The sequence below is a fragment of the Cinclus cinclus genome, chromosome 1, assembly GCF_963662255.1.
Source record: "Cinclus cinclus chromosome 1, bCinCin1.1, whole genome shotgun sequence".
In the NCBI taxonomy this organism is placed as follows: Eukaryota; Metazoa; Chordata; class Aves; order Passeriformes; family Cinclidae; genus Cinclus; species Cinclus cinclus.
Window position 1 is genome coordinate 103680589 of NC_085046.1, and position 72089 is coordinate 103752677.

Below are 72089 nucleotides of genomic sequence, written 5' to 3' on the forward strand. Positions count from 1 at the left end.
AAAGTACGAAGTCTGAGCAAAGCATTTTTAAAGAAAATGCAAATATATTGTTTAATTCTTTAATGTATTTAATGTATTTGTGTCTACAAAACAAAAACTGTTCATAACTACTTCCTTCCACTTAAAACCAGTTTCAGTGCTAAACACAGACAGTACTCATCCTTTTAGAAAGCTCCACACCAGAACTTCAGAAATACAGCATTTTTATCTTCACCTTTCTAGTGATTAGAGACTTTCAGCTTTCTTTTTGTAACTATCTAGGATGCTGGTCAAGTCTGACAATAGGTCTTCAGACATGAATTCTTCATAGTCTCTGTAAATTTTCACATTCTGTTCATCTAGGTATTTCTAGAAAAGAGATACAGAAAGCTTTATTAGCTCTATCGTGGTCTGTCTTGTACTGATTCTGCTAAAGCATTTTAATCAGTCATTACACAGGTTAACTGATTTCAGTTAAAACACTTTCCTGAAAGACATCTACCAGAAGAAGGTTTAACCTGACAGGATGTTACTGCTTAAACTTAATGATCAATATTTATATCAAAGGTTTTGTCAGAAAATTTAACTAGAATCCAGGAATTCAGTGCAGCAGCTAAATAACTGATACTTCCTTACAAAGAGTAATTTCTTGTTTCCAAGTGTTTAACTGCAAATGTCTCTAGAGAGATTTAATTCTGACTATCAAATTTTAGCTTACCACTATAGATGCTATATGAGTAGCAACTGCTTCTATAAGACGACTCAAGTTAGCACCAATCTTTCTCTTCTCTTCTGTTGTTGTTTGCAAAACAACTTGATATCTAAAAGGTAAAGATACTCAGGTCATGTCTGTAATTAGGGAATTCCTGACATTTAAAACAATCACTTCAAGTTTGATTTATCATCATGTTTAGCCATACATTTTTTCCTATTAGTATTGATTTGAACCAATTTAGAATATATTAACACTCAAGTTAAAAAAAACAACAACAACAAAAACCTAAAACAAACAAACAAAAAAACCAAAAAACACAAAGCCCCCCCAAGACTATATTGAGCCAGCCTTTGAAGCATAAAATTGTTGCCATGGAAGTTTGGAAACAAATTAATTTCTTTGTTTAAAGAAAGTTACATGGAGAACAAGAGTTCTAATACAGCAGACAAATACTCTAGCAAAAGACTGTTGAGAAATCTCTTAGTTGTTAACTTGAGAAATTAATGCACTGAGATAGATACATGCTGAAACAACTTTGTTACATTCAAGAGAATATCCTTATCCTTAAAAGTCAAAATAAACAAGGCAAACATGGAAGTTATGAGTCTTACTGTCGTTGGAGATCATGCAATTCATTTGTGGCTTCACTGAGACCTTCATAGACACCACTCTCAAGCAGCTGTTTATGCTTCTTCAACGATTCCAGTTCACTTGCACATTTTTGCTCTTCCTCTTCTATCTCCTATAGTCATAAGGAAAGAGAAGAAAAAAATGGCATTGCTCAGGAATAATTTGGATTATTTTTCTTCTTTCTATTGCCTGATTACATCCTAATGCTTGAATTCAAAATTAACACAAGTAACTCCAAGTTCAGAATTCAAAAAAAATCCCTAAGGACATTCTTCCCCAACCTGAAGTTTCTGCTATTTTCTGTATCATCCCCATCCCAGAATAAGCCTAACCATCTCTTTATACACCTCAAACCATATTTAAAAGGTCTGTGTTGCAGCTATTTTCCCTTCAGAGTTAAACTCAGAAAGTGCTGTTTAGATAGTCTAAATAGATTACAAATGGCACATTATGAACAACTGTTTCTAGGTTAAAAAAATATAACCACATTTGAGTAGGAAAACAGTTTTTCCATTTTGTCTGAAAGAACGTACAATTCCAAGTAATCATCTCTTCAAGGGGAATGACACTGTTGATGCTATACAAGCCACAAAACCAAACAAAATTGTACCATCAACTCAACATGCAATTCTAATAGATTACTGAAACATCATTCTTCAAAAATAATTTTAATACTTAAGACTTACAAACAGCCTTTTAAAAATTACAAGAGGAATTACATGACTATGTCTTATTATAAACATCCAGTGGCAACTATGTATTTTATGAGCTCGAGAGACAAGTTTATGCAAGAGCACAGATCAAAAGCTAAATTTCATGTGGTTTTGAAAAATATATACAAAATTAGTTGCCTTTAGACAACTCAGCAGGTATTAGCAGTGAAATAACCCTGTTTCACAGCTATAGGATAGGAATTTGGATTTATATGAGCATATATGGTAAACACTGGCTTAGTTCAAAGAACCTTTTTCTGCAGAGCACCACAGCCCTACCAAAACAGTGTTGTCAAAGAAGTTGGGAAGTACCAAAATAACCACTGAGATGTTAGCAGAGAGGACTATGTTTTGTTGCTGAACTGTGAATGGGGAAAAGGATAGGGACTGCTGGGAAAGGAAGCTAAAGCAAGCAACAGTTTGAGATCATTAAAGCAATTTAGCATGCTTTTCCTCAATCAGTGTTTTCCTTAGTTTTTACAGAAGCTGATTAAACACATTTACTAAAAACTGTAAATGTATTTTTTTATATACAAGTTGATTAGATGAGGCAGATACTGTTAATTCTAAAATCTCCTCCAAGCACATGCTTGGAGACATCCTGAGGTCAGATGATTGTTGGTGCTTTTATTACAGGATGCAGTAATTTATGATTTACAGCATCTGCTACAGTATCATGCCAGATACTTTCTTACAAGAAAGTGAAAACTGATTCAGTTAAGGTGGCAGACAAATCACTTTTCTGAAAAGACTGAAAAAATCGTGTAAGAGGAAGCAAAGAAGGCAAAGGCAGAAGCACAAACAAAAATGCAACCCAAAAACTTATCTATAAGCACAAAGATTAAGGATAACAGTATCATTAAGGATAATTTGTCATCAAGCTGTAAGAAGTTCTACCTTAAGCTTCTGTTGGTAAAGATCATCCATCTTTTCAGCTTCTTCTGTCAGCATTTTCACACTGCGTTTCTTGTCCTCTAGCATTATATTCACCTAGGATGAAAACATCACCAAGGAAATATGGTTCAAAAAAAATTTCAATATATAAATCCATGCCATCACAAACTACACCTGGTAGCGCTGGTTTTCTACACCTGGTAGAAAAAACAAACTACGCTAGGCTGGGATGGCATTACCTTTCTTCATGGCAGCCTGTATTATACTTTGTTTTGGATAAGGGCTAATACAGTGCTCTGGCTGCTGCTGAATGGTACTAGCACAGCATTCCAAGGCTGCCTATCCCTCATATGGCCCCTCACTGAGTAGGGTGGGGATGAGCAAGGGACTGGGAAGGTGTGTAGCCAGGCCAGCTGACCAATAGGATATTCCATACCACATAACATCATGCTCAGCAATAAGAACTGAGGTAAAGGTAGAAGAATGAGGAAATAAAATTCTCCTTGCAATCCATCCCAAACCCAAAATTGCTAAAAATCTTCCCGATGACAATTTGTCAGTGATGGTAAGCCACATAATCGACTGGAATGGGAAACTTACTAAAAACAAGTATTTCCAATGTTTATGGTCAAATATATGTAAGCTACATAAACTTTAATTCAGGGAATACACAATATTTCAACCAACAAAGACCCCAATTCTTAGAAAAACTTCTAGGTTCCATCACAAATAAAGCAGTTTTCTCACAGCTTCTCCCCCTCTGCTTGTCCTCAGAAAACCCCCAACCAATCCAAAAAACCACCCCAACACACCACACCACACTTCACCCATGTAAAAGGTTGAATGAAAGCAGCAGATAAGGTTTTAGGCTTGATATCTTAGTCCTCATCTTCATTAACCAACACACCTGTTCCAAAGTATCTTCCAAAGTCATTTTCCGTTGAGTAGCTTTACTAATTTCCTCCTCAGTCTCATTGATGATCTCCATGAGGGGGGCCTGTAATACATATACAAGAAGATTCGACAACTGCAATTTGCTTATTTGAATCAAGATGCACCCCAGTACATCTTTTCCTTTTATTTTTTTTAGGCTGCTGTATTCTCCAATACCAAATCTCTTTCATATACTACAACGTCATTACAGTGACTCATCACATAGGCTTTTCAATGACATTTCATTGTGAGATTGAGAGACCTTTGCAGCATTTCCAAAGAAACACATTTTTTTTGTGAGTGGCAGCTAAAGCCTTCAGTGTTGACTCTACTTACCTTGATCTGAGTTCTGTATTTGACTAGGCAATTTGGTCCTGCCTCAGGATTAAACTGAATCTCAAAGTCGTGGCCTTTGGAATTCTCAGCACTTACTGGAATTAATTTCAGCTTTCGAGCCAGTTTATGATACTCTGCCAGTTGCATTTCAATCTGCTCAGAAGAAAAAAGGGCAGAAATCATAGAAGAGATAGAAGTGAAAAGCTTTGCAATTCATATAAGTTCCTAAGTTGCTCTCTATAGACATGATTCCTTGTTACACCACAGTATTCAAGAGTTGTATGTAACGCCAGTCCAGCAGTTTGCTGCATTAGGTACTGTTTTATGATTCCTTCAGAGTTTGCTCAGCCAGGTTTCTCAGTGTACATGGCTGACACTGAACAGTTTCACCTGCAGTTTTCCACATTCATCTGCCATAATTCTTCCTGCCACAATTTTTTGAGAAAACATACTGGAAAATAATACTAAATCAATAACCAGTCATCATGTCATTATGCCTTCTCTCACTAGTTTTGACAGGAAATGCCACACAGCCACACATCATTACTACCAACTAACTTAAACATGCCTCTAAACAAAGCTTATTAAATGCTCCTACTTCTAATTAATGAGTGCTATTTATATGCCAACATTAAAAAACCCAGGGTTTTTTCCAGTTTTATGTGCTTCATACTTGTACATGATGATTTAAGTTAATAAAAGTGCTTGATAAAGGGTAAGTGTCTTGGCATCACTTTATGATGCTTGTATCCCCAATCATCTGTTTTATGTTGAATATTGAGTTCTACATCTTTAAGGCTGGTTCCAGGAGTGAAGGGAGAGAGAAGAGGTGCAGAGTTTGTTATCAGAGACTGCACTTGCTCCCCCACATCCTTCACACAGACTGGGGTTATCTGCAGTGAACTGCAGAAGATAACTCTCCTTTGCTTTTGGTTAATTTTCTGGCTAGCTGAGGCATAGAAGTTCCCTGGACTGGTTTTTTTCCCCCTTTTTCTTGGAATTGTTTGAACCTTCTCTGGACTGAAAACCCAGAAGAACACCAGGAGCTCACAGCTGTGTCCCACCAGGCCTGGCCTGGGCTGTGACATTTCCCAGCTCTGGAGGGACTGAGAACAGACCGAGTGAGCCGGGCTGCAGCCCACGGAAGGGACTCTGCTGAATTTGTCATCTCTTTGGATGGGCGAGAGGTTTTGCTGTTTAGTATTGTTCATTTTTGCATTGAGAAGTGCTTTGCCTGTTAAATAAACAAGTTTTTTCTTTCACTTCTCTCCAAGAAAATATTTTCCCTAAACTAGTCAGGGGAAGGACTACTTGAATCTGTTTCCCAAGAGGACCTAATTCAGATGGTTTCCTCCCAGATTTGCCCTAAACGAAGACAGTAACCCTACCAGATATATTTGAAACCTTTTTTCTTTAGTTCTCCAATTGGCAAAGCAGAAGTTTTTAAATCCCATCACTTACAGTACTATAATTTTCATTCTGTTTGAAGGACTCAAACTCAGCCCTTGAGAGATGTTACAACTTCTATGAAAAGAACTAATCAGGCCCTAAATGCATGCAAAGCTATTGATTTAAATTCACTAGTTTTGCCTTACTTCCTTGCTCTGAAATATTAACATTAGCCTGAAATTTCTTGTGTTATCAAAGCAATGGTATGCTGATGTCATCAAAGCTCTTAATGCTATAGCAGTGAGAGCTGAAAGTGCTTCATATTCTACCTACATCTCTTATGATGCAGAAGAAAAAAAAGAATATTTTCATTTATCACAAAATAGAAAAAGGGGTGGAAAAAGGAGCATTTTTCAGAGATATTGCAAACAGAGGCCATACTTGTCAGTTTTGCCTGGTTAGATACTTGTATGGTGTTAGATTATTTAGGAAAGAAATTATCAAGACTCCAATTTTAAGCTTGCATGATGAAAACTTACAACCATCTCTGAGTATAGTGGGATTTTCACATACCGCCTCTTTATTCCTAGCATACTTTAGCTCTTCATTCCACAGCTGATTTTGTTCTGCTTCCAGTTCCTTAGTGAGCTTATTAATGGTTTGCTGCAGTTCATTTCTCTCATGTTTCATTCTCTCAATGTCCGCAGATGAGTACTTTTGGTTATCTAAGATGTGCCGGAGCCGTGCATTCTCCTGCTTCATTGCTTCTACCTCCGTTTCTAAATTCACAAAACATTTGTGAAATGGACATAAAATACCAGCCTACATACAAAAACCTCACCTCTGTATTTCATGAGTTAATAATTATTATATATCATTATAGTTTCATTACTCTGGTATATAAAGAGCTATTAGACAAACAAAATCTTTATCAGCAGTCCATTCTGGAAAGTTTATTTGCAGCATCATCCTGCTCCAGGCATCTTGCTCTATCCTCAAGCTAAGAACTACAGTTATTTGAAGACTACCTCTAGCTTCACTGTCCTGACTGTGATCAAGGCCTCCTTACCTGCTGTCTCAACTTCATCATTAAGACTTCCCTGTTTTTGATCGAGGATGGCTATATGAGATTCCAGATTGGCCAAATAAGCCTGGTATTTCTGGACATCTGCTTGAAGAGATGATTTCACGTTTCGTAGTGTTACTCTACGATCCTAGGAAATGGGTGAAAAGAACAACCACTCTCAGATGAATATAAAATAATGACTTAACTTTCCAGACAAGACAGTAGAGAAATTGGTCACTATCAATAGCACAAATATAAAACTAAAGAACTTGAATAATTTTTTATCTCTGGGACAGCTGAGTCAAGTCAACCACCTTTAAATTAACAGCAAGTAAGTCTGAAAAGATTCCTACATTTCAGCATTAAGTGTCTCATTTGCATCTGACACTCCATTTAGACAATTCTTACTACAGGTAGTTCACAACTTAACTCTAATAATATATGGAGGGCAGAAAAAACTAGGGCATGGAAAGCCAGGAATAAACCCAGCACATCCTGCAGTTGGCAGGAGTCTTAATTTGCCATCTGCACAACCACTAACCCCTTTTTAAACTCATGATGCATTAAAAGCAGAATCTGGCTTTTCAAGCAAAATATCTTCCATAAAATATATTGTTACCACTGAATGTCATGTGTCATATCAACACCTTTGGAAAACAATGTTGAAATTTATATTAGAGAAATAGCTGAAGTATTTTATTAATATTTCAATCAATAGAAGACCTTATTACCTGGAAATACCTGCATTATCAACAAATAGTGACTGAAGACTCCACAGAAAAAGCCTTGTTCTATAATGATATAAAGTCCATAAAAACCCGGCCTAATTAAAATCTCAAAGCACTGAAAAATTTCCATTTGTTATGTATAATAACTAACTATCTTCATTCAGAAATGGTCAACAACATAAAATTCAACTCCACCATAAAAACAGAGACCCAATTTACTAACCGGCTCGCTTTCCTTTTCTTTTTCTAATCTTGCAATCTCTTCTTGAAGTCTTTTGTTTTCAGCTTCTAAACTTTCCATGTGGAATTGATCTATATTAAATAAATCCTCTGTGGGAAAGCGGGAGAGAGCGTGGGGTTACAAATTAATCTCACTTAATATCACCACCTATTTTGGGTATCTGAACTTTAGCTACTGCACAGTAAATACCCATTATCTGGACAATTATTTTACACTACAGAAATAACTGAAAACAGCCAAGAAACTTACCAGAAAATCCTTTCATTAAAATACAACCAGGCAAAAACCCCAAAACAAACGAGAAATGGGTTTCTCAGTCCTCAAAGTCATTCCTAAGAGGTAAGGGTTTCCAAACTCTCATACAGCCCACACCACAGGAGAATATAAAAGTCAGGACTACCTTGTGAAGCTAGAACAGATCAAACCTATTTAACGACCTCTTTCTTACCCATATACTTCCTTTGCTTCTTGAGACATCTTTTCCCTAACTTCACTTGGCCTTTGCCAAACAATGGTATGATTATTTTTTCCTAATATCCAGTATCAGTGTTGTAGCTTATTTCCTCTCCAATGGATGGCTCCAGTTTGCAAACAAAGGGCTTTTAGTCTGGCTTTTCATAGGAGAGCAAAGAAAGTAAGAAATGTTTTCCCTTCCTTGTTCTTACATTCTGTTTGGATTTCTGTAGAGGTGGTGAAATGAGTGAGTCAAAACAACCTAATAATTTTCCTCCTCCCTGAAGACAAACACACAGGTGTATGCTGAATCATATATAGGAGCCCTCACAATAGTTTGGAAGTCTTGCAAACTGTTTTCAGAGCTTTCAAAAGCTGAACTTGCTTACTTATCAGGTGTGCATCTTCTGAAAATATTTCTTTTTTTTTAAAATTGTTAACTTTGCCAGACAGAAACAGGAGTCACCTGCATAGATGGAGTTTGCATCTGAAAAATTGTATACTGGTTTTCTGTGACAAAGCCATTAAAAAACAGGTGACACAGCACAGCTAATAGCAGATCAGGACCTATCCATCTGTACTGCTAAAATATATATAAAAGAGCATTAAGTTGAAGTAACTTGAAAGGTACTTAGGAATTTCAGATTCCCTTGGATCACTTTCACTTGTAAACAGAACAAACTGATACTAGGAGAAAAGAAACCAGTAATGCAATTGAATACTTGATTAAAACTTGAAAACTTACTTAATTTTGACTGCACCTCAGCATTCACCTCTTCAAAGGTATCTCTCCCTTTCATGAAAAGATCATAGCACTTCACACAGTAGTCCATGAAAAGCTGAAAACAATTTAAAAAATATTTTATTTCAACAATTCCAAGGCCTGTAAAATACCTGGATTGTCTAAAGCTACTCAATTAGTGGAATTAAACAGACATCAAAAATATCTTTCAATGCTGTGATTGAACTTTTGTAAAATTGAACTTTTTTCCTCCCTTTGAACATAGAATGTCAACAGATTGTATTCAGGCAGAAGAAGGCAGCTATAACTCACATGATGAAAGGTCTGAAAATGCTGTATTTTTCTGGGATATTTAACAAGGATTGTAGGTACAATATTTAAGAATGTTTCATCTTGACGCACATGATTCTCTCAGGCCATTTTATAGAAACTGGAGATCTGTTTAACAGACCTCTTCAGTAAATATCACCACTAAAATTCAGATCTGCAGATGTCAAAGAACTCATCTAGAATTAAAGAAAGGTTACCCAGAAAGAATTTACTAGACACTAAGTTACAGATGTTTCAGAAGCAATTACACCAGTATTCTGAATTTTGTATCAACATAAATGCATAAGTGTAAATGTAGAAGAACATATGTAGTTGGAAAGCATTTTTACTTGCCCACCATTCAGGTGGTAACCTTAGTCCAAAATTATGGTTTTACCTGATTTTTGCAATTTTCTAATTAAATCTTTTAGCTATAATGCTACCCCTTCCAAACACCTGTTGTGTGTTAACACTGAGTTAAATCTGAATAGTACTAATAATCTATCGTAAATTAAAAAGAAAGCAAGCTGTTAGATTTCTAAGAGCCTGAATTACATTGCCACCCTATTTTAAGACTCAGAAATAAAGCATTACAACCAATTTTTACTTAGTAAACTGAGTAGATATTGGCAGAAGCCACTATATTTAGAATTAAGTCACTGTCTTTACACTGCACTGCTGTTAACCTCAGAAGTCTCAAGTGCTAAAGCAAAATATACCAGAAATTCTACTAAAATAATAAATAGCACAATGATTCCTTTTCTCCACAAAGTAGAACTGAAACAGTAGATACTTGGAAAATGAGGTATTTCTGTTTAATATCTGGTCTTCATCAATAGACTGGCCATGATGCCTGCTCAGGAAATAGTTGATCAGGCTTTTTATATAATGCTACTCCCTAGAAAGCATTGTGAATATAAAAGGGAACAGAATCTATAAATACATGACACAACAATCTAAACTGTATTTAAATTGTGTTGTTACAGCACATGAGCAATTCTAATTTCCTTTTTATGGTACCTTTCTATGTACAATTCCATCATCAGTCTCTCCTCCCCAGCTCTGTCTGTCATAGAGTGATGGTGCATTTTCCCTGATCGCATTGTACAGCTGAAAAGCAGAGGTGAACACACAATGAACATATGTGAAGACATCCATCAGTTTTCAGATTGGTATATGAAGCAGAGTAACACTGGATTAGGATTTCAGCAAGCAGGTTGGAAAGAGCCTGTGTTGAGTTGACTAAACACACACATGAAGAGGTGTGAACTGGACAGTCAACACTACCAAATTATCTTGTGTCTTTTCAGCAAAAAATTACAGGATTTTCATGGGTGCTCAGTTCAGCAGTGGTGAACTTCTGTCACAGATTCCAAGTTTTGTTCAGACCTGAGCTGGCAGCAACAACACTTACCACTTCTAAAAAACCCAAACAAACCAAACAAAACCAAAATTCAATAAAAACATCCCACCTGAACACAAAACTTGCCACTCTCTCAGAATCACCGGATAAATGAATAATTTCAATTGAAAATTCCATCCTTAGATTTCAAATTTATGAGAGAATGGCAGTTGTCATAATATTTACACTGAAGATACACATTCTATTCAGTGATCATACCTATTAACTTCTCACATTTAATGTATGTATAAGCCAGCATTTCCCCACCTTTTTTCAAGACATGAATTTATCCAGTGCATACATTTACAGAAAAACAATTATCACACTATAACATGAAAAAAATCACTTTAAAAGTTAATGAAACATAAGGCTAAGGGCCAGCTCCCAGCTGACATCTAAGAACATCCACCATTTTCTTTACATATATGTTAGACAAGGAGATTTGAAGAAAATATTTACTAGATCTGTATTGAAACTAACATTCCAGCCTGGAAAGTGGAAATACTTCTCTTAAGACTAATGTTACCTTGACACAATCAATTAACCAAACCAAAGCTGCCACAATCTGAGGCCAGGTGTGGGGTGCACCCACGGTGTACATGGAGCTTTTTGACAAAGCAAAGGGGTACCTATAAGGTCAAAGAAGATACATTTTTAATAGCTGTGGCAGACGGTGATGAAAACAAACCAGCACATTTTGAAAATAAAGCAGCACATTTTTATATGTATATGAAGGCACAGAAGAACAAACTCAATTGTACTCTATACTGGATTTCACAGGAAATAATTTGAATTCTTGCAGCACTGTTTTATTCAATTATCATGGGTTTCTCATTTAAGTGATTCATAGAATACCTTGGTTTGACAGGGATCCCTAAGGATAAAAAAATCCAACTGCCTGCTCCTCACAGGACTGCCTACAACTAAACCAAATGATCAAGGGTGTTGCCCAGATGCTCCTTCAACTCCCAAAACTTCAAGTGAGTTGTTAGAATTAGTCATTTTATCCAGAATTACACTGTCTGTGTAGCAGAGTGTAATCCTTTTCAACATTTCAAGCTTGGTCAGCAGTTTCAAATGTTACAGATAAAACATTTATTAAAATGCTGAGAAGTGAAGAAAACAGACTGACACCTACATTTCAGAAGCCCTGGCACTTTCACACCATAATGGGTTCAAATCTACAGGAGTAAAACACACTTTTTTTTTAATGAGACTGAAAAGTCCCCAATTACTGATAGGCAGAGGATTTTCTTTCTTGGAAAGCATTGGAGCGTTAATGATTTCAAACACTGAACCAATTCAGCAATAAACCACTCAGATACTTAGTGCTTTTTTCACCTCAACAGCTCATTTTTGTTATTTCCAATTTCTGCTTTAAAAGCAGAAAAATTAAAGGAAAACATATTTTAAATGGAATTAATTTGATCCAAAATTCTGGGAAGCTTAGTTCTTAGATTCTAACAGAATGAACAGAAAGGTCTGTAAAAGAAAATTGTGCCTTGTCTTTCATAGTTGTATACAAATAATCAACTAGATTTTACATTACAAAGCAAGATTCCAAGAGCTTATAGTTCTGCAAGTTCAAATTTAAAATGTACAATAGGTGCTGAACATCAGAGAGCAAACCTAGAGCTAAACAAAGGTGAAACAAAACAATTACAACATTATACTTTCAGAGTCTTATGTGAATAAGGAAACCAATCCATTCTCCCCAGCTATCAACGCAGAATTCTTAGCTTTTAAATTTCTAGCCATAGCATATCAATTCAGCCCAGGAGACTAACAATAATCATCTTACCCAAGATCTTTAAAAACTTTGGGAATTTCCTCTTCAAATTTTGAGTCAGGCAATTCATAAGAAGGGCAGAGGAATTTATAGATAAAGGTGAAGATCTTTAAGAAGTCCTTAACTGAGGGAGATTGTAGCGATTTCATGGAAACATTGGGGACATAAGCATTTTCAACAAGGAACTGTGCAAAAGAGACACGGAATACAAGTCACTAAACACAACTTAGAGTTGAAACCAAGAGAAATAACCATTTTGATTAGTACATTTTACCCCTCATAACATACATGCAGAAAAAGTTAATGTTACCTCACAAAGCTTCTTGATACATTGTTGGATGAATGCCTTGTCATGAAGGGGCCTGGGATCCTTTATCTTTTCTGTCCCGAATACACCGTACTGGCTGCTGCGTGACCCTCCAGCCCCACTCACTCTAAGGGCAGACAAACATATGTTTATTAAATAAACTCATATAAACTCTTGTTTAAGTCACAACAATTGCTACATTTATGTTTTCTTTGGATTTGTTATACAAAGTGATACTTGAAATTTTCTCTTAATTTAAGGTGATTGGAAAAACAACATCAACCTGGAAATCACAGTGCCACATGTATAACAAAGGGATTACTGCATCCTAGATTAATACTTGCTTCATTTTATTGAAAGAAAAAAAAACTTTCAGAGAGCAGAAAAATACCCCAAAGATGAAGGGAAAAAAATCATGCTGGTGACTGTAAATAAACATTAAAATATTTAGGGAATATTTAAAAGGAAAAGACCCCTGCAACACTGGGGTCTTATGAAAGAAGATACCCACAACATAGAAAGTCATGAGTAAGGAGAAAGATGATAGATTTTTGGAAGGTTTGCATCTTACAGAGAAGAAACTAGTGCAGAGTATACTTCAGAAGTCATTCTTCCTTAAACAAGAAAATGCATTGAGATATTCTTAAGGTCTGCAGTGCACATCAGTCCCAAAAGAAAAAACAAAAGCTCCCAAAACAATTCTTGCTCTGCAGCACTATTATTTAGTGATCAAGGACCAGAGGAAGGCAGACCTGAAAGTCTGCTTGCCTCAGATCCATTATTTCTTATAATGAAAATCTGTCAAGAAAGAAAAATCCCAAAATTATGGAGGACCATTTTTGTTTTTATTTACAGTGCAGATAATGAAATCCATCCATACCTGCTCCCAAAACAGCTGACTTTTCTTTCTGAAGCTCCAGATGTAGGTTTGCTCATACTCAGCTTCCCAAAGGTGGTTCTGTCCTTCCTGAGGAACAGAGAGAAGGATGCAAGTGACTATTTCTACCAATTCATCTTCTGCTCGTACAAGAGCTATACATGCCCTCATATATTCCTGAGCACCTTCCCCACAGCAACATCTTAGAAGGGTCAGCTGATGCACTCAGCCACCTCCCAGGAAACATGGTACAAAGTGTTACCATTTGAAATGTGACACCGGTACACAAAAAGGTTAAAGCAAGTATTTTTACAAAACTGGAGCATTTGTGCAAACATCCTTGGCTGTAAGGAGCCTTCTTCTCACCGCTTCTTTTTTTTCCCCCCTCAGTTGCTACTCACACACTCAAACACACTATGATAAATCTCTTCAGATTTAGTTCTTATGCTTATTTGTAGCAATGTGATCAAGACTTACATCTGAGGTGTTTGAAGACCCATCTTGTTGCTATCCTGCACTCTCAGTGCCATCATAGATTGTCGACTGCTGCTTCCAGCAATACTTGAGCTTCGCCTCATTGTGACTCTACTGTAAATTGCAGTCCCTCAGTATCCCAGCAGTATAAGAAAATGCAGGATCCAAGGGTACTGGGGTATTTTCTAAATGTCACAACGATTTTGCAAAGACTCAGAATAAACAAGTAGACCTGTATATTAGACCAAAAAAAAAAAAAAAAAAAAAAGAAAGAAACAAAAAAATTATGTTAGACTCCAGAAATACATAAGAGCAGCCACAGTCTCTTAAATCACTTGTTTTATTGTTGAAAGGGTCCGTGCTTATTCCAAACCTACTGTTTTGCCTTTCTTTATATTTGGTCACTTCAAAATCCCCAGATTCCAAAAGCAAAAGTGCTTGAGAAATTTTTTCAGTTCAGTCCACTGGAAAAAAGGCCACACTACCATGAGTTCACAGGTACTGCTTACAGCACTTCAGCCGTACATCAGCTCCTGACCTGCTCATTCTGAGCCTACCCATTCATTTGCAACTGATCTCCCAATATTATAGCACAATAACTGGAAAACCTATTCTGAGATAATATTTTGGCTCTCTTCAGACCATGAATGCAGAATAGAAATCAAACTGGAATATTAATATAATTGCCCCCACAGGGGTATTAAGGGGGAATTTGAAGTAAACAGAAGTAGGTCAGGAAAAAAATGCCAGCTTCTGCCCTCACAAACGTTCTATCTCATTTGTGGGATGGGCTTAAATGACTGAATTATAACTAATAAAAGTCCTCTCCACTACAAACATTACCACTGCTCACAAACCACAACAGAAGTTTAGCTCAAGTCATTGGGCACCATATTCATGACTTCACTGTGTCTGGGGAAGCAGCTGAATGATTCCATTACTCTAATTGGGCTCACCCACAGAGAGATTGAATTTTCACAAACATAGAAAGTGATTAGCTTCTAGAATAACAGAATCAATTAGGCTGGAAAACACCTGCGAGATCATTAAATCCAACTTATGACCAAACACCACCTTGTAAGCTAGACCATAGCACTAAGTGCTACATCCAGCCTTTCCTTAAAGGCCTCCAGCGACGCTGAGTCCACCGCCATGCTGGTGTTTAAGCAAGCTTAGCACACTCATTCAATGACAGCAGCCCATTCTAGTGAATAATCTTTTCTGTGGAGAAATTCCTACAACTCTCCCACCAAAGCCTGGTTTGAGATCGTGCCTCTCGCTTGCTGCCTGGGAGAAGAGGCCGACCCCCACCTGGCTACAGCCTCTTCTCAGGTGGCTCTAGAGCCATATAAGGTCTCTCATGAGGCTCATTTTCTCCAAGCTAAACAAACCCAGCTCCCACAGCCGCTCCTAGGACTTTTCTCCAGACCCTTCCCCAGCTCTGTTGCCCTTCTCTGGACACACTCCAGCCCCTCAATGTCCTTCCTGAACTGAGGGGGCCCACAACTAGACACAGCACTGGAGGTGCGGCCTCAGCACAGGGGGACTGTCGCTGTCCTGGTCCTGCTGGCCACACTGCTGCTGACATAAGCCAGGATGCTGTAAGAGCGGACTTTGAGCAGAGATTTAAGAGCAATTTGCCAGAGCCAACACGCCAGCAAGCATTAAAAAAAAAAAAAAAAAAAAAAAAAAAAAAAAAAAAAAAAAAAAAAGCGCGCAGGAGCAGGGTAGAGCCGGGCGCAGCTCCACCCGCTGGCCCTGACAGCGCGTCTAAATCGTACAGCAGAAGGTCAGCTCGGGACTCACCGCCGCCGCACGGACACTTGTCCCGCTGGTTGCGGGTGTTGAGGTCGGTATTAGTGTTGGTGCCGCTGCCGCCCCGCTCCCCGCCCAGCCGTTACCGCCGACGATGCCGCCGCCGCCTCCTCGCAATTTCAAATCCGCCCGCCCGGACGTGCCCCAGGGCGTCACCCGGAAGTGCGTCACGGCAGGGCCGTGCGGGCTGGGCAGCGCGGGCAGGAGGAAATAGAGAATAAATAAAGGGGAGGAGGAAATAGAGAATAAATAGCGGGGAGGAAGGAGGAAAGAGAGACTAAATAGCGGGGAGGAGGAAATGGAGAATACATAGAGGGGAGGAGGATCCCAACCCCCGGAAGGGCTCGGGGAAGGGCTATGGCCGTACAGCGACATGGCGGCGCCCGCGGTGAGTGTGTGCCAGGCGTCTGCCGAGCCACGGCGAGCCCCGGGCTTTTCTCCAGCCGCTGAGAGTTTTCCTGGGGAAAAGCCCGAGCTTTCGGTCCCTGCGTGCCCGCGGGGATATGAGTCGGCGCCTGGTCTCAGCAGCGCTGGGGCCGTGGCTGCTCCTGCCCTTGTGCCTGTATTACTGCTCCCGGGTGCCGTCATAGTGATCCTCGTCCGTATCTGTGGTGTGTATATATATGTGTGTGTGTGTGTGTGTGTGTAGATACAGTGTATGCATATGTATATCGTGTGTATATATGCATATATATGTGTGTTTACGTGTGATGCATATAGCGTATGTGTGTATATATAGTGTGCGCATATATGTAGTATGTACGTAGTCTATACAGTATGTGTGCAACGTAATAAATTTATGTAATGTAAATGCATATATATGCGGTGTCTATACAGTGTGTAGATATACACACATATCATATAGTCTTAGATAGTCGTTGTGTCACAGGGTTGCTTTCTGACTTGTTAAAAAGGGCTGGAGTAAGTGCATACCGTATCAAAGTATAAAAAGTCATATAAAATTTGGTTCCTACAAAAAAAGTAGTGGTATAGGGATGAACTTAAAGGGAAAACCAGCTGAAGTTAGAAGTTTCAGCAGTGTGCCCTGTGTGTGCATGGAAATGTTTGTTAGAAGGTAGGTGCTAATTTATTGAAGAGTGATAATTCTGTAAAGTGAATTCTTATAAAAATCCCCGCAGGGGGAGGTCGCTTCAGGAAGTGCGGATGGGTGGTGAAGGCTGTGGCTTCAAGGAGCTGACTTTTCATCCTGAAAAGGGGACTTCCGATGTCCGTGGTACATCGTCTGACAGCGGGATGGCTTGTGGATCATCTCTCCTTCATCAACCAGTGTGGCTATGAGATCTGTGACTCCTTTGCACACCCTGGTGGTGTCACTCTCAATACTTCTGTCGCGTCTGCTGAAGACTGTCGCAGTATTTCTACTTCAGCTGCCACCCCCTCATTAAGCAATAGTCATCTTTATGATCCCGGAGAGGCCACAGAAGCAGAATGTAGAAGAGCAAAAATGAGATACGTCTTTCGGGAAGAGTTCTTTGATATTTCTAAGCCCCATATAGCTGCAGCACCTGAGGAGAAGCTGTGTCAGGGATGCCCTGAGGTGAATCTGACAGAAATAAAGGCCAACAGCAACAGAGAGGAATACCAAGAAAGAGCAAAGAGTGACACTGGAAATTCTCTTGCCCCTGCTAGGAAGGTACGTTCTCTGTAACAAAGTAAATTACAGTAAATCCCTTGATAAATAATATACTGTTAATACTGTTTTGCATTCCTGAGTTTTTAGAGGTAGTGTAGAAGAGCGGGAACTTTTGCGGATATTCTTGTACCCTCATGTCAGTAATGTACATTTTGTGTCTTATGAGCAGTGGATTGCTCTGGAAATCTCCTGACACTGCTTGTGGTTAGGTACACAGCCTGAAACTGTGGTAGCTGTTGAGATTGTGCAGATTAGGGAGTTGGGAAGGACAGTATGAATTTACCTCCAGTGTTGTTTAGTACTGTTCCATATGGATAAAAGGAAAGTCACTGGTCTAAACCAATACATGTAATAATGAAGACATTGTTATAATTTTTTTTGCTTTTATTGGTAAGATGCTTGGCAGCTGAAACTTTTTGTATGGGCCCAAAGGAGGCATGAGCACAAAATGTGCACTAGGTACCTTCAGATCCTAGTGCCATGAATAATTTAAAACAGCTTTAAGTCTATGTACCTTGTAAATGCCTGCATCAGGTTAGGTATTTTCAGATCTTTTTGCTTATTTGACTTGTGATAGAGAAAGAGGTAGAAAATTTCTTTTGCTTTTAAAAAGTTATTTTTAAATTCAGGTATGATTGACTTTTTCCTCTCCTTTAATTTCATTGTGGAATGATATGGATTTTTGTTGTGTTTTGCTAATTCTGCAGAAACGTAAAAGGAAATGTGTATTCAACCAAGGTGAACTGGATGCTTTGGAATATCATTCAAAGGTAAGTTGGAAAAAATGTTATTTTGCAAGTACATGCTGCTTGACTTCGGGAATGTGCAGAGGGGAGGGCATTGTTTTTGTAGCTTATTCCGCTGGTGCAAAGAAGGAAGGGAAAAGGAAGGTCAAGCTCTCCACTCTTTATTTGAATTCCTGCTTACAGAGTAGATCTTCTATGTAGATACACATGAAATTGCACCTGAAACATTACAAAGAGCTGAAAGCTGCATTCACAAAGTAACTTGGACTGTTATAGGCTGCTGAACGTTATGTTGTGATGAGTTGAATATAAGGCATTGACTGATTAGAAGTTGGCAGCATAACCCATTCTGTTATGCTCCTCAGTTTCAGGACACTGTGCTGGAGTTACTCAAAGCTTTTGTACCAAATAGGCTTTCAAAGTATCTTATTCTGCAATTGAAATAAAATTTATTCTTTCTCTAACATTTTGTATTGTCCTACTAAAGCATTATGAATGAATTGGAATTTAAGTCTGTATGCTTATTTCAGTGATGTACTGATGAAGATACAGCTGAATTACACTAAAGCATAATAGTGAATTGTAGAAATGCAATCTGTGGGTAATGTCTGAAGTATTCTTACTGTTTTCCCAAATAGTGCTGTGAACCTGAACTAGGAGCTACACTTGCTTTCTTTCCTTTGACAAAGGTGTTAGTCATATTGGGCTTTTTGCTTAAATCTGTTTGGCTTGAACTATGTTTAGATGACTATGCTTTTTTTAATTTCACATGGCAATGATCTTGTAGTAAATGTGTGCAGCTTGCTGATACAGTGTACAGGTCCTGTGATTATATTTGTGGATAAGCTGTGCATGTGCAGAATCCCCTTAAAGGAGAAAACTTTGAAGGGCAGCATCAACTTGAATATGAAAGCATTAAGGCTAAAATAAAATCATTCTACAGTAGAAATGAGGAAAGAAATGAACAAGTTTGTCTTGAACCTTGTGTAACTTCTGATGATATTTGGTGAATATGTGGAAAAGACAGAGTTTGGAAAAAACTGTGACCCCTTTCAGCCTCTTATATCATTCACAGATTAGAAAGCATTGGGTTTTTACTGTATTTGTGTTATTAAAGGTGCTCTGCAAGTCAACCCAGATTATTTTGGCACTTACATCTGTAGACACGTCAAAAATGAACCCAAATAACCCCAGTTTTGTTTCTGCAAGTGAATCTGATGCATTGTTGAATCCATGCATTAATTCAGTCAGTGTCAACACAGGGAACAGTACAAAATATGCTGAATTCCTTCAGCAGTCATTTGTCAAAACTCCTTCTTTGATTGCTTCATAGTCAAGAGGCTTTGTCCACTTTGTCCATCTGTGAGTTAACACATGCTTGTAAGAAGGTATAATTTCTAAAGATATGCTTATTAATTCTGTTGAAGCAGTATGAACTTCTCTTATCACAAACCTAGGTACAAAAAATTTATGACTCTGTACTTTCTGATATCTAGAGGTAGCACTATTAATTTATTAAAAAATAAAACTTTTTCTTCCCCTGCTACTAATCTGGGAATTGTAATAAAGCGTAATTTGTGAAACCCTCTTTTAATCTTGAAGATTCCATAATCAGAAGCTTTTGAAACCATGGTATGTATTTGAAACCATTAATAAAGCCACTGTAACTGACAGTGGAGAAATGGATAAACCCACCTCACTGACAATAAAAATTCATAAAGGCTCCATGATTTGGAAATAAAATGTGTCTCTAAATTTTGTGCAGAGAAGGTGCTGAAGTGAATGACAGTGTATATGGATCCAAGAATTGTGTCATCTTGGACTGACTAACAGAGGTCAGTCAATTATTTGAGAGGTTTGCCTCTTAGAAAAGTTGCAAAAGTCAAATTCTGATACTTTAATTTGATTTACTGGTTGTACTTCTGTATTACTGTAAAATGCATAAACTGTTTTAGGAAGTGAATTGGAATGTGGAAAATTACTGGTTTTTAGATCCCAGTATACATTTCCATTGAAAATATGTTCATGGGCACAGTAACTTGAAATAAAATTAGAATTTTAAATTAAACTTCAGATAATTGCTTTGAAATTTGTTTGGTTGAAACAATGATATTCCACATCTGTTGTCTGAAATGTTTTATTCAGTAGTTTCTGACTGTTTCTTTCTTTAGCCTTCTAATTATTGTAACTTTACCAAAAAATGAAGACCAGCAACTGAAGTTAGCATGGTGTCCTCGTTTTGGCTGAGATAGTTAATTTTCTGCCTGATAGCTGGACAGCTAATGCAGAGTTGATGGAGTGGGAATGCTCAATGACAAATAAACTCAAGTTTTTTTAAAAAGCCCCTGAGTCAACATGTGGGAAGCTAAAGGTAGATATGTTGCCCAAATGTCTGCACCCAAATGCAGCTGCTTTGTCCCTTCCAGTCTGGTCAAGACAGATCAGAAAACATCAAAGATTTTCATTTTGGGTTTAGCATGAGGATAATGTTGACAACAACAATTCAAACATCAGTGTGTTAAGCAGTGCTTCCCTTAAGTCAAGGAGTTTTCAGTTTCCCATGCTCTGCCAGCAAGCAGGTGCACAAAGGTAGCTGAGAGGTAGCATGGCCAGGAGAGGTGACTCAAATTTGCCAAAGGGATATTCCATGCATAGGATGTCATGCTCACGGTATAAACGATGGGAGTTGGCAGGAGCCATGGATTTGCTGCTATGGGATGGGCTGGACATCAGTCAGTAGGTGGTGAGCAGTCATATTGTGTGTCAGTTGTTCTTATTGGGTCATACTTCTCTCTCTCCCACTTATAATAATAGAAGTAATGTTAATAATTTACTTTGTTTCAGTTTTTAAGCTGTTCCTATAGTAGCTCATGAGGTTTGTTTTTCTCCTAGGATTCTTTTCCCCACCAAGGAGTGGAGGCATGTGGTGTGAGTGAATGGCTGTGCTGTGTGGTACTTGGTTGCTGGCTGGGTTATACCAAGACACTCACCTTATTATCATGCCTTGTAGCTTTTGAGCCAGTGATCTCAGTAATTGGTTCCTTTTCCTGCCTGCAGATTGAAAATATTTTGATTTAAGTTGCATTCCCTGGTCAAGTTGATACTTGAAAGATACTTTTTTTTTTTTTTTTTTTTTTTTTTTTGTGACCATACAGGTTAGACAGCTCATTTGGGAAGGCACTTTGCATTTAGTTCAAGAGGGACTCAGAAGTGGTTTTCTTCACCATACTACTGCAAAACTCAGTTGCAGGAAGAATAATGTTCCTCACCACATTGTCTGTGGGTTGGCTGAATTATGTGAAACGGCAAAGCAGTTTCCAGCTGTGAATGAAAGTGACCATCAAGGTGTACGTGTGCTAGAGGAGGAATCCTCCAGTGCAGAGCAGGACCTGCTTTCGTGTGTCATGGAAAACAGCTCAAACTGTGCGAAGATAATTGTGTTAATGGGGCAGAAATACTTGGTACCACCAAAAAGCAGTTTCCTCTTATCTGATATTTCATATTTACAGCCCCTGCTGAACTGTAAGTATCTTTAGCTGTTAGAATTTACCCCTTTTCTCCTTCCCAAGAAGGGTAGTTTATGTCAAGATGACTCAATGAACAGATTTTAATATACAACATCACACTGACAGCAAATGCTGCTGCATTTATCATTATCATGGTGATATTTCTAACTTTGTGCAAATAGGTAAGGGCTTTCAAAGGCATCTTGAGTGGTTAGGAAATCTTGTCATAATGAGATTATTTGTCTCCAGGAGGCTCCTTTTAAACATCTCAGACAAAATACAACAGTTTGTGAGCATGTTCTGAGCTGCTGTCAGCATAGAAGTCATGTAAACACGTTGAATTGGGACTAGCTGTGTTGCTGGGTCCCTGTCTCACAGGATGAGCCTTTAGCATAGGTAGGTCCATGCTGCTGCTGAAGTAGTGTTTTCTGCTGTCTTGGATTTTAGCTAGATCAGACCATGGAGGAGGGGTGAGATAATGCACCTTAAAGCAAATGTTCACTTACTGACTCATCCTGTTCAGTGGCAGGATCTTTTTAGATTGGAATGAGCTGGTTGTGGAACAAAGCCCAACATCCCCCAGGGAAGGTAACAGTTTGAGGGACTGTTGCACACAGCTGGAGGGCAACACCACTTCAGCAAGAGCACCAGTAGCAAGCATGACTTGACTTTTCAGCTGCTGTGTTTCACAGCTGAGAGAATTGGCTTATGCAAAAATCAGTGATGCAGAAATGGGGGGGGGTTTTAGAGTAAACAAGTCTTCTGTAAAAGTAGATTAAAAGCTATCCAAGCCACTATCCCCAGCCCTAAGCTGACAGCATGCATCAGTCTTCAGTGCCATTCCATTAGCTTTCAAATTGACCTTCATTATTATTATTATTGTTATCATTAGTACTACTACTATTACTTTTATTACTATCAGTCACAGCTAGGCTTTATTGGACTGTCTTACAGGAAAGATTGCCTTTGAGCAAGAGCTGGGCATTACTGCTCTATCCTCTAATCAGTAATTTTAGATTTTTTAATTACACATGAGAAGAGAGGAAGCATATGTAACTTAAATGCTATATTTACTGGATTTTGGTTTTTTATTGAGAAGATATTCAGGAGGTAGAATCTTACTGTCTAAATAATAATTTTGCATTTGAAGTCCAGAATCTAGCTAGTTAGCTGTTTTCATCTGTGGGAAAGAAAGACGATTATTATCATTCTGCTACCACTCTGCACAGTTAAGCATGTAAGATTCTCCAAGGAGTTACAGAGCAGTCCAAGAAATCTGAGCAAATACTTTCAAAATAAACAGCAGTGAATGTTAACATAATGCCCTGACTGTAGACTTCTTTTCTGAGTAAGTCTGCTGTCCATTTGAATTCTTATTTTCTTCTTCCCTTTCACCTGCCAAAAGAGAAATATTTCTTGCTGGTCAGTCCACTGTAAGGATACCACCTCCAGTGTTAAATGAATAAGATGAAGTGATGACATTTCATGAACGTCAAATACTATGCTGTTGTTCTTACCATCACACTCAATGAAAGAACAAATATGTTCTCTGGAGAAATAGAATTGAGGACTTCTGTTTCTTCATGGATGTGTTATTCTGTGTCTTCTATCCTTCAGCAAAAGTAAACTCAGCTTCTCCCATGAAAACTCGTTCAGTTCTTTTGCTCTTGTTCATTGATTCCCATTTCATACACTATGTCTAGCTATCTGTCTCTCTTTACCTCCAGTAGTGGAAAACAGTTTTCTGGGGCTGGCTTGAAGCTCTGCATGTCCCTGTTGGCCTGATAGAAGATCAAACAAGACAGGAATCTTGCATTCAGGGCTGTAGCTTTTCACTCTGCTGGGTGCCTCATTACATAGCTTCTGTTGGGAAACTTGAAAAAAGTTTTATTTTTGAGAATTGCACTCTGCTATCCTTTTTTTTCCCTGAAAATCTTGAAGATACTAAAAATTTCTTGGAGGGATCTGACACAGATCACATAAAAGTCCTTTCATTAGGTAATCAGCCTAAAAATACTGAATTTTCTGGATATGGTTATCTGAATTAAAACAAGTCAAAAGTCTTTTAAGTTCTTATTTGGAAAGAAGAAGAAATTTGCAGTTTTGCTGTATATCTGTTTTAACTCGGGCAGTTTTAAAAGCTAATTTACTGTTTTTTTTTTCTTTAATTTCAATTGCCAGACAAGAAAAAATATGATGTAATTGTGATTGATCCACCATGGGAGAACAAGTCTGTTAAGAGGAGTAACAGGTATGTTTTATAGTAAAATCAAACAAACTTGGTCATCATATCTTACAAAGGGTAATTACTTTAATATATTGATCCAATCCAGGACCAGTGTAAGTGTGAGACTGTAGCTTAAACTTGTAAATATTTTGACACATACTTACCTTCAAATCTGTGGACTGACTTAAGTATTTCACTGAAATATGTTGAATTCTTGACATACAAAATACTTTCAAAATTGGATCTTAAATTATCTGGCTGGTGAGAGAATGTTAATCTTTTTCAAAGAAGGTATGGATTCAGCTGTTTTGTAGAGCCCAGATCATGTAGATATTAGTTTGTAATTAATAGGGTTACTTCAGTTGGCATAAAGCGAGATAAATGTGTAAGTATTTCCAGGACTGAAACCTTGCTCAGAAGTTTGAGTGGATTTTTATTTAATTTGAGGTGTAACTTAAAAGCTTCAGTCTAATGTTTAGAAGAATGTGATAATGCAGCATTAAAGTCCTCTGGTGCAATGGGAACTCTGAGTACTGTAGCTTATTAAGTCATTAACTTAAATTTTTATGGGCTTCCTTCATTGCTGAGCAACATCATGTCTATGCCAGTGGAGTCCTCTTGATTACCATAGAATTGTACCTGTTTGAAAGAAGGGTAGGCAGGATATACAGCCTTACAAGTTTCTAGAATAAAGTTCGCTATAAATTTTGAAGTTTGTTATGAAGACATAATTTGAAGATGTAGAGACTGATGAGTAGGTTTTCCTTTGAAAGCCATTCAGAAACCTCTAGAAATTCTGATTCAAATGTCTTCCTTGAGTGTATAAGGTACTCAGAGAAGAATTCTAGTTGCTAGCATAAGTTAGTCATCAAGATCCTCTCTCCCTTGTAAAATAAGCAAATAGTGGAGGAGCTGTCACTGCTCATAATTATCTTGTTGGCAGCTAATCACTGTGAAGTGTTTCTCATCTGGGTGAATCTTTTTTTCCTCTGGACAGTCTAGTATAGGAGGTATTTTGGATTTTATCCTTGTTTACTGTTTCTCACTGTAGCTTTGTGTAGGGTCCTGGGTACCCACATGGTGGCTGCTGCTTTTCAATAGGCAGCATGCTGGTATTTTTGCAATGTGTAAGTTTCACTAACTGCAGGTTATGAATGGTGTAAAATTGCATCATGAAAACAAAAGGGTAGAACAGGACAGGATCTGGAAAGCATCCTAGATTCACTGGTGTAGCATTCAGTTAGCTCAGAAAAGAGCAGAATGGTTTTGAATAACCTAGAGAATTTACTCTACTGTGGCTGATAATTTAAAAAATGAACAACTTCTGAAAATAATTGGAGAAGTTATTTCTTTAATGATCTCTTAGCTGGCCACTCAAATTAGTGTGACTCACTTGTAATTTTCATTCAGGTAAGAGTTTATTATTTGAGGTGAATAGTACTACATTGCCTAAGAAGCTACTGTTCCCTAAATAGCTTTGTTCTAGCACAAAGATGAGAATATTGAGGTACATCTGATAGTTCATAAATGAAACATGGGCTTTTAAATGTCTTCAGAGTCACAAATAATAATGCTTTATTTCGAGGGATAGTTGAAATATGTAGTTCAAGGTTCTGCTCAGTAAAACTGAGGTACATACACAAATGATTATAAAATCCCTCAGAATTGTCCACTGGGTGTCAGTCTTGAACTGTTTTTATGACTTAAATTGTTAGGAGATAATTCTTGAAGTGGCTGGTCTGTGTGATTTTTTTTTTTGTTTTGTTTTGTTTTTTTTTTTGTTTTTTTTGTTTTATCCGTTTGTGTTGCTTTGTGATTTTTATGGTTGGTAAATGCTAATTTGATTTCTCACTGTATTGGCATAGGTACAGCCACTTGTCTTCATGGCAAATCAAGCAGATTCCTGTACCAGCACTAGCTGCTCCAAATTGTCTTGTAGTCACATGGGTGACTAATAGACAGAAGCACTTACGTTTTGTTAAGGATGAGCTTTATCCTCACTGGTCGGTGAAAACACTTGCTGAGTGGCACTGGGTAAAAGTAAGTTCTCAATTTGTTTTGTTGCTTTCCTGGAGACTGAGAAGACTTGCACTGTGACCCTGTATGTTGTTCTAATTTGTCTATTTACTGCCATGTGCTTCTGTATTTGAAAGCTATGATATCATCAGTATCCTCCTTTTTAGCAAGGAAAAGGTCTTGGAAAAATAAGGGATATTAACGTCTTCTGCTGTTTATTTCTGACTCTCTTGTGTCAGATCACTACAGCTGGAGAATTTGTGTTGCCTTTGGATTCTTTGCACAAAAAACCCTATGAAGTTCTTGTACTGGGGAGAGTTCAAGGAGATGTAAAGGAACCCTTAAGGTATGTCAGGATATTTATGGTAAGTGTCTTTTTTTGCTAGGATTCCCTTTGTATGTATCCTTACTCATAATGCAGTATAATGTCCCAAAGTCTCTTGGCTGCTTGTGAACCTAAAGGTAGCCTGATTAGCTTTGGAGTGAGTGCCTTAGTGAGATTAAAAAAAGGAACCCCCTGTCTGTTCCTTGCATCTGCTGTCTTGGGCAACTGTCTTGGACAAAAGTCTTGTGGACAGGACTTCCTTTGCTGACAGGTTCGTTTGGACCATGAGTCCTTGGCACAGGCTGATGCCACTTTGGGATGCTGTTATTGTTCTACACATGAAGATATACAGGACTACATTGTTCTCAGTGGCTTTGCATGGCTATGGTAAATCATGTTTGGGCTAAAGCATCAATGATTTCATGAACTGTCATTTTATATATTATGTCTGAGCAAAATTTATCTTCTCTTGGACTTCCCTGAAGTTTGTGAATAAACATTCTGTGTGTTATCTCCTATCTGAGATAACTCTGCAAGAGCTGTAGCATCACACTGGGTAATACTCATACTCATGTTTCTTTTCTTTTGTGGTTTATATGACAGGAAATCTGAAGGTGTTCTTCCAATTCCAGAGCATCAGTTAATTGTCAGCATACCCTGCAGTCTTCATTCACATAAGCCTCCTCTTGCTGGTATGTTTTGGTTTCTTTGCCTAATGTTTCTGTAGCACAGTGGTATTGAACACCTCATTCTGGCATGTACCCAGAAATGCCTTAATTTTCCATTTGCTGTGCAGTTTTACTCAACAGAACTTGTGGTTCCTTTAAAAGTGTTCTGAGGCACTTCAGTCGTGGTCCCTAAAAATTAATGTGAAAACTAGAACTTCAAGTAGTAGTGTGTGAACATTTGGGGTAGACATGTAGAAAAAGCTATTGCCTTTTTAAAAATGTATCTTTTAAATACTGCAAAAACAGTTTTACAGATACTTCATGTATGAAGTTCTGACAAATGACCTAAAGTACCTTGTGTGGGAGAGAACTTTAGGAATATATAAAATAGGAAAGCAGCAACCTCTTTCTTGATTATCTCATCCAGAAATTAATGTTTCCATATCTGCATTAATTGATTATATGCCTGCAGTACAATTATGCCTTTAAATACAAAAATTTAGCTATTTTAAGACTGCTAATAAGAGGTGACAAATAAGGCATGCCCTATTTGTTTCTGAGGAGTTGTATTTCACTCACTGGAATTGATGCAGTAATTCCTGACAGCCTTTTAGTGTGAGTATAAATTCAACCTTTTAGAGTTAGTTCAAAGAATTATTCTGGAGCACTTAGACTAATTTTGTCAATAGGAAGTGGTACTTCTTTCATCATTACAGCACCTTAGAACCTTACAAGGCTGTGGTAAGAAATCTGTTTAATACCTCTCACAAAAACTATTTCATCCTCCACCAAGAGGGAAGCTCGCTATGAGTCTGCAAATATTCCAGGTGTTTTATATTCACATCAGAAAAGGCAGGTAGAAGAAATGTTTAATGCTCTTGGAGAGGAGTCACACTTTGTTTCACTGATGGGCTTTCTTTTTCTCTTCCCAAGGGGTGGAAGTACTTCTGATCCGAACAATTGTTGTACCTCCAGAGATGCTCTAAAATCTGTTTTTGGGGGCTTGCATTTATTAAATTACCACACAGATCCACACACACCCACCTCTGTTCAAAAACTAGTAGAAAGGACATGATTTGGTTAACTAAAAACAGAAAAAAAAAAGAAGGGCAGTTCTAGGAGGATCTTTTTGCCATCCTGAAGCCACATCTTTAAGACTTAGGGCTACCGCAGGAGGTATATGTGTTGATTTAAGCTAATGAACAGTGGGGTGGTTATTTATGAGGCTATCACATAGGGTGTCTTTAGCAAGCCAATTCTTAGCTGCAAACTTGGGCACAAACAGGAAACTTGTGAGTATCCAAGGATACAAACCAGCAGTTTGGATGTATTATAGAAAGTTTTAGTACAACAGTGGTCCTCGGAACAATTCTTTGGTAGGGCAGAATCTAGAAACCATATTGAAGAATACATTATAAATTATAACCCTGAGTGGGCTTTGAAAGAGACTGTCCTTTCTAATTTCTTGTGTGTATTTCTTGAGTCTTCACTTGAGTGATGATATTTGATACCTTTGTGCAGCATTTATGTTTCTCTTTGAAAAAAATGAACTTGCTGTGGAGCACTATGAACGATTTAAAAAGTTTCTGAAAATCCACATATATCCTACAATTTTTTGGCCGGTCTGTGCCGGATATGGTTATGTAATTAAAAAGTAGACCATAAAGCAAAAGCTGATTGCTGATGCTTTGACTTCTGTGCTGTACAAGGTGCTGCTTTCATGACCAGGCAATATTCTCTAGCAGCCAGTAGAGCGCAGCTGAGCTACATCCTGGAGGGGTTCAGAAGAAATTTGAACAGAAGCAGAGATTTGGCAAGGGGGGGAGAAGGACACTTGATGAGTCACACACATTCTTTGTTTAAGTAGTAACAAAGCCAAAAATATTAGTATTTACTGATGCTGTCTGGCACTTTGTTTCTTATTACAACAATAATAAAGGTTGTGTGTTGGTACATATGTAGCCACTTAATGAGTGATTATAAGAGTTTATCTCTCTGGGGGAAGAGAAAGATGTAAATTAAAGTAAGCCATCAAAAAGAGATGTTTGTGTTCCTACAGTGCATTTAACCATGAAATTGCAACTGTAGGGGTTTTTGGTGATGCATGTGCTGTGTTCAATGCTTAGAGCTCTAATATGTCATTGTAAATGTACTTAAGCTGCTTTATGCAAATGTGTTAAAATCAAATTTTATTACTCCAGGTTTTGATTCAAATAACAGCAGGTTTTCTTCCTAATTCAATTCACTGTTGCTCTCAGAGAGCACAAAATACTCTGTTACAGATATGTTTGAAGTTCTGCATAACTTCACCTTTTTTCCTTTTCCTGTATTATAGATTGCTCTTCCAGTTTTTAAGTATATGCATTTATTGTTAGCAGATAATACTGTTGTGTAGGAGTTTGCCTAAAAGCAGTGGAATTAATTCTTGGCTATGTTCTAACCAATTTGCATATATGCAGCAGAACTGTGCAATGAGAGGTCATGGAAACTCCTTCCTCTTGTGGCAGTGATGGCTTATTAGGCCATTTTATAAAGGTTGTCTTGGAACTAAAAAATTAAATGCCTTTTGTTTCCTCCTGTGCCTTGTGAGCCCTTGCTGTAAGACTAATTAGTCTATCTATTAACCTAGATGCGTCAACATCTAGGTTTGATATCAGGAAAGATGCAGTGCTCTAAAGCCATCTTTGAGCTGGATTTCAGATTGTTTTCTGTCCTGCTTTGTTCAGGGTTTAGACAAACTGGGCAGTAAGGACCTCTATGTTGCAAACTCTTTGGAAGGGTTATTTTAAACTGAGATAGCTGTGTGCTTTGTGCTTCACATGTCTCACTGTTCAGGCAGTGAAAAAGCAGACAGTTATTTTCACTTTATATATCCAATTTGTCAATGCAGAACCTACTTTTTAGGCAGTGGAAGTTCAAAAAATAAACTGCTGCTTGTTCAAAAGATAATTCTTTCTTTTGCACATTTAAACATTTTTAGGAGAATACATCTTCAATATGCATTGGGATTAGGCTTATGCAGGTGTGGCAAGTCTCCTGTCTGACCACTGAACCGTGCTTCAGAATGAAATGTTTTTTTCTGGAACTGTTGTGTCTGCCAGCTGGCTTTGTGCTTGCTTCACGTGTCCTAGTGCATTAGGTGCTCAAGTATAAGTACAGGAGTTCCTGTCATAGGGTTTGTGACACCTGCAAGTGATACAGAGTAGGCTGCTTATCATCTATTTAACCTGTTTCCTGTCAGTGGTATCTGTAAGCGGATAAAATTGTGTACTGGGTTTTGTTTTACAATCTATTCCTGTGGTAGAAAAACTCAGTACTTAATTTTTCTACTGATGGAACTCCTTTAAGCTGTTTTCAGAGGAAAAGACCCCAAGGGTTTGCCTGAGGGCTGCAGATGAGATCCATGTGTGTTAAGATAGCCTACTAGTGGTGTAAGGTCTAACAATGAAGACAGAATTTGAAACCTGAACACTGTTTTTTCCTATTTTAAGAAAACCAACGTAATGAGATTTTAAGCCAACAAAATTCTGCTCTTTTGATATGGTAATTTCATTGCAGTGCAAGTTATTGCCTGATGTGATTATGTAAATGCCTACAACCAACAGTGAAGAATCATAGCATAATGTGATCTCAAATTACGTGTAATATGTTTCTTTTTTTAAAAAAAAGCCCTCTAAGTTTAAAAAATGCTGTCTCTGCCAGAAGGAGAGGGGAAGATTGCTGCAACTTCCTTTTTAAATACTAGAACCAAATTGATAGAAAGACTGGCATGTATTTCCTGCTTCTGCTGAATTGATCGGTTTCTTGGTTACCCCTTTTTTGCTTTCTGGTGGACCAGTCATTGAGGTTGGTTGAATCTCTGAGGTGTGCTTTTCAAATTTGTTCTTCTAGGCATGAAAGTTTTTGGTGCCTATTAAAACTGCTTTGGAATACTGAACGTAGTGCTATGATGATATTGTTAACTTAGGAATTTTGAGATCTATGACCTTTCTGGGCAATCTCTTCAGTGTTTCAGGACCCTCATTGTAAACAATTGTTTCTTTATATCTGGTCTGAATTGATCCTGTTTTAGTTTAAAACCTTTATCCCTTGCCCTATTGCTGCAGGCCCTGCTAGAACAAGCTTGTTGTCTTCTTTCTTACAAGCCCCATTTAAGCACTGAAAAGCTCCAATAAGGTCTCCCTGGAGCCTTCTCATCTCCAAGACGAGCAACCCCAACTCTCAGCTTGTCCTCCTAAGAGAGGTGCTTCAGCCCTCTGATCAAATTGTCAGCAAATTATGCATAAGAAATTATTTCCTTAATGGAGCTGTGAAAAGAACAATAAATTTTACCACTTTTTTTATTATGATGGCTTTGCAAAATGGTATTAAGCAGCTACGTGTAAGTGGTGTCTAATTAGATGAAATCTCATGGCACCAAACATTGCGTGAGTTTTCTGTCAGAAGGTACATTTTCCTCTAAGCATCCCAGACTCTCCTCTGCAAATGCTAGATTTGTTTAAACATAGTATCCTGCCTCTAAAAGAAGCAGGTTTTTTGAATAAGATTCCTTCTGGTAGAAGTATTTTTTAGATTAAAAGCTGCCTTGATGATAACCCATCTGAGACATTCGTGTGACATTTGTTAAAGATTGGCAGAAGGCGAATAGATTTTTATGCCCTGCCAAAATACAATAAAGTCTGGAAACACACTTAAAAAATATTTACAGAAAGGTTTTTAATATATTGGAGCTTTGGAAGAGGTGCTCATGTAGGTAGGAAATGCATCTGGGGTTGGCTAACACTAGAAAGTGAAGTGTGTGCTCATCTTTCTGCAGCAGGAGCAATCCATGACCTGATCAGATGGAGTCTCACATAGGGCATCTGTGACTGGCAAACTTGATGCAAGAAGTCACTACTTGGATTACACCAAAAAAAAAAAAAAAAAAAAAAAAACAAACAAAAAAAAACTTTTCCTCTCATACTTTAATGTGTGCTGACTGGATATGTTTTTGCTTTCTGCAGTGACCATATCTGAAGACACTGAGTGAAGCAGCAAAATGTTGGATTTATGAGCTGTATTTTTAAATGACAGCGATTCAGAAATCACTGGCAGATCTGATCTAAAAATGACCAAGATATCCTTTGGAAAGGGATATGTTTCTGTAATTTTTCTTCGTCTTCAGAAGCTAAACAAAAAAACTTAACATGCAATTTGTAGTATAGATAAGATTTTCAGTCTTTCTGCATTCTCTGTTGCGTGCTCCTTAAACCTTTGCTTTCCTCATGCATGTTTTTGTACACAATGTTTTTGTAGCCATTTCATGAAACTTAGGTAAGGAGTTACTTGAACCAGCCACAGACTAAATGGCTCTGTATAGCAAGTAACACATTTAACAATAAACTCTTTGCAATAATACTTTTCAAGCAAAATGCACTATCTTTTTCTGCCACTCCAAGAATACCAGTCATGATCAGTGACACAGTTGATATTAAGGACAGGCGTCTTCATATTTGGATTTAGGCAGTAAAAATGCCTAGCTGTAAAAGAAATTTGAGATTTAGGTTACTGAATAACAGTAACAGTTATAGAAATACCTCTTCAGCTGCCAGACTGGTACTGGGGCAAAAAATAATTTCTGCATTTTTATAGCCCTTTTAGTGCTATACTTATTTAACTGCTATTTCATTTTCTATCTTTTAACAGTTGTCATTACAAAAATACTTTTATCCCCTTTAAGGTACAGAGGAAAAGAGTGTGGTCTTAATTAAGAAAATGATTTTTTTTTTTATTTTTAGAAGTATTGCCCCCATGTTATTGGAGCTAAGTGAGGCTTTAGGAGGTGTTTGGTTGATATTAGTAAAAAATTCAGAACTCATCTATGCAGAGGCTGAAATAAATCCTTCTTTCCTTTCTCTAAATGAAAACCAATAAATCAAGGCTATTGAAGGCCTTGACAGTATTGTTCAGAATCTCAAGGGCACTTATTTAAAATTACTTTCTCACTATAAATAGTCCAGCTGTTTGATGAAACCTCTGAAATTAATTTGCTGTCTCCCCCTTTTTTAATGAAACATCCATTTTTTCATCTGTTAGCATCACAGGGGAGGTTTTACTTGTTTACTATTGTTATTTGTACCATTCTCATTGTTGTTGTCTTCTTTTTTTTTTTCTCTTTCACAGCAGTTCTGGCAGAGTTTATCAAGCCAGATGTGGAATGTTTGGAGTTGTTTGCTCGCAACCTACAACCTGGCTGGACCAGCTGGGGAAATGAGGTCTTGAAGTTTCAGCACATTGATTATTTCACTCTTCTGCAGAATGAGAACTGAGCTGCATCTTAGCTATCTATACCTTCTGAAATGCCACATCTTCCCAGGGGGCTCTTGAACTTAATTACTGATGGTGCACCTAAAGGTAACAAATAAAACCAATTGTATCTTAGTTGGAATTCTTTAAGTGACAGGATATCTGTTCAATGCTATCTCCCCTCTGTACAAGGTGGTCCTATATTTTGATGATCTGAACATATTAAAATACTGATGTTGTTAACAAAAATCAGTGAAGATAAAACTCCTTAACAGCAGTGTAGCATTAAGAAGCAGTCATTCTTTATTTGACCAGATGCACGAGGGAGTATCTTCTCTGAAATATGTATGCTGATTATAGAGAAAGCTCCTGTTTATATACAGTATTTTACATACATATTCATTGACCTTTCTGAATAACATACAGACGATAATAATTTCCCCCGAATCATTAACATATATTCCCTCCCCTTTGCACACATGTTCTTCTTTCTCAGGGGTTTCTTTGGTTGTTCTTGGTGGTCAGCCATCCCAAAATCATATTTGACCAACCACTGAACGGCATAACTGAGCTGGTTACTTCACACTTTTCCTTCTTGGTTAATGTTTAACATGACCCTAGAGAATAGGGATTTTGTGTTTCTGTAGGCTTCTGGTTTTTGAAGAATAATCATATTAACCTACCAGGTGCAAACAATTATTTTATCTGCCAACAATGTTAGCATGTAAGTTCATCCCTGTTCTGTTTCAAACCTCAAGAAAAGAAAGATATTTTAAAGTATTCTTCCTGCAGCTGTCAAATCTGAGCTGATAGCACATTGCTACTGCTGTACTATAGCTCTTGTGTTATCTTTAAAGAATTATAATATATTGTTTTTAAAGAGTCAATGGAAGTAAACAGTTCTGAATGATGCATGTTAAAGGTTTTTTTGCAAAACAATGGATTTTGAACTAAAATAGTTATGAAGGCAGTGTATCTTCCTACATGTTTGTATGTGTTTGCCTCAGAGAAAATAAAAGGAGCAGTGCTTATGTTTATTGGCACGTGAATTCATGACTGATCATACTCTATGTAAAGTTATACTTTTAAAAAATTGGCAGTTCTCTCTGTGTATATGGTGTAATTTTTTGAATACATTGTAAATGATCAATCTCAACATTTTAAAAATTCTGAAATTTTAACAGATTATATGTATTTTTAATTACTTCATTATGTTTTGGAACATTATAGAGCCATGCCAGTGAGCTGTATTCTTCAGCTAACATTAGAATGATCCCTTTAGAAAAAGATTAAAGAATGGTACACTTTGTTGTCCTTTGCTGTGCTTAGATGTACGTTGAAAAATACAAAGAAAATGTAATGAAGCCTCTGCTACTTAGTCATTTGTAGCAGTAGAGGCAGAGATGCTGGACAAACTGATTTTCCAGATGGCAGGCTCCTGAGTTCTGACTGTGTATAATGGAGAATAAATGCATTGCCCAATGTCTTTACCTTCATTCCCATTTTGGTAGCCTGGTAAGCTGTGAAGATTTTTTAAAGTTAAACTTCAAATGTTAACAGAGGATTTTTTAATAATTTTTTAATAAAATGAAAATAAAAACGTGTCTTACTTGCAGACCCAGTTTCTATATTACTGTTCAATTTCATGTTTTGCCAATTGGAGCAGTGGAGTTACAAGGAAAATGCTGTTTTCCTCCCTCCCCCAACAGTTAAACATATACTCAAAATAAGTAAATAATGTAGTAGTGGAAGTAGTTACCCAGGAAAACATTTCTTGCTGCATGATTTTATTTAGTCTCTGTTTTAAACTGTCAGTATGTAAGCTAATCTTAGCTACAAGGGAATAGAAGGTTCTTTATTTGCTTTTAGTTTTATAAGACATTCCCTACCTGGAGCTTCTGCTTTCCCAATTAGAATTCTCCTGCCCTCCCAAGATGCTCTTCTCTGCTCCTAAATGATGTATGGGACTCAAGCGTGGAAAAAATGGTAACTGCTGCACTTACCTTGTTTTCCCTTTTTACAGAACAGCACAAGAAATGACAATATTGTCTGTTCCACATCCGCTGCTATGAACAATTCCAGATTATCTTTTTAATTTCAACTAAAAGAAATATGAACAGTCTTAGAGATCAGGAAACTACCTTTCTCCTTTGAGCTAAGCAGCAGAACCCTTCTAAGGGAATAACCTTCTTCAGGCTCTTTAAGAATTGATGACCTTATTAATTTGTCTTTTCTGTGCAGTCCCTTTGCAAAGAGTGGCTTTCTAGAATCCTAGAATAATTAAGATTGGAAAAGATCTCTAAGATCAAGTCCAGCTGTTGACCTACCATCATTGTGTTCACCACTAAACTGCAGCAGCTGAGCAGCTACTTCCAGCACCTGGGAATCCAGCCTCCTAAGTATGGCTTCTGAGTAGAGGACTTGTGCAGGCAGACTCTAATCTTCTCAGGCTAAGTCAAAAGTTGAAAACTGGGACTTATGTCTTACCCAATCCTGTCGTAAGTAATTACAAAATTGTGCCTTGGACACCTGTTTGCTGCTTTTCCACCACTCTGGCCATGAAGAAAACCTTGTGAATATGATAGGCTCCACACCTGCAGCCAGCCTGAAACCACTGCATTTTCTCAGGAGGAGAAAGTCTGTTGCTAATTTGGAAATCTCTTGGTGGTATTAGCAGTTGATAGGTTCAGTTGATAGGGTCATCTTTTAAGCATAATTATTTGCCTGTTATGCTTAATTAATAATAAACAGCCCCTTACAATTTTTCAGCTTCCAGGACCCCAGCTCTTCCTAACCAGCCATCAGCTCATTCAGTGTCTGTCAAAAGCTTCTTTTGAGGCAGAATCTGCAGCATACTGAAAGATCAGTGTTGAGTGAAACCAGCTAATAGAACAGGAGAATTTAAGATCCAGTTTCCTTTTATGTTATATATATCAAGCCCTCAGAGGGAAAAATGCCCTCTGTTGTGTCAAGCCTTGTATACAAAAGAAAACATGCTCTGAAGAGCTTACAAAGTTGGTAAGAAAAAGGGAGAAGATAAGGATGGAGGAATACAAGATAGTAATGAAATATTAAAGGTGTATTTAATAAGTATCAGCCTGGATATTATGCACATCTTCAGTGTTACTAAGGAATTGCAATGTTGTTTCCCTTGTTTTAAATGGGATTTTCTTCTTTTGTATTCGGGTATCACACATTCGAATAAAAAAGAGGTGTTCTTTTACTTATTAAATTTTACTTACCACATGAACAAAATAAAATGGGTTTTTAAGCTATGTATTCTTGTGGAAGCATGGAGAAGTGACAGCTGTGAATTACTCAAGAATGTTCAGAAAGTACATTATTTAGTGCATCTGTTGTTATTTTAGCAGGACAGTGATAAAAGTTTATTTGGCTAGGTGTTCTCTACTACTTAAAATCTTTTAAAATTATGTCTTTTTACAAAAAAACCATCAAATTGCAAAAAGAAGTAATTTTAAGCTTTTTCTATAGGTAGAGTACATCAAGTGTCATAATCAAAACTTACTTTCATGAATCTTCAGGTTTGAGTATGATTTTGAAATGTCAAATTAGCATATGACCTTTACTTGTATTTTTAAACTTCTGTGAAGTAAAAAGAATTTTACCAGTATGATATGTTTTTGGAATAATGATTGCTAGGCATGTACTCCTGTGGAAACAGCGAAACTTCTTTTGCAAGATTAAACATTATTAAAGAAATGAGGTAAGTGAGGAGGTCATACCTCTTCATAGCATTCAGCTTGGATAGGTTCAGCAGCAGCAAAGGGTTGACTTCTTAAAATAGATTTCCAAGGTACATGAACAGCTATAAATTACAGGAGATAAATGCTTGTCTGCCTTAATAATTGTGTTCATTAGCCTCAACATACCATTAAAGACTTGCCTACTGCTTATTTTGAATTGGACATAACAGGAAGAGAATGGAAGGTGGCTATAGAATAGCCGAGGGATATGAGCTATGTTCTAGTTGCTAAAAGAAGTCCTGTGGTGTCCTAGCTGGCAGGTTATTTCATAGAATCATGGAGTAGTTTGATTTGGAAGGGACCTTTACACGTCATCTAGTCCAACCTCCCTGGAATGACCAGGGACATCATCTGCATCAGGTTGCCAAGAGCCCTCTCCTAACTGACCTTGAATATTTCCAGGGGTGGGTGTGCCAGTTTTTTGTGGGGAGAATTGTGTATGTGCGTGTGTGTGTGCAGGCAAAACTGACCTGTTGGAGTAGTGTGAATCAGTGGTATACAGTGCTTTGAATAACAATGATATGTGTATTGCTAGCAATTGAATATCACTGTATTTTTACTTGTCAGTGTCCTAATGTTACCAGTTTGTGAGGGAAATGTACTATTTGTTTGGTAAGAAATGCCCCAATACCATACATGGTTTGAAAGCTTGCATGAGGACTGTGTAATAGATAAATTTTTGCTTGGTAATCTCCTGGAAGCATAACATTGACACTGAGAAGTGAACAGCATAGCTGCTTCAAGGTGTGTTCTCATGACCCTGGGACCCAGGCATGGGAAGCCTGAAGGGGTTGGGCAGGTGTGTGGTTCCATGGGTTCTTTGGCAGCTTCAATGTGCCTTGACATCACTAAAATGACATCAGAGCTGCTCTAATGAGGCTGGGTCGCTTTGCTGGGCCTTGCTATGAGGAATTTCATTGCTAGCATAAAGGAGTTGAGGTTATTACCTTGTCAGGGTTGTTGTTCAAGTACAATGAAAATTTGCTAAGGAAAGTAGCTTTTAACTTGCACAGATTTTTTATGCAACTTGTCGAACTCTTGATGTGCTGCAGCGCCTGGGCTTCAGCTCTAGGTCTGAGCCTGCAACATGGGGTGTTCTGGGATTAAAGAATTACAGTCCATGCTTTGAGGGCTGAAATTCAAAATGCCTCTGGTCTCGAGACATCCAGGCATTCTTGGAAGTACTCTGGCTGCCAAACTGCAGCAAGAGCTCTCTAGTGGTCCTCTCTTCTGGCTTTTTGGCTTTTTATCTACCTGTCTTATGAAAAGAAGGGTTGGAAGGCACTGCTGACACTGGGGTCTTGACACTGAAATCACAGTGCCTTCTTAAGAAATGTGTAATCTTTCATCTTTTCCCTGTGATGAGAAAATCTGAAATTTCCATTACTTCTTTCAAAGCATTTTTATATTTCAGTTAGTAGTTTTCATTTTCTTCACAACAAAGTGAGTCTGACTTTCCATAATCTCTGGTTTTTGCTGCTTAGTTTTTCCTTCTATTTCTCAACTGGTTTTCTTCAATCTAATATTCATTTACACATTACTAACTATTTTGTTAATTATGTCTTACTGGAGGTGCCTTTAGATTTCTTTTAACTGTCAGGAAGGCTGTAAAATGGCACGTTTTGAATTTGTTTGTTACCTGTTTCTACAAACAGCTGTAGATAACAGAGTGTGGCATGGGTTTAGAAACATGAATCTGGTGGTTAGGGAGGAATGAGGGGCTGCTTACTAAGTGTAAGCAGGAGGATGGAAACTTGGGAAAATAGCAAAATTTACTGCTGCCACAAAACATAAAAATGCACAAGCCGTGTGGAAAGAACATGTGATTTCTCTGTTGTGTTGCCTAATTTTTAAGTAAAAAAGTTAAATAGGACAACAGTACCATAGCAGGACTACTTTCCAAAAGGGGATTTTTATTTATCAGTTCTCTGGTGCAACCTGTTTGACAACGAAACAACAAAGTAAGGCCTCATTTGATGATCTTTATGGAAATTATAGCCCTGACAGAATACAGAAGACTTTCAGCTCAGCTAGGGAGATAGTATTCATGATTAAAATAGTACTACTAAAATCCTGTGAAAGGAAATATTTGAGTAAGATTCCCCCTCTCCCCCCCCTCCCCACTGTTCAGTATGCAGTGGTATATCTTTAAGTAAACTATCTTAAAATAAAATATCAATATTGCTTATCACTAGTTGGAATGTTGGGCACCCGTATTCAGTTTTCCTTTTCTTGTGTAAAACCCAAACAATAAATTCTGCTGAGGGAGAAGGACATTCAGACATTCTCATTTTGTCTGTAACATTGCCTCCATTTGCCTCAGATTGTGGAGCCTGCAATCCTTCAAGCACTTGGGATTGTGCATTTTGGCCTGTCTTAGACCTCCTTTTCCCCCTTCTCTGTTCTTCCTTAAAGAGTATTTCTGTAACATATAGTTATGAGAAAAATGAGTTATGTATGAGAAAGTGATGGTCTGTAGAGAGGAAAAAACAGACTAAGTGGAAAACAGTGCCCAAAATGCAGTGGAATAATGAGGATTGTACACTTCACAGCTAGTGCCACTGCAATACTCATGGTTTTCTAAACCATTGCTGTGGACAAGCTCATACACACGTTTGAGACTTCAGTGTAAAGATCTGTAAAGATCTATCTCTTTGCCTTTTTGGGGATGTGGAGACGTTTTTCAACAGAGAAGAGTGGGTGCAGTCCCCTGACCAGCATTTTTAGCACAGCAAACATTGCACACTGCTGATTACAGGAGAACTGCAGAATTGTAGAAGAATCTGAATTTAGTTTCTGGCTTTTTTTGTAATAGGCTAAAAATATCAGCATTGTGGGTCATGATTTTACAGGATCATTAACTGAAGTTTGTAGGTAAATTGTACTGGTTTATTTAATAGCACTGTCTTGTAACAGCTATATAATATTAATTCAGTGGACAGCTTCTGTGTGTTTTAAATTATTTGCATCTTTCATTACTCTGTGCACTCCAAAAGTTAGGCTGACTTCAGAAAGAAAATATGTGTCCTTTTCTGAGGTTCATGGTTCATCTATTGGTTCATATAAATTCAAAAAGATAGTTATGACATAAAAATTACATTGTTCCACATCAAAGTGACCCGGTCAAAACTTCTGTTGAAATTTTTATGAGGCCTACAGCTTAATTTTTTAAAAAAACCCCAGAGAGTTCATATTACAAAGAGCTATTTTTTGGGCAAGTTAACTGGCCAACAAAGTTATGAGGATTTTTAAATTTCTAATAAGGTCAAGGAAGTGTAGAACAAAAGAGGAATCTAAATATTATTATAATTTTCACTGCCTGATGCAACTTCCACGTGTATATTAGTTTTTGGTCCTATGCTCTTCAAGGTTAATTGTGATAAATCTCAAAAGAGATAAATGCCACAGGAATCAACAATGGTAATGTTACCTCTAGCATTATAGGAGGAAAGTTTCTGGTTTTACAGTGATGAAAAGCCTCATTTGTAGAGACTGGGAGCTGTCTTACACAACAATTTCATATTGTTGATATAATCATGGCTTTGTATAGCCATTTACATAATGACATTATAGGTCTGTAAGAGAAATAGGATTATATTATCCCATAACAAAGTTACTTTGAGGTTTTGGTATGATGTGTAGACTCTGCTTTTACATATGATTTTCATGAGAATGGTCTTTAAAGGAAATGGTTTACCCATTATCATGCTGCTCTTTGTGAGGTCTTAAGTAGACCTGCAATGCCTAGACCTTTTCCTAAGTGTCTGCTGGTAGCAGATTCACTCCAAATCAGTGGTGAACAAATTCCTCTTTTACATGAGTAGTTTGTCTTTTCCCCTGTGTATATATAGAAGGTGAAGCACAACAAAGGTATGGCTTTGTGACACATTTCTTTACAGGAGGATTTGCCTAATGTGTACAGTGTGTGCAAAAGAGGAAGATCTTCCACAAATTCAGAAAAGAATGATGAGCAGTGAATAGTGAGTGGAGAGTGGGATGGTTCCTTTGCAAGGGAGATGCTCTTCCTTTAGTTGATCTTTCCATAGTGGTGAGTACTCTTACTGGAAAGGTTACATCAATAATGGGGGATTCTTTTAAAATGAAGGAGTTTCCTCAGAATTTTTAATTCTCAGTGATAAATCTTTGCCAGAAATCTAAGTAGCACTCTCAGTTTTCCAGATCTGTTCATTATGCAAAACCTCTGTGATGATAGTACTAGTAAAAGCAAGAGAAAATAAATCCAAATGCACTTGTAGAGTTAAGACTTGAGTTAACTTGTAGAGTTAAGACTCCCTTTGCAGCCCACAGGTGTGAGATGATATCTGTTATCTTCATCATTTTTTACTGTCTGGCCATTTATGAAATGCTTACCCACTGAAGATGTAATAGTTTTTATTTAAGATCTTGGTACTAGATATTTACTTTGAGACCAGTTGTGACACTTAAGTGTTTCCTGCTTTGATGGACCAGATGATGAAATAATCTAATTAGTCTCCTCATGAGAAGCAGTCAGAAGTATGATACTTTTCCTATTTAAGAATCAATATAATGGCAAGATGGTAAAATCTGGCAGGGCATCTGTAACATGAATGCTTTATTACAGATTCATACAGATTTGATTACAGAGGATTACTTATCTTCCTTTGCAATAGCCAGGGATTAGCAAGCAGTCCTTATCCTTCTGCATAGTCTGTGTGTTTGTGAGAGAAGGGAGTATGTGAGTGAATTTAGCGATACAACTATTTAGTTTTCTTTCTCTGAGTGGGTACTATAGGTGATAATTTCATATTTTCAAGACCTTTATTCTCTCTTCCATTTCTTCATAGCAGGAATATATGTGGTGGTCCTCAGCTGGTATGAACTTGTGAATTTTCTTGGAAAATTATGAAATGGTGCTAGATTACACAAACAAGGCCATTGCCTGACAGCTTCTGGTGTCTACTTTTCTCATTACTGATCATCCCCTCTGTGAATTTCTCAGCTTATTCAGACTGGAAAACAAAAGATAGCTCCCTATAAGGCAGGCGCAGTGTTTTCTAAACCACCTGGGACTACTTTTGGCTCATTTTTTCTGTGTAATCCCAGCATTTTCATTCACTGCATCAGCATAACTCCTTCCATGTCTTACAGGGTTATCAAACCAAACCATAATTGCCAGCTACATGTGATTTTAATTAATGCGTTGTCCTGAATGCACTGAGCTGCTGATAGCCGCTGTGGGTATTTGAGTTCTGTCTTGTGTGTGTTGCAGCCTTGTGTTGTAATCCACATCCATAACGCACCTCCTTTAGGAATGAACTGCTCCTGATAGCACCTGCTCCTGATAGCTAACATTTTTAACTTATTTTGTGTCTTTTATTGACCCTTAGAAACTTCACAGGCCACAATTTCAGAAATACTGCGCTAACAATCTAACAATTCTTGCTTCTAGGTCAGATGGTGTGTTGGAGTTTGGTAACACCTGCAGACATTCCCTTTTTTTCTGCTTGTCCTAGTATAGCCTGCTCATGTTGAGATATAAATCTCTTTAGATTGAAAAAGGCAAATAATTCAGGAGGCTTTCTAAAAGCAGCCAGAGCGTTTATCTATTTCAGTTACAAGTATTCCATCTGTATGTAGCAGAGATCTATGTCTGGGGAGAGCTTAATATCAGATACAGCTTTCCCACTGGATGAGGATCTTTAATGTATCACTTGTGAGTAGTAACTCTCTTTGCTGACATTTACAATTGCTGTTGGTATTTCTTGCCTCCTAATGTTTCCAGACACTTAGCCTTCCAGGAGGGCCTAAGCCGACTCAGGCTGGGGTGCATTTGCCTCCTCTGGGAAGCTGTTTTGCAGTTTTGAATATCTCAGCTATTCATAAAAAGACAATGTGACTTTGCTAGCCCTCAAGAGTACATCTGTCTCACTGACTCACCACAGAGATGCTGAAAACAAATATACTTGCCAGTTCTGATAGTGGTGCTTGGCTTGTTGGCTGCTTCATGCAGTTGGAAGAACACAGCTAAGCTTTCTCAGGAAGGGCTTTGGGCAGAGAGGTCAAGATGTCAGAGGCACCCAGCCAGGACAGCAGCTCAATGGGATCGAGAGCTGGACGGCTGCATCATCTGGTTCATTAGAGGATGAAGCACTTAATTGTCACAGCTGGTGTCATAGTGAATCACTGGCACCTTGGAGAAGAAAGGGAATTATTGAGTATGACCAGCATGGACTCTAGGAAGAGATGGCTGATAGCATGCAATGAAGCAGCTTTTATAAGGATATGCAAGATAAGAGTAAGAGAAGTCTCCATAAAGTCAGAATTCCAAAACAATGGGTCAGTATAAAGCTTAGGATTTCAGGTGAAAACATGTAATGCATGCTAGGCTTGTATTAAAAAGGTAGCCTCCACTACTAACCTTCAAAATATTTCATGAACTTTTCACTTTAAAATTTGACTTACGATGAAGATTCTTTTTAGTTTGACAGGTCTGAGCTAATTTCTGAGTTAGTTTCTCATCCCAGTTTTTTTTTTTTGCAGTATGCTTAGCTGAGCATGATGCAAAATACTTAGCTATGTATAATGTAAAACATGAGAAAGGCAACTCAAGCTTTCATCTGTTGTTTTTAAAGAACCATCTTTCACATGCTTACTACCTAGTAAGAGGCTGAGAGTCATGTGTGCTAAGTCACTTATCTGGCTTGTTTACTCCACATTTGGGAGGACAATTATAGGTGGAGAACAAAAATGGAGAGTTCAGAACCAGATAAGAAAAAGCAGTGATGATTTCAAAGCACTGCAATGAAGGATAATATCTCAAATATTGTCATGGTCTCTTGTCTTACCTAGCATGCTCTTAAGCTCCTTTGCTGTGGCAGAGGTGGCTGTTAACTGAAGAAAAGCAGCAAATACTGAAAACCACTGATGGTGGCACTAGAGCCCTATCCCTCTGTTCTCCTCCCCAGAAAGCTAATAAAGAACATCAAAAATAGATGTTATCAGGCCATCAAGAATTAACAACATGCAGCAGATGGTAACACGTACCCTTTGCTATATACCTAATTTTAGCCCAGACTGTTTACCAGCAAGTTGTGGCAAAGGTTGAGGAATCTAGTGCTGAGGAGCGGGAAGCAACTAGAGGCAGGAGAGAGCAGAGAGGTTTTGTCTCACTTCTGGCCCTCTTTCAGATTATCATTTTAATCAATGGCTTTGCACACCATGATTACCCTCACTGAAATGAATGAAAGTGTTTCCTTCACCCTCAAACTATCAGCTGGTAAACTGCCAGTTGAAATCTATGGCATACCCAAAAAAGTGGAGCTATATTTCATGGCTGAAATTGAACTATCTCCCTGAAGGTGTTATCATGGGAAATGCAATTACATTATGCAGTATGTGTGTAGGGTGGGCACGTGCTTGTGGATGCACATACATATTTTCACTCATCATGTTTTGTCTGTCCTTACCTCCTTGCTTTATTTGCTTTCCTTTCCTGACACTAGCAACAGTGTCATTTAGGACAGTGCATTGATGCATGCTGGACCTGTCATTCCTGTGATGGAATATCTAGACTGAAACCATGCCTTCAGCAAAGGATTAAGTCGGGTGCTCCCACCTACATTTTAGTACAAATCTCTCTGTCAGCAGCACACTTAAACTTTTCACCTGGGCTTACGTGACTGAACAGATGTTTGCTGTCCCAGTGAGGGCCACAGTTTAAAGTCAAGGTCTCTGCTGAAGGGTGGCCCAACTCAGCAATGCAGCCTATCCAATGCAGGGAATAGCTGAAACGTGCTGGGAGAGAAAGGAAGGAAGGATGGATGGATGGATGGATGGATGGATGGATGGATGGATGGATGGATGGATGGATGGATTTCTCCACCTGGAATGAAGGGTGCTGCAATCGGGGTTAGCAGACCCTGCACCAGGTGTGTTTGATACCACCTGGTCTGGTTTCTCAGCTGGAGGAGAAGCAGATGTCACTGCTGGAGGTGTTCACCCCAAATCTGCAGCCCCCCAGCAAGGGACAACTGGCATTTAGCAGCCTTATCTCCGTGCCCCTTCCCCTCACTGTTCACCGAGAGCAGACCACAGCAACTTTGCAAGAGACTTGCTTGGCTCATGGGAGTGCACTGTCATATCCTACAGTGCATGACTGCTGCCTTGATGCCAAACAAGGGGATTGTTGGACTGGATTCCCTGTCCAAACCTGTACCCTTTGAAGTGTCTTTTCTTGCTCAATCCCTACTAGGTCTTGTAGCCGTAGGCTTATATTTACCCACGAGTCTATACTGTGAAGATGCAGGGAGGATCTGCAGAGTAGAAGAGACCTGAAAATTTCTGAAGGAGGATGTAAGCAACAGGAGAATTTTCCCCAAAGCACTGGCAAACCTTTCTTTGCTCTGCCTTTGAGAGGGTCATGTATAGATTTAATTAATTTTTGTTAAATGGCCGTATCACAAGCTGTGTTTCCTAGTGGGAAGTTCTGTACCCAAGATGTTGAAAATGTTTTTCTGCTGTGGATGCTTTGTGTAAACAGCAGTTCAGTGAGAGACAAACTGCCCTGAGTTGCACAAGTGAATAAAAATTACTTGAATCCCTGGTGCTGATGTACAGACTAACTACTGTGAGTTTTCTGTGTTTTGTGCCTGGTTTGAAGTGCCTGAAAGTTATTGGGGTTTATATTTATTATTTAACAGTCTTCTCCTGGGAAGACAGCTCTGGCCTCTCTCCCCTATGTTTTTCAAGAATAAAAAGCTCACAAACCTATTCATTTTGAAAGTTATATTAATGGAAAAAGGACTGTTGAATTTTTTAAGGTTGAGTTTTCACATTTACAGTTTGAAAAAATAATTCATAAGGAATCAGTTTTCTTTATAGGACTGTTGCCAGTTTCACAGGCACAAGCACTAAATTTGTTTTGGGATATAAATAGCTTTTTGTGAGTACTCAAAATGTGAAATGATGATTGTATTAGTCAGGTAAAGTATAATTTGTTACCCCTGAGTGAACATAGAAGCACTGGTCATTACAAAGTATGCAAGGAACCTAGTGGTGCCAATGATTCTTACATAAATGCTAACATATGTGAGCATTTAAGAAGGACAGATGTTTAATAAAGTAGCATAAGTTTGTGTCCCAGGATTCCCATAGCTTTAATATCTTGTCAGCTTGTATTTTCAGAGCACTAAGCAAAATCAGTTGCTGGGAAAATACTGCTGTTATAATGGAACAGCTTTTTTTCTGGTTAGTTAATACAAATAGTGGGGAAGAGAAAACCCCCTAAATTTAAGGTTCCTTATTCCCATACCCCTTAACTTATGATCTCAAGAAGCTGATAACTTCTAATGAATGCTATAAAAAATCCAGAGAACATATGGTATTTGACTGCATAGCAAACAAGGATGCACTTTTGCCTTTATCCGGTTGACTACACAATCTTTGGGCGAGTCAGAGTCTGATTCGCTTCCTCAGTCACCTTAAACTGCAACAGGCCTTAAAGAGAGACTTTCTAGCACTAATAGTGTTGAAATTAAACTTTCAGAGGACTCATTCAAGTTTAAAATTTGAATATCTTGACACACAAGAGGCAAATGCTCTTTCTCTGAAGGACTTTATTCTGCAGCATGCTCAGGAAGTTGCAACAGCCTTGAGTTAATTGAATGCAGTCTACGAGAGAAGTGTAATGTAGCATCCAGACACAATACAATATATTCAAGTGTTTGTCCATATGTAAGTAGTTAATTGATTGTGTTGCTATGAAGCACAATTCAAGGTTATTGTATTATCTTTAGCATAAAGTTGTACAATTACAAAACCATACAGGTTGCAAAATACGTTTAAGGGCAAGGTAGGCTTAACTACTACGTTGGGAATAACAATGAATTCTTTTTCCTCTCTTTCTTTTACTGTACCCTTCACAGCTCAGGGACATCATCTGTTTCTTGGTAAAATCCTAGTTCTATTTAGATTTTCTGCTAGGAGGATTGATGATAAAATAAATTGTTTGCGGTTTCCAAGGGCATGCATTCATGTTAAATATGGTTCACATTTGGAGTCTTGATTCTTGACCAGTCCCAATTATTCATGTATTATGCTTTAAGCCTCTCAATAATATGTAGATGTTAAAAAAAGCATACAAAAATCCTGTACAGGGCTCAGCCTTTCTGTTCTCTCTTTCTAAAACTTCTGAGCACTTTTCTGTATGACCATGAAGTCCAGAAACTTACATAAAAGCTGAAATTCTCCTGGAAATCTTTATTCAAAGGTCTGGGGAAGTGCTGATATTTCCAGAATTTTAATGAGACTGTGAAAGTTGTATTCTCTTTTTTTTTCTATCCAAGCATCCATCTGGACCTTGTGAATCTCATGTGAAGACAGTTTTGAAAGTAACACTCTATCTTACGATCCCCTTCTTTAGATCAAAAAACCCCACAAAAACCCCATAACAAATTGGAAGCATCTTGCTGGCCTAGAAATATTATATTTTTTGACTGGATTTCCTATTTTTTTCTCCTGTTCACCATCAGTGCAGCTGCACTAAATGAGGAGCAACCTGAGAACAACCTGAAGGAGACAGGACCCCAGGGCATGTGGATACTCCACCAGGCTCTGTCACCCTTGTGGTACAGTGGTGAGGAGAAGGTGAAGGGATCAAAGGAATGATTTTTCTGTGTTCACGAAAAAGCTAAACCTCATTAAAGGCCTATGGCATTTCTAGTAGCCAAGCAAATGACACAAGCTTTCTTTATCCCCATTCCTGTGCAAGCACAAATATGCTTCAAAATGTCCCGTGTGTGTGTGTATAGCTGGCAGAAATGACATAATGTAAATTGTACAATTGAAGCTATAACTTAAAATGGTGAGGTAGCTACAAATATTGTCATCCACTATTTGGCATCTTAATCCCTTGCTACTTAAGGCAGACAAAAATGTTTGTGAAATGTCTGAAAAAGCCATTATTTTTAACAAGTGACAGGCTGAAGCTAGAACATAATGGGCCAGGAGCTTTTTAGCAAATTAAATAGCATGATGTTCTTAGTATGAGTGTTAGATAGGAAATACTTCCTAGGAACAAGTTTTTGAGAGCATTCCACTGGGGAATTAAAATTATTGTGAATTTTAAGTAGCTTTGTGAAAGGAATTTCCATGCAGAAGAGTTTCATTTACCTTGTCTGTTTTATCTATTCATTAGGTGTAGCCTGTCTGCATAGAACAGAATATATATATATGTATGTGTAGATGTTCATATATATATATATATTTCTGTATATTACAGAATGAAATGTCTTCTGCATGTTCAGTTATGGAAACTGTATCAGCTAATTTCCTTGGGTCTGCCAGTGCAATGCCATGGTTTCCTCAATGCTTTAAAAAAGAACATGGATTGCATGCTACTGTATGCGTTCTTAGATTTCTCCTTTGAATTTGATAGGAAGTGATGGGTTTTCACATCAGTGCTGAGACCCTAAAGGACTGTACATATAATAACAAATGCCTCAGACCTAATAAGACAGGAAATTGTGAAGCTGAAAAGGATTAGTAAAGGAAGAAAAACATTGATGCTTGCATTATCCTGGAAAATTACTGTTATGTTCTATTACAGAAATTAAAATAATTTTGGCAAGGATTTGCTATTGAAGAAAAGTAGACGTGGGGTTAAACCTAGGGTAAAAGAGTCAAACTAAAACATCATGTCAAACAAAAAGCCTTTGGAAGATAAAAGCTTCCAATCAAGATGCAAATTGAGTTGAAAAAGTACTTTTAATTCAAATATTTCATTTAATACGAACAATAATGCAAGAGAATTATATCTGAACTTCAAAGAAGGTTGTTTACCTGTAGGAGAGCTTCTAGATGCTGGCTAAGGAATTATGATTTGTATTATTCAAAATTAACACCACTGTAAAGATGTATCTGTTAGGAGTTTTGAGAATGCATCTACCATTTTGGTGACTAAGAATCATTTCCTCTATATCCAGTGTAAAAAATAACAACCAAGGACTTGTGGAGAGTTCTTATTTTTTTAAGGGTGTTCTGGTCCAAACTGTTTTACACAGCCACAGTCACCTGCAGTAATTGTCCAGCCTGGCTATTCATTAACCATTTGTTGAATTTTGTTTCCATGACAACTTCCTATATTATACTATCTCAGAAACTCAGTAGAATTCAGACATCAACTTAAAACACCTAAATGTTTCTCTGAGTTGCATCTCTCGTTTCCTTGGCAACTTCCTCTCAAGTCACCCTAGGATATTTCAAGGCACCCTTGACAAATTTCATCGCATTGATCTTTTTAATGAATTTACACTGACCTGCAGTATACACATTGTACCAAACCTAAAATATTAGATGACAGAATCTTTATTGATTTCATTCAAATGCTGCTTCTCAGCCAAAATCCAATTACTTTGCCCCAGTGCGTACATTTTCCCCATTAAGCCTGCAAAAACAATGCTGTAAGGCGCTATCTATACGTATGCAGACCAATCTGAAGATTAAAAACAACTTTGCATATCAAGTGCAATATTTCTGACAGAAACAAGGGCACGTTTTTGCTGCTCTGGAGTAATGTGTAATTATTGAAATAAATTCTAATGACAAAAGTTAAATGCAGAGGAAATCTCAAGAAGCATTGGCACTCGCATTCTTTTTGGTACATTGCAAAAGCAGCAGTTAAAGAAATCATAGCACAAAAAAATAATCCCAGATGCTAAATCCCATACTTCAGCCCCAAATTAAAAACAGCTAACACTGATTCCATGCTAGTCATGAAAGTTGGTGAGTCAACAGGTCTTCCCTAATTCTGCACATGCTTTTCCTACCTTGGAGCAGTGTAAGAGGCTGAAACAAGCAAGATGAATCTTCTACCTTGATTCCTGTCTCTTTCTCCAAAGTCTCCTAAGGAGAGAATGGCCAGTTCTAAGCAAATATTTAGTCTCTACAGTGGGTAAACAACATTTTAATCTCCCATTTTTCTCCTTTCACATTTATTGGTCCCACAGCCTAAGGAAGTGAAACCAGGATCTGTCATATATGAACGGAAAAGTGGAAACCAGATCAGACCCTGAAAATTAATCTCTTCTGGAGATAAGAAAGGACTGAAAATCTAAGATCCTCACACCAGAGTTTTATCCCCACCTGCATTATTGAATCCTACCATACTTGATTTCCCTAGTGTAAACCCATATCCTATTATTCCTAAATCTGGCCCAACTTCTTATATTGGCATTTGTTTTTTGCTGACCTCAACCCTGCTTTAACATCTTCCCATTTTTCTCACAGCTTCCTTTTACCAGGTTTAATGAGTATGCTTCGCTCTAAAATAAAACTGTAACCAAAACCAGACAACACAATGACTTCTTCACAAGGGTGCAATAGCCCTTCTTACATGGCAAGGGCCTCTTCCTCCTCTGACTGACTCTGTGTTACAGAGATGAGTTGGCTCAAGCAAGTGCAAATTTCTGAGTGTGTTTCATTCTGAGTTCTTAATCTGAGCCAGTCAGCCTTACCCAGGAAAGATGTCTGGGGTAGTCTCTTTTGGTGAAGACCCTTTAAGTCTTGATCCAGCATGGTGTACATGAGTTCCAAAGGAAGGGAAGAAGCAATGGAGGACAAGGACCATGTTTTTACTGCTGTGCAAATTGGCTGTCACGGTGTCAATAAACAACAGTATTTGGTTAAAAAAAAATAGAATTTCTGCTGACAAAGAGATGAATGAAGAAGAAAGTGAGAATACTGTGTTGAAGTTAAGCTCAATGCTTAGGAGCAACCTGAGAGGAAATTAACTGTTTTCAGCTCTCATAAAGCCTTACAAACAGAGCCTTATGCTCTTATGCACATTAATGCTAATTGACAGATGTGCAACACTTGAATATAAAGATTTGAGACATACAGTTATATATAAAAACTAAGCAGCAGTGTCTTCATAAGAGGTAACTGGAGAGGATTAATTCATACCTTAAACAAAAAATAAATTGTGAGCTGTTTGTCTAAGCCAGAGCGATCATCCCTCTACTGAGTGTCTGCTGCTTTCTTACTTTTGCCAGGCAGGAAATGATCCTTTGAAGACATAACGACTTGTTTAATTTTCAGCATGTTACAAGTCTCATTAAGTATAATAAATTATTAATTCCAAAGAGATTATGGTGGAGAGAATTTGCTGTATCAGAGCTACAAGTGTTAAGCCTTTCTGCAAAAACACCAGTTTACTGGGACCTCAACCTAGATAGCATGATAGCTTTGGGTAGGATAAATCATAACATTTATAAGGACCAAATGGTATGATGTGGGTGTAATTTCAGGCAAACCTAAAGTGCTGGGCAATTTGACTGCTATTAAATTTCCTTGTATCTTGAGATAAATTGTGTATTTTTTTAAAAGAATTGCACATACACTTTTAAAAATTTCAAATGCACTTCATAGTGTTTTGTAGATGACTTGCACTGCCAAAACTTACTGCTATGCAGAATGTACTTTAATTAAGATTTTAATGGATGTCTTAGGTCAACATTCATGGTTGTTTCATGCTGTTTTAGCCTAGTGGTAAAATACTAATATTAAATTTTAGTAGAAACTGTTCTTTGAAAGTATTTTTTGTTCTCACTTTTCTCAGACTAATTGTTCTTTGATGCACAAATATTTCAACTTTATTTGGTGGGGAGTATCAGTGCAGGATAGAGTGTGATGCTTGGAAAGGATTAAGACAAACTTCAAAGATCACAAAGACTGTGAAAGTTTTTCCAGTGGTTTTGGTTGGTGAAGCAAACATTTTCAGATATTTCTCTTCAGTTCCGTATTAACTCCAGTGTAACGACAGGTTCTTAGTAAGCTAAGGTATTTTCTTTGTCAAAATATATGATGCCAACATTTATCATTAGAAAGAAGAATTTCTTGAATGAGATCACCCATTTGTTTTGTCATAGTCTAGCTCTGAGTAAGCAGTGCAAACATATGTGTGTTTGAAATGAAAGATCTTTGTTGTACATATGGAATCAATTTTTGAGATAATGTCTTACTACACCGCTACTTTCAAATCATTGACAGATCTGTGGGCATTTTTTAAAAGAAGGAACAAAAGTAGAGGCTGATTTATTTACCCTGGAGACACCTAAAAATCCCACAAGGTTAGAGACAGTGTGTTGATCTGTACTTGTACTTCCAGTGTAAAGGAGTGCAAAACATACTGCCTTTGTCTGCTCCATTTTGTTTCATTCCTGACTTAAATTCAGAGGGATTGCCAGAAACAACAAAATGCTGCCTGACACAGTGGTACCTCTTTTACAGCTGGGCATGTGGCAATGGCCTGAGGGTTACATCTGCTTTGCATGTGAATTTGCACAGTATATTAATGAGAGCCTAATGTGAAGGGTTAGCCTTTATATATTTGTATGAATTATAAAGAAACTGCATAAAATATGTTTCAAAGGCTGAAGGGGAAAAGGATGTCAAATGGAAAACTGACACTTCTTGTGTCCATCCTTTTCTTCATGCATTATTTAACGTGCCTTCCACTGACAATATCCATCAGGCTGAAATTCTTCAGGAAAAAGAAAAGAGCTAAAGCTTTGTTTGGAAGACAAAGAACCTCGCAAGTGAGATGATATTTGTTTGGAAAATGGAAGCTGAACAGTTACCCACCTAGGTGAAAGCAGTAAAACAAGATGATTTTGGTGCCAGCAGCACTCTCATGTATATGAAGGAGTTCTTGGAATCTCTTCCAAGACTGCTCAGCTAGTAAAGTACAGCATTCACCCTCATTCCCTATTATTTTTTATTTCCTGAAATGAAGTGTTAACACAGTAAAGACTTTGGGATGTAGTTTCCAAACTATGATTAGCCTCAGGAGATCCATGTTTTGGCTTCTCTCATGCCTGCAAAACCAGATGGACTTTCCATCAAAACTTCTGGTGGCTGAGGATTTTCTTCCTTCTCTCCCCCTTACTTTGAAGAGGGTGGTATGAGAAGGTGTGTTGAGGAAGAAGTGTCTGTGACCATTTCTTATTGTGTTCTGATCACCTGGGGCTTCTGCAAAGACTTGCTTAGAGAACTTCCTGTTTCCCTGTATCATCTCTTGTGGTATTCAGAATGGGCACTAGGGATAGCTCAAGGAAAGTCCATTCTTTGACCAGGAAGCTCAACATCATTTCAGATAATTTCAGTTCAGGAAAAAATCATGTAGACACGTCCCTTTTGTCTGGGTGGGTTTTGGTTGGTTGGTTTTGTGTGGTTGTAAACCAGATCTCCAGTCCAAGTGAGACCTCAGCTTGAGACCAGCACCCTCAACCCCAGGCCCACATTCCCATGAGGCCTGAAGAAATAAATATATTCATCACATCAGAGTCCTGCTGCCAGTAAGGGTGCACATGGTGCTCCTTTGGAGAAGTTCTATCTGAGTCTATTATAAACATGTCAAATATTTGCCTTTCACTTTGAAAAATGACAGGGCTGTTATCAAAGTCTCTCTCTCTTTCTCTTTCTCTTTCTCTTTCTCTTTCTCTTTCTCTTTCTCTTTCTCTTTCTCTTTCTCTTTCTCTTTCTCTTTCTCTTTCTCTTTCTCTTTCTCTTTCTCTTTCTCTTTCTCTTTCTCTCTCTTTTTCCTTTTTCCAAGGGGTTCAAACTGTACAAGATCTTTCCTGTGAAGAGATTTACCTTTGCCTAAAGCACCCATATTGTTGCAGTGCTAAAAGTAAAGCTTTAGCAATTTAAACAGGAAAGTGCCTCATGGTTTGGAACAGACACTAAATCTGGTGGGAACCAAGGGGCTTGGGTTATGGATGTGTGACCCAATAGAAGGTGAAAATCCATTTTGATTTATCTACTTCTAGGGGTTTTTACATCACACTTTCAACTCAGATGTTCTTTTTTAGAAGACAGAAAAGCTTTTCCTCTTTTAAACTAGTGATATTCCATTATTGAATGAATGTGAGTTCTATTTATGTTTGACTGAAGTGCTTTTGTCATGGTCTGATCAATCCTTCCTGAGGCTCACAGAAGCCTTCCAGCTGGCTTTTCTGAACTTTGCACTGTCTTTACTGTATGATTGTGCTTTGTAAGGGAAGGCTCCAGAAGGCTTTGCTTACCTTGGCTATTATTCCCCCTTTTAGATACCCTGAGAGTTATGAATTCACATGACTGTAATATCATTTTTTCAAGCCCTTGTGAAGATTATTATTTATTATAGTCTGGGTAATAGGACAATTTTTTATACTTTAACTAGCAAAATCGTTGAAATTGAGTGCCTTATTTTTGCCAATACTTTTGACAGATACTGCTGTGCTTCCTATACTTTTTATTGCACAAAATAGCAGCATGTAAAATGATGGAGAGTATAGTCTAGTGACTCCAAATGAATGTCTTCTCAGTCTGAAACTTTAATCAATGTAAAAATATGACATTTTTATACTGAAAGGTTTCAACTAGCTTCTGATTTTTAATCTTTTTCTATTCTGTTATTGTATTTGGAAATTATCTATCATCTTTGAAACAATTGTAAGCGTATAGAAATGAAATTCCATTGCAATAGGTGGTAGCCTGGTGCTGCATGTCCCTTCTCATATGTATAAGAGCCCCATGTTTAACTTGCAGCAGTATTTTTTGATTTGTCTGTCTGAGGCAGATGTGGATGTGTAACAAATATCACTGAAATATATGAATGCATTTCCATAATTAGTGTCTTGTGAGGGTAGATTTCGATTTGATGGGGGATTCAAGTCTTAAGTGTCTTGCAGATTACAATATACTGATTAATACTATCCTCTCAACCAGAACTTAGTTTAATAGCCACCTGTTTCCAAAATATCCAGAAATCCACAACTGGAGTATCCCAGCAGATAAATCAGAAAAACAAATGAAGTTCTATGGGCACACTGATGTTTAACTATGCTTGTAAAAGAATATGATTAAAGCTGGGGTTGGTAAACATTTGGAAGTAATTTTGAATGTTTTTATTCAGCATGTATTCAACCATTAAAATTGACCCTCCAGGTAACCTTTCCTAACGCATTAATATTGTTTTAAAGTGGAAAAGCTGAATAATTAAATGACTTTAGGGCACAATATTTACCAGATGTAATCAAACAGAGTTTAAGAATGAAGAACAATCAAAATTTGCTTTTCTGTATAACTGCTTCCTGCAGTAATCACGCAAGCTTCTAAAACTGAAATCAGAGTACACGTGCTGAGCAGGGAAAGGTTTGCTTTCATTGGCCCTCCTTAATTAAATTCTCCATGTATACTATCCTGAATCCATAGTCACCCAGAAGCAGCAAACCTCGACAAGAAGAAAGAACACTGGAATTTAATATAATTTCTTCTCTTTCTGTTGTGCTTACCTTTGCATAGTGTGCTTGGACCCCCATCTTACCCATTTCTTTGGGGAGAATCTAGTAGCAGCTATCAGAGGGTTACCACTTCTAAGAGAGGTATACAGGAGGAAGAAAAATGAATGTTAGTAGCCAGAGCTTGTTTGTCTTTTGCTGTAGGAATGTCAGTCAAATGTCAGTAGCCTGTAAGGCTGTAATGAAGCAACTGCCCAGCTCTCTCACCATCACTTTTGCTATATACCTCTGTGTCTTTGTTTGTTTCTGGCATGGAGATTTTTCTCACCTGATATTTCATGGGGTGAGAAGAAAGTCAAAAGAAAATTATTACAGAGATACTGCCCTGCCTGGCAGTGTCCAATTGAAGTATTGATTAGGCTTGTGAGGGCTCCACTGGACCAGAAATTCTTTGATGCCCATGTTTGCTGTTGATGACTGGAACAACTTATATCTGCAACAGAATTCATTTCTTCTAACAAGGTGCTTGCAAATTGACTGGTCTTTGAAAGGCATGTCACCAAATTTTAGCCATGTCCCTGGACTGGCACTAGGTGGTCTAAAGTGACTGAGTATGAATGACCAAAATTTCAGAAGTAGAAACATTAAGCACTTGTTGTTTTATTACAAGAGGTCTGAAAACAAAGTCATAGGATTGCATTTAAAAATAGTTTTCTATCTGAGCGGAGTAAAGAAGCAAGTGTGTTGTGTGTAGAAAGTCTGCAGTAATTGATTCAGACCTGTGATTCTCCCTAAGCAGTGACTAAGTTCACCCTATTGGGGACTGCAGAGCAGTGATTGCCTTCTTCTTGCAGACAGATGGCCTCCCACACTTTGTCTGATTGTAAGGAGAAAAAGAAGGAAAAGAAATGCAAGGGAAAATTACTATGACTTGGATATGGAGGTTTTTGTGTCCTTTCATGCACTGAACTTTGTTTATTGCTACACCATCTGCAGTCCTGTTGCTAACGATTGCCCATCAGAGCCCATGCATGGTCACAGCTCTCTTGGATGGTGTGTCACCTCACTCTGGGGCATGCCTGCTTCTGGTTTGCTATCAGCCAGCCTTAGTACAGCCCTGTGATAAAGGTGAAGAGAGTGCATGTATTTTGTTTTGTGTCTACTTTTGGAAGGGACCAGGAAACTCAAGGAGGAAAGCCTTCCTGTCTGATTCTGCTTGCACCTTTGTCTCGATATTACGGAGAAAAACCTCTGCAGAGTAAAGACTAAACCCCATCCTAAGCTGCTTCTCCTGATGAAAAAGGAAAATTGCTTCAACAGCTTCTTGGATTTAAGTGGAAAATATTACCCTTTTTCATGTGTATTCTTAAGTAAGTACCTGCAAGTTTGGAGTGTATATTTTAGAGTGCTGCCAAAAGAGTCAGCCTGTTGTACTATGTGAATGCAATGGCAAAGAACTAAAGCCTATCTCCTTGTGTCAGATAGGACTACTATAGGCTAAAAACATTCCTGGCACTATCCTGAATTTCTTCATCCCATTTTGAGTCTCTGAACTTTGCCTTTGACTCTTCCTCTCTGGTTCTTAAAGAAGTGTGAAGGAAAAATCACAAACCTAGTTTTTAGGAACATATCAGGAATGTACTGTTTCCAAGTAAAATATTATGCACCCCTTCCCCCACCTGCTCCCCTTATATAAGACTTTCTTTGGCTTGCATATGATCAGCCAGTGGAACTTCATCCATAGTAAAAGTAATAAATCTGCCAGAAAAGCTCATTAGTTTAATTTATTATGATTAAATACAAGGATTGTTCACTTCCCTGTTTCATCAAGGATTATAATCAAGATTTTAAATGTGGCCAGAAGGGACATTTCAGCTAGTGATTCAGTCTGTAAGACAGAAAGCAGGTCTTGTATAGGAAAACATAGTTAAATATGCAAGCACAGTGCATCTGTGTATGAATTTGAAATATAATTGCATAATGATCTTGATATTTAACAGGAAAAACTTCTAGGAGGGATTCATTTGGGGATAGAGGTTGAATGCCATTATTTTTCCTCTCATTAGTACCAAGTTTAACATATAACCTTTTAATAGAAATATGAGCTAAATAAACATCTAATTCTTTGTGATCCAAAACTGTCTGGATAGACAGATGGGTTTCAGGGCAGATTGTTTTGTGTATTTCTTGAATGACCTAAAATATTTCCAAAGGAGATTAGTGTTTTAAGGGACCTTTCACACTGTAGTTCAGCTAGCTAACAATCATCTCTCCTAAAATTACTGCTTATAGAGCTTGTGACTCAGCATGTGTTTTCTAGCATTGGCTCATGAGCGAAATGGTTTATTGGTGGCTGAGGATTGCATCTTTCTTCTCTACTCTGCCTTTAACCATTCCCTGAAACTGTGGGTTGAATCCACTCACGGTTTTGCCCTATCATCCTCTTTTTTTCTCTTCCTACTTTCCTTTAAAGCTTTCCCAAAGTAATCCCCACCTCCCCTGTGTGTGTGGGAGCTATCAGAGAGGCAGGTGTATGCCAAAGACTGGTGTTGCACCAATTATTTGTGCATTTCTATAGAAAAACAGAGGAAAGTCAGGACCTGCCAGAATGAATCAGACCTGTGGTTTCTCTAATTCACCATTCTCTGACATTAGACACATATTCCTCTGAACCACATGAATTTTCTGTGCTGTTTTCTTGTTTCCTCCTCCTTTCTAGAGGTAAACTTAGTACAGCCTGCGGAAGTATGGGGGAAAAAAAAAAGATGTAGAATACAATTTCAGTTAAAAATAGAATGTAGAATAGAATTTCAGTTAAAGGAGAAACATATTTCCAGGCTGTTCCACTTTCATGAGGGATATTTACTGAAGCCTGGATGGTATAATGACAAATGCACAACACTCCTTCCACTTATACAGCTAATTTGGGCACTTTGCACCTGTGCTTGTACAAGCACATTGAGGATGTTTTGGGATATCCTGTGAAAAAAAAAATCAGGAAACACAAAGAAAGGAAACACAGGAAGCACAGAAAACCAGATTGCTATAGGATTTGAGTCAAGCACTTCGACCCCTAAAATCCAAAGCAGAAAATCAGATTAAGCCATGATTAAATGAGAGGATGTTAGAAAGGAATGCATTTACTTGTTGAATGTCACTTGAGAAGAATTAAGATTGAAAATTAGCAAAACTTGTAGAAAATACCCATATAGCAAGAAAGGATATATTACATTTATTGTCAAATATAGCACATTAAACATCATTTTTGTGACACAGGAGACCTGACTGACAAAAATACGAGAAAATAAGACTTTGCTGGAAAACTTCAGTTTGTGGAAACTAAAATTTGGAGGGTGTAACTTAAAGCCCTGCTGCATCAAAACTGAAATTTTTGTTCTAATCCCAGGCAATGTCCCCAGATACCTACTAATTTGATGATTAGGCTCCCCCGGGAATGGGACTTCAGATGTGAAAGTGCTTTTTTCTCCTGCCTTCACTCGGAGTCAGGATTGAATGCTCGAGAGATGGATTTCTTGTTCGGACTTGGTTGTTTATTAAATCTTATCTAAAGTACAGAGTTCTACAACACCTCCAGCTATCAAGCTAAAAAGTGAGAAAAGGTAGGTGTATCTAGCTAGTTACAAGCTCTTTTAAAGGCTAACTATCCAATTAATAGCTAACTTTTATATTATTTATACTTTTGACCCAATGACCAAACACCTGTGACCCACACTGCTGGATTTTCTATCCAACCGAAAACTACTACCTGAAATCATGAAGAAGAAGGAACAGGAAGGAAGAAAGAGACAATCCCAAGAATCTCTATCTTGTCCCATACCTATTACTATATTCTAAAACCCCAAAATCCAAACCCTTCACCTTGTGAAACAACACACTTCTATTTAACTACGCACCGGTGATTCTAACTCCATCACTCAAATTTGGAAGCCTTCTCCAAGGCCTCAAGTCAAAAGCAGTGTTCTTTTGGGGGTCAGTGCCAGTAAGCACAGAAAGTTCAAAACTCCCAGGCTTCGGGGTTGCAACACAGGTGTAAGTCTTTCTGCTGGCCCCTTCAGGCTGGGGGCTTCAGCCCAAGACTGTGACTGTCTAAGGGAGCTGTTCCTGTGGAGGAATGATGTTCTAGGACAGGAATGATGTGGCCACTGCTGCAGAGATGACATCTGGGCTGCCAAAAGCAGTGTGACTGCACTGCTGTCCATCTCACCAGACACCTGTGCTGCGCAGCAGCTGTGGAATGGCCTGCCATAGGGCATGGGGACATGCTGCCCATCCTTCAGGATGGCCATCCTTCCAAATAGCTCCATGTTTCTGCTTGAACTGTGCAACTTCAGCAGCAGGTCCCATGCTCAGCCATCGGTCTCAGGCCCAGAGGATGGGAAATGAGGTTGCCCTTTCATGTAGGCTTTTTATCAGATGGAGCCAGGTGGCGTACATTCTACTGCCATTAAAATGCAATTCTCTTCAAGGAATCCTTGCATGTAGGCAGGGACTGCCACATTAGATGATTTGCAAGTCCTGCCACCATCTGGGATTTATGTGGAATGTTACTCAAATGATATATAGTGCAGCCCCAGGAAAATGATGGCAGTGAAGAGAATGTACACTGAATGCATTCATCTACCCTATTCCATCTGAGGAAATGCGATCATTCCCTGACACAAATTTTCTGCCTAGGAGGAGAAGCAGAATCTGTTAGAGTTTTCTGGTAAGAGTGATATTTTTTTTTTTATAATAATGGTTGTCAAAAAATAATTGTGTGCATTAAAGTTCATTTTACAAGAGAGTAAATGTCATGAAGGTATTGGTGAAATATTTTCTGATTTGGGCCCATGTATCTGTCTGATTAAAGAAAGCTTGAGTTTTTCAGGCAGTCTCACATGTGATGAGGCGGTTGTTATGGCAACAATACATTTTTTATGAGTTGTAATAATGACAGAGCAACATCTTTTAAATTATCAGGATTTAAAGTTACAGCTGCTTTGTTTTGCCTTCCATTAACCCCTTAAAAATGGTGAAATATTTTCATGGCTCTGTGGTAACATTTGTATGCTTTTCTTGAGTATGTAGATAAAAGGATCTTTAAGAAGGTGCATGCATCAAACAAATAACAACTTTCATTGTGCCTCAAGAATATTGCTTTTTCCATACCCACTGTGATTACTTTCTACTATTTTTTAAACAAGCATGTTTCTCACAGTGTGACAGTTGTAAGTGAGGCCAAAGTGCTGGAATAATTCCTAGGTGTTCCCAAAATTAAAATTGCAGTAATTTGCAGCTAACCTTGAAGGTAACAGGTTTTTGGGTGTCTTCTGGGAAGCTCAGGAAGCAATGGAACTTCAGTGATCCTTGTGACTTTCCTAGATATCCCTGCCAGAAAGATTTGATTTAATTTGGGGTTTATTCCTCACTACAGCCCGCCAGCATGTTCACATACTCGTGACCACTGCTTACTGAAAATTCTGATGATACTGCAGGAGTGCAAAGATAGACTTTTTTCCAAAAGACAGAATTTTTGTCTTCAGTGGAGAGAGAACAGGAATTGCTTTCACACATAACTCACATTTGTCACTCCTCATGTACAAAGCAGAAATATCCAAATATTTCACCCTTAAGAACTTCTTTTAGACCTGGTTGCCCTCAACACATCCAAGTCATCCACTTAAACAGCCCATCCCACGGCTATTGTTGACCAGGAAAATTTTAGTCCTTTGGATGAGATAGACTATACTAGAGGAAAGAGAGAATCATAAGCAGCTTTAAATAAACTAGCTATGGTTAGGATACTTCTGGAGTCAGTTTATGAGACTTTATTTTGGAGTGTATTCCATTCACACACCAGAGCACATGTGTTTGGTCTGCACTGCATGCAGGGCTCCTCTACTTGCAGCCTGAGGAATAAATGTTTCAGCTCACTAGTTCTCCTTTCTAGTGATGTTGTTAATATCTGAAAAGGAGTTGTGGAAGAATAGCACAACTAGAAGTTATCTTTGGAGAAAACCAGACGTAGAATCCAAAAAGAATCCACTTTTTCTCACTGTTAAGGAAGTCACATTTAAAATATAAAACAATAAAATGTAGTGTTTGCTTTTATGTGTCCTGTGTGTCTAAAAAAAATGATTGCTTGTTTCTGAAAGTATTTGAAAGAATATTTGGTCCTCTATTACTGTCGAACTTCTTCACGCCTTAGGCCATTTGTTGACAAGCTTCCACGTATCATTGTTTCTAAATACCTAAGAGACCATTTTAAATGTTAAAAAACCCCATACCCATCTGTTCTTTCAATAAATTTTAATGAAAGGAAAAAAAGGCAATTTTTTTGTAGAATTTGACCATAGGTGGATCATGCTTTGCTCAACACTCATGATCAACTTTTCTGTCCTCCCTTCCCCTGTTTGAAAGTAAGGTCATATTCAGTATCCACACTCCCTTTGGCATCTAAAGAAAAACATTACTCTTAAATTGGATGAGATTACTTTTACAAAATTAAGACAAATCATCATAAGAATTAAAAAGATCCATTCCATGGTTTAATAATTGGAGCTTTTATTTTCCTTATGCGTTCAAACATATACTACACTAGCATATTCACTGCTTGAAAATAACCATTTTCTGATTGCCTTCAAGGGATGGACCATTTGAGAAATACCAGGAAAAACTTTATACATAGTTTGTGGGGGAAACAAAATATGCCTTTTTCTAAAAAAGTCTGATTTAATTTAATTCTCAGGACTGAATTAATATGTATTGCTCTAGTATGCCTGAATATTTAGTTTTGTACCTCATATGATATGAATGTCATCTGATACACATGTGCAACTTCATCAGTTTGGGATTTTTTCTCCTCTTTTCCAGAACTTTTTGAAGGAGGACTCTTTAGAATATAAGACTAAGATCTGAAAGGACTGCAAAGCTTTATCTTTGGAGAAAGAGTCCTTAAACATAGAAGTTACTAAAGCTAAAGTTCCTAAGGATTTCAAACTTGCTGAAGGAGTAGATTTTTTCTTTTTTTTCTTTCTTTTTTTTTTTTCTTTAAGAGCAATGATTTTAAAAGAAGTAGAATACAATTTAGCAAAGACAAATGCAAATGTAGGTCAGGATAGTAATACACAGGTGCAGAATGGACAGTAAGAGCAAATCAGGAACACTGCAGAGGAGGTTATTTGTTACAAAGGTTCACAAGATGAACATAAGCCATGGTGTTGTGGTAAAGCAAACACATATGGTGTATATAATCTAATACAATCTAAACAAATTTATATGGTGTATATAGACTAATGCACTACCCTCTGATATATGAAGTAATAACATCCTGTGGTGGCACAGCCTCCACTGCAGAGATGTGGCTTGTATTAAATTTAGTAAGTGTATGAATGACAAAAAAAAAATTAAAATTATATAAATAAACTGTAGGATCATGTAAAATGTAAGATTGACCTGATAAAGTAATAGAATTTACTGCATTTTTATCCTTTTCTACTATTTATTTTTCTTTTTTAAAATCTCTTCCATGTTTCGAATTCAAAACTGCAAAAAAAAAAAAAAGGAGAGACAAGATGGAAGATCAACTTATTTTCTATATCAGTTGCTTTTCAAAGACAGGGAATACTAAGTTGAGGAATTTACTTCAGGATGAGAAATATTCTTTTAACAAAGCAATGAAGTGCTGAAATAGATTGCTAGGAGAATGCTAGAATCTGTAAGATTGCCTTTAAGGCAAATCTGTCAGGGAAGACAGTTGGTCCTTAGGGTGAAGAAATAACATAAATAATCTCTTTGGCTCTGTTTTATAGATTTCTCTGCATATTGTGGTGTGGTATTTTGACTTACACCACAATATCACTTGTGGCCTGTACAAAGCTAACCAAGTCTGTGTGTTTTGATTTTCTTACTCCTTCCTTTATTTGTGAATGTTCAGGAAGAGCAACTAGATCCTGTAACTGATATTTTAGGAGATGGGGTAAGTGAATATTTCAAAGAAAGGATGTTTGAAAAAAGTGTACTCGCTAAATGACGCTAATTTCACAATGAGGTGATGTTATAGAACTGGAATAAAATATTCCAGTATACAGACATATTAGCTTTAATCTTTGGAACATTGACTACCCAAATGAAGACATTAGGCAAATGGGTTTTGGTTAATTTAAAAACTCCACCTTTCTTAGTAACTAGGTATGAATGAACACACAAACTCCTATCCTGCAGCTGGAACACAGTCAGCTGAGAAGGGTTTCTCTAGGGTCCTGAAGATGTGCTGTAAAAGGTCCTTAAGATGAGTGGAAATATCTTATTTCAGTTTCATCTACAGTGCCTCTCAGGTAGGGCAAATCCTCTGTATCATTTAGTGAATGCTTCACTTACTCCATTTGGTGACCAGTTAATCTCTTCTACACCATTCATTTCAGTAGTAGCACTTCTTTGTCAAGTAGTTATTCAATGATTTGGGCAGATATTGAAAGCATGGGCTTTGGCAGCAACTGGAGTACCAGATACTGATAATTTTTTTCAGCAGAAAAAGCACTTTCTCTCACCATCATCCTTGGAATGTGTGAAATGAGGTGCAATGAAAAGCAGTGAGTTCACCTCCACTTTTTTGGTGCTAGGGAACAAATGAATGGCCATGGATAACTCTGGCACATATAGGAGGTGTCTGTGCACAGGGTATGACACCAAGGTCTCCCTGGGAAAGGCTCAGGCACTGGCTTTCCTGCTTGACTTCAGTCACACATTCACAGATAACTGCAGAAGATGTTAGAGAGGTGATTTCCTGGGCTGTAAGTGAAAATCCTTTAGGTGTCTAAAAGGTGGTTATAGCACCAAGGGAGAGCCCTGAAGATTCCCTTCCAAGGCTGAGGTTTGCTCATGCATGGCGGGAGTATGCCCCTTCTTGAAGGGCAAGGAGGGCATGTATGTGTCTGAGGCTGGCCAAAGCTGTTTCTGTTTTCTTTACCAATTTTTCATTTGTCTATTACCTGTTTTTCCTCTCCATCCCTCTTTTTATCTACAGAGGTACTTCCCACCAGTTCAACATGGTGTTTGAATTTTCCTGAAAAAAAAATCTTTCTGTTTTCATTCGTCTCTCTCTAGGTATTATTTATATTTTTGCTGTTTTCACTTTTCTCTTCTTTTTCTCATTACCTCCTGGTATTTAATTAAATCCTTGGAAATTCAGACCACAGCTTTCAATATCTATGGCAAAACTTTTTTTCCTAGCTTAACTTGAATGGGTTTCAATGTTTTTGTCAGTGCAGTGATATAAACTCATGGTTTTATGGAAACTTGGTTCATCTCAATGCAGATCATGTAGAAATACTGCTTACTATGAAAATACTAGTAAGAGACTATTTAACAATGGTGATACAGATCTGTTCATTCTACAGTGAACAGGAAATCCAGATTATACTGTTACCTGAAAAAAGAGTGCATACAGAACTTATTTCTTGAGTTATCACAGAATCACAAATTAAGCTGAGTTGGAAGGGACCCACAAGGATCATCAAATCCAGCTCCTGGCCCTGTACAGGACATGTCCAGGAATCACACCGTGTGCCCGACAGCATTGTCCAAATACTTCTTGAGCTCTGTTGGACTGGTGCTGTGACCATTTCTTTGGGGAGCTGTTTCAGCGCCCCACCACTTTCAGAGTGGAAAACCTTTTTCTACTATCCACCCTAAACCTCCCCAGACTCAGCTTCATGCTGTTTTGATATGGATTCTGTCACCGATCACCATGTTTAAAAAGGTATTAAAGTTGACTTGTTCATTATTTCCAGTGCTTAATAGTAAAAAATGTCTTGATTTTAGGTTTATATTTTCTTTAAACCATAAATAACAAAATTTAGAACTAGATCTCATAATTGTCTTTCCTTGTACAAGTAAGGTTGCCATTTTAGAACAACTTTTCCCAAAAGCCTGAAAAACATCATATAATTTGATTTTTTCTAAAAGATTGTAATAGTCCTATAAGTTCTGATGCTAAATTCTGCTTCTTAAGTACTTTTCTCCTACTTGGGACCATTTTTTCGAAGCAGCTCCAAAATACTGAGTCAGCCAACTCCATGTGATATCTCACGCACATTGAAAACTTAAAATGTCAAAACAAGACCCATGTTTCTAAAAAACAGCAAAAACGAATATTTTTTTCCCAAATTCTATAATTTATCAGTCTCTTTTTTTAGCCTGGAGGCAAATAATAAAAAATGTAAGTTTTGTGTGCCTCTGCCAGGGAACTGCTTCACATCATCAAATGAAGAGTGAGCACATTACATGCAATGGTATGAAAAGCCAAGCTGCTGATTTCATGAGATGGTAGTATGGCTGTTTGAATTGCTGAGCAGAACTGAGTAGCTTGCTGAGAAGCAAGGAAAGATATTTTCTTATTTCCAACTTCCTTAATTAGTTCAGCCAACAGCTGTTTTTGCTTTGGACTACATAATAACTTTGCAATGTTCTATTTATTCACATAAGAAACATCTTGCTTTTTGATTCCTTTGACATGTAGCTAGACATAAACCTCAGAAGTCATATTCACATGTTCCATCAGCATAAGGGCAGATGATGTTCTAATAAAAGAAATGGGAACTGACTTTCAAAGGTGCTGAGAAGAGTATCTGAAAAACCAGGTTCTAATAAGGAATCATGAATATAAAATATAAACCTTAATCAACTTCCACAGGAACTGTTTTCACTGAAATTGAAAATGTTGCGGTATGGGAGGCACAGTTATTCTATGGTATTAACTTTATAAGGCTATCTTTGATGATCTGTCATCTCCTGAAGCTGTTAGCAACCCACAGGACACTCCTTGCTGACACCAGAGGCAAAGAAGGGTAATTAATGAAAATATCCAAGTGCTGAAACAATGAAGTTAATGAGGTTTTGAAATTTTGCATGCCTGGGGTCAATACCATTCATTTTGACCTTCTCCAGACAGTTAAGAAGGCAAAATGGATTAAAGCTGTAAAGAGTGAGAGCACCTGACCTATGCAGACATGAGCATTTGGCTCACAGGTGATGGAGAAGAAGCAGTGTCAGGTTTTTTTAAAGATTTTTTTTTTTTTTTTTTTTGGTAAGATACCCTTACCACACTTTGCTTTAGATCTGGCTGATGGCTGAAGAGCAACTGACACTGAAAGAAAAGATCAAGACAGGGCTAGTGATCTCCATTGATCATCAATGCAAATCTCAGGGTGGCTGTGACTCAAAACCTCAGACATCCTGCAAAACCTTCATCCCTCCATCTTCCCCAAGCATGAAGGAAGATGGGCAAAATCTGAGAAATTACTGTGATGTTTTGCACAGGCCACAGAGGGATATGTAAAAATACGTATTTTTTCAGCCTTCAGTTAATTTCTCTATTGTGTACTTATGCCACAAAATGACAGTGTTATGACAATGACAACTTCCTGAATGTTATTATAATACTACATTATAATAATAAAAATGACCATAAAAACTGCTTACAGTATAAGAAAAACTCTACAACAAGGTCAGATAATCACTTATTGGGAAAAAGTGACAGCCTAAAGTCAGTTGTTGAAAAAGTGGATGTATATATTAAGAAATTATGTTAGTTTGGGAATAATTTGTTATACAAAGCTTTCAGCCAAATGTAAAGGATAACTGATCCACAGCTAAGAGCACCTTCATGACTCAACTAGCAAAATAATTACAAATGTCTTGGATTCCAAATATTCAATTAGGACCTTGAGTAATAGCTAAACCACATTTTTTATTTCTTACAGAAGTGTATTGCTTCAAGAGAATAACATGACATTGTCACCACAGGTACTGCAGAGTTCTGAAAATATGAAAGGATTTTGTGGATTCTGCTTATGTGTAAGTTGTTTCCAACCCTTAGTACCCACTGAGAGTCCTGCACAATACTGAGAACAGCCTGGAATCCCTGACAAATACCTGGTAGTGCCAACAGCTGGAGCAGGCAGAATGTGAACTCCCTGAAATGGAAAGTCATCCAAAAACATGCTTTTGGATCCCAACCCTCCTTTACTTCCTAGTAGCTGATTAAATATTTCCATCAAAGTCAATTAATGTAAGCAAGTTAAAAATTAATATTGATGAAGTACTTCACATACTCTTCTATGCAGGGTTTTGTATCTGTCCCTTATGGACAAGAATAGCTGAACCAGATATTATTCCCACAGTGATATTTTATGCATTTTTGTATATGACAAATATTTGTTGACAGTTTGTTACAGGTTGCCATTGTGGACTCATGGGCTTTCATGGAGCTGCAGGAGAGAGCCTGCAGAGAGAATCAGGACATGTAGAAAATGTGACTTCAGTGAAAAAATTGAATAAACTTGGTTAATTTACAGAGAAGAGTTTGATGGGGCTTGTGGCAGTCTTTAAGTACATAAAAAGTCTCTGCTAAAAGAAGGAGCATTTTCTGGTACTGAATTCAAACAATGGCCATGGTGACCCAGTTTGAGCATTGATAAAACTTATATTTGTTAAGTATATTTAAACTCATCAGTAAAATGCTTAGCTGAACTAGAAAGTCTCCATTTGGGTATTTAAGGAATTATTTAGACACAACCTGTCAAGACTTCTGTAGGTAACTTGAACTGGGGCAGGGTCTGGACTGTGCCACTTCTCAGAGCTGCTTTGAACCCCATGTTTGTGTGCCTGTGGTTTTCTTCTGAAATGTCCACTGTGCAGTAATGTATTATCAATATCAATTAATGAACTGAAAGACTCAGGGAATGTGGTGTTGAAAATTTCCCCCTGGTAGCAGAAGATTACCATCAGATAAAAGCCATGGTACTCCTGTTCCTATTTCCTAATCTATTCAACTGTTAGTGTCATTGATGTACTGCTTGCCATGGTGTTAAAAAACACTCAATAAAAATGCCAAAATAGCATGGGACAAAGGAGATTTTGTGGACGACTTACAATTTTCCATCGCTTTGCTGCTTGGCACCTCACAAACCAGAGCTTTTAAACTATGGGAAAAACAAATTGTACAGTCATTTTAATAGAAAGAGAAGCATCTAAGTTATAAGCAAAAGTTTTGCTGTTATGTTTACTCAGGGGGTAAATATAGAAAACATAACATTTCTTCCTTGGGTGGTAAGACATTGACTTTGTGTCAACTGCTTCTCTCCCCAGCTAATAATATAAAAAAAACACAGTACCCTCACCATTGCATTCGCTGAATTCAGTAGAGCTGGTGGCTGATTATAGGTCAATATTGCAATTAGAATAGTGTGCTACCATTTTATTTTACTCTTGTGGAGAGCTAAAGCACAAATGAATTCAAGGCTGATTAAACCTGAAAAATTCTTTAATGAAATGCAGAGTTGATATGTGTAATTTTTTTGCAATATATTTCAATTATTTCAATGGTAGGTATGTGTTACAATGTCATTTACATTAAATATATTTTGAATGTATCACTATTCATTTTAGTAAAGAAAATGGTACAGTCTATAAGTAATTTGAATATTTAATAATATACAGAACAGGCAGTGTAATTGAAGAAAAAAATGATGCTAGAAAGCTGACTCAATTCTTCTATCTCTTGATGTGTAAGGATGTAAGAGTCCATGGTACTCAATCAAAATCTCCACAAAATCTTGTGGAAGACAAAAGAAAATGCATATCTCAACTTCTTTGTGGTGCTTGCTGAGGACTTGTACAGATCATGTGTCTTATGGAAATGGCTGACCTTGATTTTCCTGACAGGGCACTTCACTCATGTGTCAAATTCTGTGCTCAACAGAGCAAATGTTCTAAGTCCAAAGTGTGTATTAATTATGTACTTAACTATTTTCAAATAGTACATCACAAATTTTAAATTTCTGACATACTCTGGGGAAACATGAAATGGTGAAGTTTTCTCCTGGAGCACTGGGAAAGAAGTTTACTTTCTCTTCTAATTGAAGTACCAACACAGCAGGTTCCTGAGAACTGGTAGACAAGGATCTTGCATTGCTGTGCACCCTTAACTTCCATCACTTGTTACTGGAACTCTGCATGTTTTGGCATCCATGGAATGAATTTGTCACATTCAAAAAGGCATGAGGGCAATAAATCCTGCAGATAACTCCATGGTTATTTGTACCCTACGAACATTGATATCTTGAAAAATCCAGCTGGTTTTGTTTATTGAATAAAACCTCCAAAAAGTGGAATCCCTGGATTTATGCCCCATTCAGATGTAGCATATATCCACAATTTACTCCCTGTGATGTTTAAATTTTTTGGGTTGTCTTAAAGACCACTATTGGGTTTGTTTGCTGGGGTTGGTTTGTTTCTCTTTTTCCCCCTCTAAGAGCCAGCAGTACGTAGTTAAGTTACTGGTGTACTGTACACTTCCACCTGAGCTTTCAGCACAGCTTGCATCCATCGGAAGTCCACAGTGGCATTACAGAGTAACAATCCCTTCAGACTTGAACAGTTGAAGTAATGCAAAAGATTTTGTCATTTGTCATTATAATCCAATACAGCAAAACAGTTACCTTATAGGGATGAGGACGGGAACGGCTTTTATATGATTACATCACAAGATGATAAATGAGAGCAATTTGTGTTCATTATGAGAACAGCATCCCAAAGAGAATGTTGTTATAAATTTTGTCCTGCTCTCCCATCCTCCATGGCAAAACTAGCACAACAACTTAGAAATAAGCAGGCAGGCTCTGAAAACAATCTAGACAGAGGAAAACACAGCAGCGAAGATTTGTCTGCATTTTACTCTAGCAAGAGCACTGAGAATTAGAAAAGTAAAGGAGAAACACACCATGATAATTAGGACAAATCCTCAAAGTTGCCCCTTTTTATTGAATAAAGAATATTTTTGTTTAGTAAAATGTTTGTCTGGTGTGGAGAACAAATTTGTGAAGTGGAACAAAATAATATTTTGAAAATCAGACAATGAAAACATTTTATTTAATAAACTGAAACTGTTTCAATTTGAGTGTAAACCCTGAACATTTTAGTGTTTATTGCAAATCTGAAAGAAAAATATTTAAAACTTGTAATTATTCTTAAATTTTCTTTTAAGCTAGAGATGTCAGTTTGCCTCCAGCAATTTTAGGTTGACACAGCTGCATTTTCAAAAGAATAAACTTTTGGTGGGTAAATTTTCAATCCGCTCTATAGCTGAATGACTACTGAGGTCAGCAATCAGCTAATCCTCTCTTCCTTTTCCCATATGTATGACTGCAGCAGCAACAACAGACTGGAACAAAATCCTCTGATGCATTTGCTTGCTGTGGCCTGCTAATGACCAACTATTCAGCCATGATGCCTTAATTTGTGGTTATGTGGCCTGGATTCTAGGATTAAGACCAGCAGCATTCAGTCTTGTAGCTTTATGTCCATTTTTAAAGATGTTAGGAGGTCTGCTTTCCCCTTTCCACCCCTATTTTTCTTCTCTCCAACACTTTAACAATCTCTTCATCCTCCCTGTATCACCTGTGATATTTACAAGTTGGTCATGGAAAAAGCAATGCAAACACTCTTTGTACCCCTAGAGAAAAGATCAAGGATGAGCTCAAACACCTGTGCCTCCTAAATCCTTATTGACGTGTGCTCTGAAGCTGATTGAAGCCATTACTGGATAGTGACTTGTCTGTGCAAGTAAAAGGGAAGAGTGTGAATTGAATTGGTACTTTTGTGGAATAGTGAGCATTAATGGTCAAGGGTCTTGTGATGCTCTTAAACCCCTCCAACAGAGGGCTTTTCTGCTAAACTGAAGAGCTTAAAAATAGTGCTGTGGAACTCTGTGAAGAGGGTGAATCAGGAGAGTCCAGAGCAAATGGCAGAGCTCTAGGGATGAGGTGGCTCTGGGAAAGCAGCAATGGGGAGCTGGGCTGTGGGTGCTGATCTCCTATCCGAAGATGGTGTAGAAAAGTAAAATAAAAGTATTTCCATGTGTAAATCAGGCATTAGTTGTATACCCGCTGTTCTGGGGCTCTGTCTGCCTCATAATTGTGATGTGGGGAGCAAGAGGGCACCAGGCTGAAGGGAATTGCAGGTACTGTGTGTTCACATCAGCAGGTGATGTCAGGACATCAGGGGACTAGCAGATTAAGATGGTAACTTGGACTGGATCTGGATACTGCAGATTATTTAAGAATTGATGAGGTTATGGCTAAGCAATCTCCCTGTCTTCAACCCCAAATTTTCTGATCCTATTACTTCCCTGTCCCACTGAGTGAGTGGCTAGGTGGGCATTAGGACCTTAGCCAAGGTTAATCAGCCATGCAAAGTCAGTCACTGAGGTTTAGGTATTCCTCTAACTCATGGAGGTGAAGCTGGGAGGAGAAAAAAATAGCACTTAAAAAATTCTTCAGTGTGAAGTGGCCTCAACATGAGATACTTAAGGTCTGTATCTTTTTTCAGGATTTTTTTTTTTGTTACCAGTCAAATACTTCAGCGAATTATAATGGGTGGTTGTTACACCTGCAGTCAGGGTAAATGCTGTGAATTTCAAAACATTTAAAGCACCGGTAGCTGACAATACCTTTATGTTTATTTGAATATTACTCTTGTATATGGGTTGAAACTACCTACATGACATAATTTATTAAACATTTACTTGTGAGAACAACTGGAATACCATTATTTTTCTCTATGCCGGATGTTGTGGACCTAGCCAAGCAAACCTGCTCTAATCATACCTATCACTATTGACTTAAGTGAATACACTCACTATTCTATTGCCAGCAATATATTTTCTCCTAAATAAATATTTTATTGGTACCTAGCATTTTGCAGTGTTTCCCAGTACTGGAAGGAGTTCATGCATAACCAAGTTATTTCTTCTTCTTGTAGTTTTAGCTAATCTGGAAGGAGTTCA

General features: G+C 37.8%; 2 protein-coding genes across 5 annotated transcripts; one reads left to right on the plus strand and one right to left on the minus strand.

Annotated features, from left to right (window-relative positions):
* Positions 1-225: 225 nt before the first annotated feature.
* NDC80 (NDC80 kinetochore complex component) lies at positions 226-15859 on the minus strand. Its single transcript, XM_062488302.1, has 17 exons — positions 15784-15859; positions 13981-14209; positions 13507-13593; positions 12630-12753; positions 12332-12504; positions 11057-11159; positions 10149-10238; positions 8823-8916; positions 7607-7713; positions 6659-6803; positions 6163-6368; positions 4201-4353; positions 3839-3928; positions 2935-3027; positions 1306-1436; positions 698-800; positions 226-348 (listed from the first exon to the last, which is right to left on the minus strand). Exons 2-17 carry the CDS (start codon positions 14079-14081, stop codon positions 226-228), a joined length of 1923 nt encoding a protein of 640 aa, XP_062344286.1. The 5' UTR covers positions 14082-14209; positions 15784-15859.
* METTL4 (methyltransferase 4, N6-adenosine) lies at positions 15744-36182 on the plus strand. 4 transcript variants are annotated; one of them, XM_062488304.1, is made up of 9 exons: positions 15744-16403; positions 16932-17446; positions 18154-18216; positions 21348-21714; positions 23880-23949; positions 25791-25965; positions 26181-26287; positions 26870-26958; positions 33097-34834. In XM_062488304.1, the coding sequence occupies exons 2-9, from the start codon at positions 17018-17020 to the stop codon at positions 33240-33242; spliced, it is 1446 nt and encodes a 481-aa protein (XP_062344288.1). In that variant the 5' UTR covers positions 15744-16403; positions 16932-17017; the 3' UTR covers positions 33243-34834. The 4 variants fall into 4 exon arrangements, 3 of the variants coding, with proteins under 3 accessions (XP_062344288.1, XP_062344297.1, XP_062344289.1); XM_062488313.1 differs by having other exon boundaries at positions 31938-33238; XM_062488305.1 differs by having other exon boundaries at positions 16093-16180.
* Positions 36183-72089: the final 35907 nt, after the last annotated feature.

Excerpts from the sequence above, each read along its gene's own strand:
- NDC80 (XM_062488302.1), bottom strand. The coding sequence starts at position 14,081 with ATGAGGCGAAGCTCAAGTATTGCTGGAAGCAGCAGTCGACAATCTATG. Across the intron at positions 12,505-12,629 it reads GTATCAAGAAGCTTTGTGAG|TTCCTTGTTGAAAATGCTTA; the intron begins GTAACATTAACT and ends TCTTTTGCACAG. Across the intron at positions 10,239-11,056 it reads GGTTAATTGATTGTGTCAAG|CTGTACAATGCGATCAGGGA; the intron begins GTAACATTAGTC and ends TCTGCTTTTCAG.
- METTL4 (XM_062488304.1), top strand. The coding sequence starts at position 17,018 with ATGTCCGTGGTACATCGTCTGACAGCGGGATGGCTTGTGGATCATCTC. Across the intron at positions 21,715-23,879 it reads TTTACAGCCCCTGCTGAACT|ACAAGAAAAAATATGATGTA; the intron begins GTAAGTATCTTT and ends TTCAATTGCCAG. Across the intron at positions 26,959-33,096 it reads ACATAAGCCTCCTCTTGCTG|CAGTTCTGGCAGAGTTTATC; the intron begins GTATGTTTTGGT and ends TCTCTTTCACAG.